Here is a 72,089-nt window from a genome sequence, read left to right on the forward strand (position 1 = left end):
TTGTAACTCCAGTCTCGGTTTCCATCTTCACATGGACTCCTCCTCTGTGTTCTGTATCTTCTGTCTCTTACAAGGACACATCATTGGATTTAGACTCTACCTAGATATATTCCAGGATGTTCTTCACTCAAGATGCTTTACTTATATCTGCAAAGACCCTTTGCCCCAGTACAGTCATATTCAGGGTTTCCAGGAAATCAGTCCTGAACGTTCATTGGAAGGATTGATGCTGAAGCTGAAACTCCAATACTTTGGCCACCTGATGCGAAGAGCTGACTCATTTGAAAAGACCCTGATGCTGGGAAAGATTGAAGGCGAGAGGAGAAGGGAACGACAGAAGATGAGATGGTTGGATGGCATCACTGACTCAAAGGACATGAGTTTGAGTAATCTCTGGGAGTTGGCGATGGACAGGGAGGCCTGGTGTGCTGCAGTCCATGGGGTCACAAAGAGTCGGACACAAATGAGCTACTGAACTGAACTGAACTGTATCTTTTTGGGGCCACCATTGAACCCACTGCAATCAGCAATAACTTTTAAGCATCTACTATGTGCTAAGCTTGCCAAGGATACAGAGATAATTAAGACAGAAATGCTACTCCCCAAGAGCTTCTAGGCTCCTTTGACAATCTCTGCTGAATTTGAGGCCTTAGAAATGATGCTTTCCTCCCTTTTCCTTTTAAAGATGAGTTTATGAAGATATAATTTACAAATGGTAACCTTTGCCCTGTGTAGGTAAACAGCTGGGGAAACGGGCTCAGAGCAGTAACACAATTTCCTCCAGTGTACACAGAGAAGAGATGGCAGAGACCAGGGCTTGAACTTATGTTCTCTACCATCAGAGTCTGCATCAGTCTCCATGGTCTCTACTTTTCCCCCTTTGTTCTTGTTGTTTAGTTGCTAAGTTGTGTCCAACTCTTTGTGACCCCATGGACTGTAACCTGCCAGGCTCCTCTGTCCATGGGATTTCCCAGGCAAGAAAAGTGGAGTGGGTTGCCATCCCCTTCTCCAGGGGATCTTCCTGACCCAGGGATCGAACCCACATCTCCTGCATTGGCAGGGGGATTCTTGACTGCTGAGCCAGGAGGGAAGCCTACCATAGCCACTGGGTAACTCTTTCGCTGGGTGGTTCTAACTCCTCGTATGAGGAGGCTGACAAGATGCTTTCTAGCTGCTCTGAGAGCTCTGACCTTGAAAACTCCCGTGGTGAAGTGGAGGGCAATACTCCTCGTTCAGAGAAGACTTCCTGAAATGGAAATTTGTGTGCCTCCTGTAAGCATCGCCTATCTGTGTCTTGTGCCCTGTTAAGTGGATTTACAGCTTAGGACATCTCATTTCCATTCAACTAATCCTCATAAAATGGACAAGTGATTGAAGTGATTCCTGTGGAGAAACTGCAAGCTGATGACCATGTTAATGATGCCCTGGGATCAGTGCGAGAATGGCTGACTCGATCCCTCTGCACCTCCTCGTGCTCACTGCTTCTCAGCTAATTACAGGAGAAAAATAAGGGCTGTCTATCAAGCACTACGGAGAAGGCAATGGCACCCCACTCCAGTACTCTTGCCTGGAAAATCCCATGGATGGAGGAGCCTAGTAGGCTGCAGTCCATGGGGTCGCTAGGAGTCGGACACGACTGAGCGACTTCACTTTCACTTTTCACTTGCACGCATTGGAGAAGGAAATGGCAGCCCACTCCAGTGTTCTTGCCTGGAGAATCCCAGGGACGGGGGAGCCTGGTGGGCTGCCGTCTATGGGGTCGCACAGAGTTGGACACGACTGAAGCGACTTAGCAGCAGCAGCAGCATCAAGCACAAAGTTTATCAAAGACTTAAAAAAATTGCAGGCTTCCTTGGCAGCTCAGTCGCAAAAATTCTGCCTGCCAATGAAGGAGACAAGGATTCGATCTCTGGTCTAGGAAGATCCTATATGCCGCAGAGCAGCTAAGTCCATGAGCCATAGCTTTTGAGCCCGCACTCTCTGGAGCCCGAGCTCCACAACAAGAGAAACCACCGCAGTGAGAAGCCTGTGCACCACAACTAGAGAGTAGTCTCCACACTCCACTCTCTGCACAACTGAAGTCTGTACAGTAATGAAGATCCAGCACAGCCAAAAATACATATATTTATAATTATATTTATAATTAAAAATTATTTTAAAAGCTATTAAGAATAATATTTGAAATATGGTCTCTCATTCACTACCATTAATGATGATGTCCTTGAGTGAATATTGTGTGTTGACATACTTAATGAAAGTGTGAAGCCATTGCTATTGGCAAAACATTTAGAAACTTTTGTCAGCTGGTTAAAGCTATGATACATGCATCCCAGCTCTTTACAAAATTTGATTAAATGTGATAATTTTAAATTTGTTACTTAATAGTGAACATGAATGGTCATCATCCATTGGTCAAAACCTTGGTCATCTTGTTATGGTGAAATGGCTGAAGGAATATCTGAAAACTACAGAGTGACACATAACAATAGATTCTTGGTTATTAAATATTACTGGAAGATACATGAAACCTGTTGCTGAAGAGTTGAAGAAAAGTTAAATAATTCAGTGTGAGAGGTTTGCTATACGCATTGTAATTTGGAAAGTACTAATGTTTCCAAAAGATGTTATTTCTAGATTCTTCAATTCAGTAATGAAAGACATTGGAGGACTCTTTTTCATGAGCTCTTAAAGGGAAGAGGTATCAGAGAAAAAAATACAGTCTTGATAGTATGAGTTTCTTAACAAAAGCAGTGTTTTTGGTATTTATGTTGACTGGAATGAAAAAAATAGGTGAGTTTCAGCAGCTAGTATTGAATGTGAAGTTTATTGCAGCATTGTCCGTAGCAAACTATTGAAACCCGGAGGTTAAAGTCAAAAAGCACAGAGTATAGTGGGATTTCACTGGTGTAAATCATTGTTGGGCTTCCCTGGTGGCTCAGCGGTAAAGAATCCACCTGCCAAGCAGGAGACGTGGATTCTATCCCTGAGTTGGGAAGATTCCCTGGAGACAGGAATGGCAACCCACTCCAATATTCTTGCCTGGAGAATTCCATGGACAGAGGAGCCTGGCAGGCTACAGTCCGTGGGGTTGCAAAGAGTCCGACACGACTTAGCGACTAAACAGCAGCAGCAGCAGCAAATCATTGTACAGAGGCAAGACGTTTAAAGTATGGCAGAATCTTTAAAATACTTTGCAATTAGATAGGAAGTGCACCTGAAAATATTTAGTTCAAGCAGAGAGTCTCTCATTCTCTTTTGGCAAAGTCATTTCAAACAGTGAGTGAACATAAAATCAAGGGTTCCAAATTATTTGATCTTCTAAAGGTTGACAAGTGGCTGTCGGGAGTAAGCTATAATAGATACATTTGAAGAAACTGAAGCGTGCACATAAGTTGTCCCTGCAGGGTAAGTGTATGATTTAATAATGAATGAGACAGTAAATGCTGTTCAAGAAAATCCTTATAAACCACAATGAGATACCATCATACATGCATCAAAATGGCTGAAATGAAAGAGACAGTACCAAGAGTGGGTGGGAATGTAGAACACCCAGAACTCCCACAGGGCAGGGAATGCAAATTCATGCAACCTGTTCCAGCAACTGTTTGGCAGTATCTAATATTTGACAGAACAGAATACAGAAGAAAGGTAAACCCAATGATCCAGCAATTCCATTTCAGGAACGCACCCAACAGAAATGCAAACAAGTGATTACCAAAAGATGGCTCTGAGTGTACACAGCAGCATTTCCCCTAATAGTCGAACACCGGGATTTACCCCAGGGCCCACCAAAAATGGTGTGAATAAACTCATTGTTGGGTATTCACACAAGACAGTACTACATGTGATAAAAATGAATGACCGAGACAACTTCAGTTACATGGATGAATCTCACAAATGAGATTTTGAGCAAAAGGAGCCAGAAACCTAGAAGGGTGCCTCCTAGTGGATTCCACTAATAAGAGGTTAAACAAAACACACACAAAACTAACCTGAAAGTTAAGAGAGTGGTTACCCTTGAGGGTGGGAGGAAATAACTGGAAAACACACAAAGAGAGCTGCAGATAATGTCCTGTTTCTTGATCTCTGTCTGTAACTGGCTGGGCTCACTTTGTAAAACTACCTTGATCTGGACACTTATGTACATTTTCCTGTATGCATATTATTTTTGAATAAAAAAAAGAAGATACTTTTTATATGAAGATAGTGCTTGAGCGCTGAAGATATGAATTATTTCCAGTGTTAACCTTGTTAAAAATAATGTGTATAATCCATGCCTCCATTCTTGAAAAAATTGAAACAGAATATTCTAGCCTGTTTAAAGTTTCTAAATGAATTATTAACGATTGTCTATTAAGCTAGTTTTTTGTTTGCTTGCTTGTTTTAGCCTCACTGCACTCATGGCTTGTAGGATTTTACTTCTTGATCAGGGATTGAACCCAAGCCCTTGGCAGTGAAAGAGCAGAGTCCTAACCGCTGGACCATCAGGGAATTCCCTTGAACTAGTTATTTTTGTGTGTGTGTGTGAAAGTGAAAGTCTCTCAGTCGTGTCCAGCTCCTTGCGACCCCATGGACTGTACAGTCCATGGAATTCTCCAGGCCAGAATACTGGAGTGGTAGTCTTTCCCTTCTCCAGGGGATCTTCCCAATCTAGGGATCGAACCCAGGTCTCCCGCATTAAAGGCGATTTTTAAAAAATTAATTAATTTATTTTAATTGGAGGCTAATTACTTTACAATATTGTAGTGGTTTTTGCCATACATTGACATGAATGAACCATGGGTGTACATGTGTTCCCCATCCTGAACCCTCCTCTTACCTCCCTCCCCATCCCATCCCTCAGAGTCATCCCCGTGCACCAGCCCTGAGCACCCTGTCTCATGCATCGAACCTGGACTGGCGATCTGTTTCACATATGATAATATACATGTTTCAAAGTTATTCTCTCAAATCATCCCACCCTCACCTTCTCCCACAGAGTCCAAAAGTCTGTTCTTTACATCTGTGTCTCTTTTGCTATTTCGCATATAGGGTCATCGTGACCATCTTTCTAAATTCCATATATATCCGTTAATATACTGTATTGGTGTTTTTCTTTCTGACTTACTTCACTCTGTATAATAGGCTCCAGTTTCATCCACCTCATTAGAACTGATTCAAATGCATTCTTTTTAATAGTTGAGTAATAATCTATTGTGTATATGTACCACAACTTTCTTATCCATTCGTCTGCCGATGGACATCTAGGTTGCTTTCATGTGCTAGCTATTCTAAACAGTGCTGCGATGAACACTGGGGTACACATGTCTCTTTAAATTCTGGTTTCCTTGGTGTATATGTCTAGCAGTGGGATTGCTGAGCCATATGGTAGTTCTATTTCCAGTTTTTTGAAGAATCTCCACACTGTTCTCCATAGTGGCTGTACTAGTTGGCATTCCCACCAACAGTGTAAGAGGGTTCCCTTTTCTCCGCACCCTCTCCAGCATTTGTTGTTTGTAGACTTTTTGACAGCAGCCATTCTGACCAGTGTGAGATGGTACCTCATTGTGGTTTTGATTTGCATTTCTCTGATAATGAGTGATGTTGAGCATCTTTTCATGTGTTTGTTAGCCACCTGTATGTCTTCTTTGGAGAAATGTCTGTTTAGTTCTTTGGCCCATTTTTTGATTGGGTCATTTATTTTTCTGAAATTGAGCATTGAGGGAGATTCTTTACCAGCTGAACCACAGGGAAGCCCAAGAATACTGGAGTGGGTAGCCTATCCCTTTTCCAGTGGATCTTCCCGACCCAGGAATTGAACTGGAGTCTCCTGCGCTGCAGGCAGATTCTTTACCCACTGAGCTATCAGAAAAACTTTTTTTTCTTTTAATTCCAATAAATTGTGGGAATAATGGATCATCATAAGGGAAGTTGGAAATTTAGTTGCCAAATTTCACCAAATACCTTTGCCAAAATTGGTAGATGAAATGAAAACTAAGTATTATGACTGAGTAAGGCTATAATCAGAGAAGGCAATGGCACCCCACTCCAGTACTCTTGCCTGGAAAATCCCATAGATGTAGGAGCCTGTTAGGCTGCAGTCCATGGGGTCGCCAAGAGTCAGACATGACTGAGCGACTTCACTTTAACTTTTCACTTTCATGCACTGGAGAAGGAAATGGCAACCCACTCCAGTGTTCTTGCCTGGAGACTCCCAGGGACGGGGGAGCCTGGTGGGCTGCCGTCTATGGGGTCGCACAGAGTTGGATACGACTGAAGCGACTTAACAGCAGCAAGGCTATAATGCTGCATTTCTTGCAGTTGGATCTACATATTTTTGTGAGGCTTCCGTTCCAGCAATGACAGTCACTAAAAGCAGGTGTCAGAACAAACTGAATTTAATACCAAACCATCAATCACTATGTCATAAAGATTCACCAAGACTGAAAAAAATTTGGAAAGTAAAATCACATTGATCTCCCTAAAAATTTTTGAATATTATCAGTGATTTTTCAGGAAATCAAAATAATTCTTAGTGTTGCTAAATAAAATAAGAACTACTAAAATTGTTTAATTCTCTTGATTCCAATCTTCTGAATGGCTCTATATATTTTATAATATCAATAATATATTAGAATAATAGTATGTACATATATATACAGTGTCAGACTTTATTTTTTTGGGCTCCAAAATCACTGCTGATGGTGATTACAGCCATGAAATTAAAAGATGCTTACTCCTTGGAAGGAAGGTTATGGCTAACTTAGATAGCATATTTAAAAGCAGAGACATTACTTTGCCAACAAAGGTCCATCTAGTCAAGGCTATGGTTTTTCCAGTGGTCATGTATGGATGTGAGAGTTGGACGGTGAAGAAAGCTGAGCACCGCAGAATTGATGCTTTTGAACTGTGGTGTTGGAGAAGACTCTTGAGAGTCCCTTGGACTGCAAGGAGATCCAATCAGTCCATCCTAAAGGAGATCAGTCCTGGGTGTTCATTGGAAGAACTGATGTTGAAGCTGAAACTCCAATACTTTGGCCACCTCATGCGAACAGTTGACTCATTGGAAAAGACCCTAATGCTGGGTGGGATTGGGGGCAGGAGGAGAAGGGGAAGACAGAGGATGAGACGGTTGGATGGCATCACCGACTAGATGGACATAGGTTTGGGTAAACTCCGGGAGCTGGTGATGGACAGGGAGGCCTGGCATGCTGCAATTCATGGGGTCGCAAAGAGTCGGACATGACTGAGCGACTGAACTGAACTGATGTACATATAAGGGCTTCCAAAGTGGTGCTAGTGGTAAAGAATCCACCTGCAATGTAGGAGACGCAGGCAGATGTGGGTTCAGTCTCTGGGTTGGGAAGATTCCCTGGAGGAGGGCATGGCAACCCACTTCAGTATTCTTGCCTGAAGAATCTACATGGACACAAAAGCCTGGCAGGCTACAGATGGTAGGGTTGCACAGAGTTGGACACAACTGAAGTGACATAGCATGCATGCATGCATGTACATATAAATTAAAAATACATATATATGTGTTGGAGGTGCATGTTTGAAATTTTGTTATTTATGTAATAGTAGATCAAAAAAGCTCAGAGACCTCTGGTCTACACCAGCATTTACCCTTTATAAACAAGTTATTTTAGTTGATGTGGGTCAGAAGTCAAGAAGATGAAGTTTTGAATCTACCTCTTAATAATTGTATGATATTGACTGATTAGTCCAATGTATTGATATCTGGATCTGGGTTTTCTCATTAGCAGAATGGGAATTTAACACCTTTGTGGAAAAGTTTGTTGGGATAATTAAAATGAGTCAATATTTGTACATTTCTTAGTCCCTTGGCTGGCTGGTGGAGGTTTAATCAATAGTCGCTCCTGCTGTCAAAAAGTTGTTTACTAGCATTTTCCAAACTAGTCTCATAATAAAGATCTCCTGGGTACTTGTTAAAAATGTTCTAACAATTTAAAAATTGTTGTTAGACATTTTAACAAAATGTCTAAACCTCAGATGTTCTGAGTTAGAATCTTCATGGTAGGGTCTTGGAAGTTGGCTCTTTATAAGATGATTCCTATGGTCAAGGAAGTTTGAGCAAGACTGATATCCAAGGTGCTGAAGCCTCTCTCCTTTAGTGATCATTCTCCATGTCTTAAATCCTAAGAGCCATGAACTCCCATAGAATCATCCCTGTCCTACACAGGGTCTAACAGAGAGCTCTGTAAGCCACTGGGTGTGGAGGTCAACATGAAATTCCACATCTGGGATGATAAGGAAAAGATGGGTCCTAGTTGGCAGAGCGTAGAAACAGGGAGACCGGAAGAGGCAACAGGCTGAGAACTCAGCAGAAGAAGGGCAGCATGAAGAAGCAGAAGATACTTCCCTTCTCGGCGTGGGGCTCAGAAGTAGGACTAGATTCTTGGTAGGGGTGGGGGTAGGGGCAGAGTGAGAGACTTTGTAGGCAAAGCATGGCACCCAGGCACACTGAGGGCTCTGAGTCATTAAGTCCCAGGTCCAAGGCGGAAGCTGACCACAGGTGAGACATAACGTCAGATGAGTCCAGAATTAGGAGGACTTGGTATGTGACCCTTTGATCTTGGTGATAATCCATACATTTCATTTCTGTTGACTTAGTAGAGATTGGTCTCTGAGTTGAGGGCTTGTCAGATGCATGTGGATCAAGCAGGCCAGATGCATAAACAGCTGCTTGCTTACAAAGGATCACCCATGCTAGGTGTACAGTGCACACTCAGCATTCGATTGGGCAATCACACCAAATCCTGTCCTTTTGTCTTCTGTCCCTCTTCATCCTTGTTTCCCTGCCCTGGTTGAGCAGCACAGAGCAGGCGTTCTTCTCTGGCTCAGACGCTTGACTGTGTCCCGACAGCCCCTAGCTGCCCTCATTCTGAAGGTGTTGATAATTAAGCTAATGAACACTTTTCCACTAGCGGCTGAAAGCCTCATTAATCTACACACACGTCGCCACAGGCAAATTATGGCGTCAAGGGTGGGAGGATCAACAAAAATAACTTTAGAAATTCATTAATCAGACTTAGTCAGGCTCACTGTTCAGAACTGAGAGTTCTTTTGCTCCAGGGGCCAGAGGATTAGATGGGTGTGTGTGTGTGTGTGTGTGTGTGTGTTTCAATGACATGAAAGGGACATCTTAAGCAATATTTTGGAACATCCAAGTTATTGTGCTGGCATTTATGACTCTTGTGGTTGATGCTAATGGAGGCTGCCCCAAGACTTCAGTGTGGAGGATTCTAGAACTGTTAACTGTGTTCAAGTGGATGATCAAGGTTTCCTGGCACAGTAGAGGGAAAACACGATCATGGGATCACACAGAGAGACATTCCCAGCCGTGGCAGAGCTGGTTCATGCCACCAGACGTTGTCTTCCCAACATTTTACAGGTGTCCTAGACTTGAGTTGGAGCCATAGGACTATTTCCTGCTAGTGGGTGGTGAGCATTTATTTCCTAAATGTGCTTATTAGCAAATCAAATGAGCCTTAAGAGAGGATTGTTGTTGTTGGTGGTGGTGTTTAGTTGCTAAGTCATGTTGAACTCTTTTGCAACTGCATAGGCTGTAACCCACCAGGCTCCTCTGTCCATGGGATCTCCCAGGCAGGAATACTGGAGTGAGTTGCCATTTCCTTCTCTAGGGGATCTTCCCAACCCAGGGGTTGAACCTGCATCTCCTGCATTGACTGGTGGTTTCTTTACCACTGAGCCACCAGGGAAGCCCTAGAAGAGGATACTAAGACCATACTCCCTGCTATGTATCCTTCAAGAGCTTAATCAATGGCCTGGGTAAATATGGAAAGGAAAAATGTACTGCTGTGAAAAATAAGACTGGAAGGTGGTTTGGGGTTAAAAGGTGAAGAGCCCTGAATGCCATGCCGAAGAGTGTGAATTTCAGGCAATGGGAAGCCATGGCTGATATATAAGAGAGGGAGTGGTGTGATTTCATCCAGTGATATGATTCAGAAGGTCCTCCAGGAGCTGATGGTGACTTCAGGGTCACAACTGTGAACACGTGTTCTTAGTGGGTGGCTGATAGAGGGAGAGGGTGAACCACAGATGGCAGGTCATTCTTTGGGTGAAGGTCTAGGATGCTATTTATTGTATCTTCATTGGGACGACAACACCCATGTGGGTGTGCCTTTTACAAACTATACCACTGTGAAGTTGTCAGGACGGGCACTGTTATTCCCATTTTAGATGAGGAATTGGAGGGGAAGTGCTTTGCTCAAGATCATGGGGTGGGTAAGCAGCCGGTGTGGGACTGCCAGCAGGATCTCACACTCCTGATCTCAGGCTCACTCGCATGCTCGGTGGTGCCTTTCATAAACACAGAGGGCTGGAATCACCTTGGTCATTTGGATCCCTTTATATATCCAGCAATAGACATTGACTTTTTAAAGTTTGTGGATCCGTTTTAGAACCACATAGCTATCTCCCAGTGAAGCAAGTCCCAAACTAAAGCCCCAACAACATTCACAGTAAAATTTAAAAAATTTAACATCTTAAAAATTACAGTGATACATACTTACTGTTGGAATTTTGGTAAATACAGAAGCACGCATATAAAATTCAGCTTAATTTTGCCAACCAGATTATCCACATACTTTTCCAGTATTTCCTTCTGATTTTTTTCTTCAGTATAGAATTCTGTTTCCTTTGATAGCTTTATGAATATGCTTACTATTTTGTTTCCTGAAATTTCACTTATTTACAAAGATCTTTTCTTCATAGAATTAAATATCCTTAAATATATGTTTAATGATTGCATAGTGTAAGTGAACCATAAACTCTTTAAAGTGACTCCCAATTTTGGATATTTAGATTATTATTATATTTTTGTTAATATAAATTACACCATTGCGAAAAACATCCCTTAGAAATAATTTTACAGAAATATTTAAATAGTTGTCATATTACTTACTTTGGATAAATTCCTAAAATGAGCATTTTCACAGTGTACATTTCTTTTTAAATTTATTTTTTGGAAGTAAAGCTGATTTACAAAGTTGTATTAATTTCTACCATAAAGTTATTGAGTTATACATATGTATATATAATCTTTTTCATATTCTTTCCAATATGGTTTATGTATATTGTCACCCTGCTTATTTAACTTATATGCAAAGTACATCATGTGAAATGCCGGGCTGGATGAAGCACAAGCTGGAATCAGGATTGCCAGGAGAAGTATCAATAACCTCAGATATGCAGGTGATCACCTTTATGGCAGAAAGTGAAGAAGAACTAAAGAGCCTCTTCATGAAAGTGAAAGAGGAGAGTGAAAAAGTCGGCTTAAAACTCAACTTTCAGAAAACTAAGATCATGGCATCCAGTCTCATCACTTGACAGACTATTTTTTGGGCTCCAAAATCACTGTGGATGGTGATTGCAGCCATGAAATTAAAAGACCCTTGCTCCTTGGAAGAAAAGCTATGACCAACCTCGACAGCATATTAAAAAGCAGAGACATTACTTTACCAACAAAGGTCCATCTAGTTGAATATATGGTTTTTCCAGTAGTCATGTATGGATGTGAGAGTTGGACTATAAAGAAAGCTGATCCCTGAAGAATTAATGCTTTTGAACTGTGGTGTTAGAGAAGACTCTTGAGAGTCCCTTGGACAGCAAGGAGATCCACCTAGTCAATCCTAAAGGAAATCAGTCCTGAATATTCATTGGAAGGACTGATGCTGAACTGAAACTCCAATACTTAGGCCACCTGATGTGAAGAACTGACTCACTGGAAAAGACCCTGATCCTGGGAAAGATTGAAGGCAGGAGGAGAAGGGGACGACAGAGGATGAGATGATTGGATGGCATCACTGACGCAATGGACATGAGTTTGAGTAGGCTCCAGGCGTTGGTGATGGACAGGGAAGCCTGCCGTGCTGTAGTCCATGGGGTTGCAAAAAGTTGGGCAAGACTGAGAGACTGAACTGAATTCAACTGATGTTTTATCACAGGATGTTGACTATAGTTCCTACCAGGAACTTATCCATTCTATATATAATAGTTTGCATCTGCTAGTCCCAAACTCCCACTCGATCTGTTCCCCACTCCCTTTTCGCTTGGCAACCACAAGTCTGTTCTCTATGCCTGTGAGTCTTCAGCATACATTATGAACCTCGTTTGTGTCTCCTGTATCCCAGCCCTCATCTTTCTCCTTGGGTCTGATGCCTGCATGTCTTGGCGTCCCTCCTGGTTACTTTCTACACATCTCTTCATCATGCTGATCATAAAACTTTCAGCCCAATCTGCCCTACCCTCTGTACCCTGGCGAGTTTATCACCCCTCGTCTGAGAACTTGGAAGAGAAGGAGATCTCAGACTCCTTTTGGGACATCTCCTCTATCCTTTAATCCAAAAAAAGCCTTATGAAATGCCCACTGCATGGCCAGCTCCCTCGATGCTCTCCAGAGACCCTGTCTCTTTCCCTCCCCACCGCACCCCCCATCAGGGAACCACAGGGGGAACCACAGAAGGGACCGTGTAGCTTTCTGCTGAGTGTGTGTCTCTAACCTGGATTTGTGGGGTGCGCAGCAGGCCTGGATCTTTAAGAGTCATTATTTCCCTTCTTGCCACAGCTCCTTGTTTGCTCAACAACCATTTAATCGCTCAGTCACTTACGAGTGGCGTCACTTAATAGCCCATTCTATCCATCTTCCCATCTTCAGAATGGGGACCACACTTCTGGGCTGACAGGGTGGTGGTGTGAGCTAGGCTAATGAATGTTTTGAGGTGCATTGAGATCTGCAGATAAATGAGCCTCACGAAGCAGGGAGCCCTAATGAGTCTGGTGTGGAGCAACCTGCTCTGAGAGACGACTTAGTTTCCAACTGAGTGGAGATCAGCTCCTAATCCAGGGGACATGGTGTCTTCCGGCTGCTTCCGGATGAACCAAAGCAGTGGATTCCAAAGGAAACCTTTCCTAGACACATGCAGCTCCCAGGTAAACTGGAAATGCAAAATTATGTCTGAAACAGAACCATGATAGCCCCCAAGTCAGTCTGTCCTGTGATGCACCCAATACACCCTACCCCCACCCCACATGCTCTTTGGTACTTTCTGGAGTAATGCTAGTCTAAAGCTGGGATATGTACCACTGATGCTACACAGATGACTTTAGATAGTTTATGGATGAACTTTTAATAATGTTTCGTGGTTATGCATGTATTTGTGGCGATCATTTTCTATGTGTAGCAAGGGATAATTTTTTTTTATTTCTTATTATAAGAATAACAACATTTTGTGGGCGCTTACCATTGCTGGGCACAGTTGTAAGAGCCTTATAGTAAAACATTATCACAACAGTGTTGTGATGTATCCACTCTTTTTTTGTTTGTTTGTTTTTGCCACACTGTGAGGCATGTGGAATCTTAGTTCCCTGACCAGAGCTCAAACTCATGCTCCCTGCATTGGAAGCATGGAATGTTAACCACTGGACCACCAAGGAAATCTCATCATGTATCAACTCTTATTATCCCTTTGAACACATGACATATTGAGACAGAGACTTCAGATAGCTTGTCCGAACTGGTGAGCAGCAGAAATGGGATTTCAATCAGGCAATTAGGCTTTGGGGCCCCTGGTAACCACTTGCTATCTTTCCTTGCAATATATTTGTGTTTCAGAGACTGATATGAAATATGTTTTGCACTAGAAGAGCACGTTGATGGGAATAAATACAATGAATAAAAAATTACAAGTATTGAGATGGTTTGAGGATAGGGTGAACCTCATGATGTTGGAATTGGATGACTGAATGGCTGAGTTCCCCCAAGGGTGGTCTGGTGACCACCTGCATCAGCCAGACCCTGATACTGGTGAAAAATCCAGATTTATTGAATCAGTCTCTGTGGGTGGAGTCCACGGTTCTTTATTGATAACAAATTCCTCAGGTCGTTTCTACATATGATGAGGCTCTGACACACCTCTTGCTCATACCCCAGTTCCTACCCAGGTCTAGAAAACAACAATAACAATGACAGTAACAACTGTTGATTGGCTGGGAGCTCCACCAGGCTGTGAATCTTTTGGCCTAAAGTTTGGGAAAAAGTAAAGCAACAGAGAGCTATTGTTCAGGGAACATGTGTTATGTACCTTATCCTCAGAGCCTAATGTATGGTGGGAATATACCCCTTTTATAGATGAGGAAACTGAAGCTGTAGAGGTGAAGTGACTTAATAAACGGTGGGACCAAGAGTCAGACCTGGGCGTGTCAGTGTTTAAACTGTGCCCTGTCCACTGCACCACTGAGGCCAGATCTTCAGAGTCAGTGCGTCCCGCGGACCCCCTGGAAGAGGCCCGAGTCAGGGAAATGAGCTTGCATTCGGATAATGGCTCTAACAGGTGTTGCCAGCATTTAGGGTTCAAATTTAAAGTAAGAACAGGGAACATTCAAGTCAAAGAGAGGTGCACCCAGTGTTGGATGAGAGGCTGAGGATATGGGATGGAGGAGAGCCACTGTCCTCCATTAGAGGTCGATTTTGAACACATTACTCTAACATGTTACATGAATCTCTAAACCTTATCACCCTCAGCTGTCCGGAGGGGGATCATCATGGATTCAGTCTCTGATGGCTAGTCTTGGCATTAAATGGGATGGTGCGTATTGAATGCCTGACACTCAGTAAATTGTTACTGGTATTGCACAAAGATGGGATGCCGGTGGTTCCATAAAGACTTGCCGCCTGGCTCCTAGAATCGACAAGTACATAGAATGTCTTCACTGGGCGAGGACTTTGTTTTTCCTCAGAGTAGTGTTTGCTTATTGGGATTGTTGATATTCTCCTTATTTTGAGAGGTAAAACTGCCCTCCCAACTGCTGGCCATGGGGGTTTAAAGAGAAAACTCCAGGGGTATCTGCTGGCCTTGCCCCCACAAAGACGCTGATGCTACAGCACCTGATGAAGAAAGAGAAGCTTGAAGTAAATAGACCAACTAGAAATGCTAAATCGAGAAAGTGTAAGCATGGTTACCACTTTATCCAAGCTTAAGCAGTTGTGGAATCTACGTAAAGATAAAAAGGTCTGTGGAAACAAATCCCCTTTAGACTTTTGCTTCTGAGTATCATTTAAATATTAGAATACCTTTTAATATAGAACATTCTATTTTCTAATAATTACTCTGTGCTAGGAGCTGTATTTATGATGTACGTATTTTGTCTTTCTTAATCCTCCAAGATGATAGTTTTTAGTAAAGCACTTGGTGTTTAGTGGAGAAAACATGAATTTCTCTCTTCAACGGAGGAGGAAAAGGCATCTCAGGGAAGCAGAGATGGCGTGGTTCCCACAGCTGGGTGGGGGAGCCAGGATTTGAATCGAGGTGTGTCTCACTAGGGGTCATCACCCTCACCATGACGCTTTCCCAACTCCTGAGAATATTACCCTTTATTGCACATGTACTATGTGTTGGGTATGAGACAATTCACACCCATATTCCCTTTAAAGCTCTCACATCTTAGGTGCTGAGTTCTCTAATACCCAGTATAAGTTAAGGCACCTCATAGAAAACCAAGAACTAGTTATTGAGGACCTGAAAATGGCACAATTTCCTACCAGTGAAGTACCTATTTGAATACCCACTGTATTAAGAAGGGAAGGGAAGGGAAGTCGCTCAGTCGTGTCCGACTCTTTGCGACCCCGTGGACTGCAGCCTACCAGGCTCCTCCGTCCATGGGATTCTCCAGGCAAGAATACTGGAGTGGTTTGCCATTTCCTTCTCCAGGGGATCTTCCCGACCCAGGGATCGAACCTAGGTCTTCCTGCATTGGAGGCAGACGCTTTAACCTCTGAGCCACCAGGGAAGTCCCTGTATTAAGAAGAGCCATGTTAATAATAGCAACCCTACTTGATAATAGAGACTGAACTAGTCTGGGCTATTGATGGTATTAGCTAGAGTGATAGACTCTATGTCATGCCACAAACCACCTTGGACATTGGTCATGGAACAGCTAAAAGATTTATTTCATGGTTTGATGCTGGCTGTGTCTGGGGAATCTCTTCTCCAAATGATGATTTAGGGATATAGGTCCTTCTATCTTGGGGTGCTGTGAACTTAGCTATATAGCCACTGATGTCCCTGCGCAAGGGAAAGAAACGTGGTGATGGCTCAAAGGGTTCTGTAATGACCACCCCATTGGCCAGAACTCCACCACCTAACTGCAAGGGAGGCTGAGACAAATGGTCTTGTGCTTAGGAAAAGAGGAAATGGGGTTGGTGAGCATCTGGCCAGCTTCTGCAGTGGTTTTTAAGCTACAGAAGTGGGCTCTGCCTCAGTTTAGAAGTCACTGGAGTATACTGAATGGGTGAGAGAGGGTTGGAGAACCAGGCTGCCAACCCAGGGAGGCTGGGCAGCAACAACCACAGCCAAAGTCAGCCCTGGGCACCATGGCTGGGATGCTCTCACCAGCACAGGGACAGGCCCTCTGAACTTGATGCGATGGTTGGACTCTTGACATCACCAGCACCTTGAAAAACGTCGAAACTCGTCCAGCATCTTTGTTCTAGCATCAGAGCTTCAGGCAGACAGACTCTGTCTCTTAGGTCCTTACCAGGATCCCAGATTCATGGGCTAGCTCAGGTGTTACCTTTTTCTGAGCTTCCAAAGTGGGAGTGACTGTGGGATGTCCTAATACTATGGGATTTGCCTCAAAAGACAGGACTGGTTTGAGGGGGAAGAAAAGAGAGTAAGAGAGAGAGAGAGGGACCTACTGTGTGGCATAGCCTGCTATAGTAGCACAAAGAGGGTATTTGTTGTCTAAATTTGCATGATGGGATTGAGGGCAAATTGTGGTCAAGCCAGTTCACAGAAAGGACCTGGGTACAGAGTGCCCAAGGGTTCAGATGTATTAATTTGTGTGTTTATTTGTCCATGTATTCACTGAGCATGTATTGAGTTCACTCTGTGTGAGGCTCTGCGCTGGGTTCTAGGGACCTGATGGTGAATATGACATGGTTCTTAAACTAGTGTTTGGGATGCAAACATGGAATCCCCCAGAAGAAGGGGCAGGGTTGAGACCAGGAGAGACCTGGGTCTGGGAACTGTTACAGAAGAGAAATTAATAGATGATGCTTTTGCCCTGCATCCCAGCGAGATGAAGTGACCTGTTCAACTACTGAGTCATTGACCAGGGACTTCAAGTCTTCAAGTTCATGTTCTTGAGGTTTCCCTTTACCCTGTGTGCTGCGCTATGCAAGGCAGAGGGGGAGATGGCAGTTTAGGGTCATGGAGAGATCACAGGCTTTGGGGTCCTGCATATTCTGCTAGTCATTTAGTTGACAAGGGTCTAGAGTCAGGTAATTTTTGAGAGTTAATCTTCCATCTATAAAATGTGGATAATATTACTTAAGTCCAGGGGTTACTGTGAAGACTAATAAGCAACAGATCTAAAGAAGAAATGTGTCCTTGATAATGCCAGACACAGAGGTGCTCAAAAAATGGCAACTACAAGAAAGAGGATGAGTTAGGGTCACTGGCTTCAAAGAACTTACTCTTTACCTGGCAGGGGTGGGGTGAGGATAGGATGGGAGAGTGGAATTTACCTGTGTGTGAGAGAGAGGAAATAGGTACAAATACCTTTATTGGACTGCTTGTAAATAAGGTCAGAATTCTGAGAAGAGAGGGCACAGTGCAGGCATGCGTGAAGGCTTTGCGGAAGGACCACATAGGTGGCCAGGATGTGGCTTTGGTTCTATCATCAGACTCCATGGGCTCATATCTGAACTCCATCCCCCTTATTATCTGTGTTCTTGGGCAAGGATGTTTTTAAATTTCATCAAGTCTCTGTCTATTCTGCTGTAAAATGGGTACAATAGTAGTTATACTGGGTAGTTCTGGGAATTATATGAGCTAATTCACAGGAAGAGCTTATCACAGTGCTCTTAGCACTTAGTGCCCTGAATACTACTCCTGTTGAACTGAGTCTTAAAAAACAAATACATAAAACCTCATTCTATTAATAGTTGTAAGGATTCCAGTGAATCCTTACCTGGTACACAGCAAGCATTTCTTAAGTGCCCTTATGCTCAAGGGTGATGATAACGCCTTAAGTAAATTTTTTTTTTTTTTAATCTCCCTTGGTTCCTAGCACAGTGGCTGGCCCATGGTTCATTTGCTTATGAAGAATTTGGCTGGGAGGTTGACAACAGGTTGAAGGGTTAAAGAAGGGGGCATTTTAAGGAGGGGAAATAGCAAGAGGGAAAACAAATCAGTGGAAAACAGCCCAAATGTTCAAGGAATTTAAGTAAATACCGATCACATTTTGTAAGGTTGATTAAGTTCCCTTTGTCTCCCCCTGGTGGCCATTAAAAGCATACACAACAGAGAACCTATTGTCATCTCCTTGGCCCCAAGACCTTGGAGCAGTCTGTGATTCAGCCTCACAGACTGATTCATGACTTGTCTCGACTGCAGTGACTTGCTTTTGGTGACATTTCCGGAGGAATAACAAACAATGATATCGGATGAGCCCAGGAACTATTTAATCTCTTCGCTCTATCTTTCCAAATCCTTTGGAATGATGCCCTTTGATCTCCTTCTTCAGGAACCACAGTGTCAAATAGCCTCTTCTTTCTTGCGTCATTCAGGAGCAGTTGCATCCTGGAATGATGACAACAGCATATTGGGTGGTTACTCTGTGGCAGGCACTGTTCTAAACTCTCTACACGTTGAACTCATCCAGTCCTCCAAATAACCTTCTAGATGTGTTCTATTTTGACTGCAATTTTTCAGATGAGAAAACTGAGGCACAGGGAGGAATGGGACTTACCCAAGATGATATAGCTGGTGTTTGGCAGAACTGGGATTCAAATGCAAGTGACCTGGCTCCAGAGACTGGGCTCTAACAGCTGTGTGACAACAGCCTCCCGTGTCGCAGCCTCCTGGTGACAAATCATCCTGGCTCACTGTCCCCTATTGCTGGACCTTTGAAGTGTGAGGACCTTGAGTCCCCAAATCGGGGGCCGCTGGTAGAGGACAGTGTTCTCACACTTCACCGATGAGAAAATCACGCAGAGAAATAGTTTTAAAAGCACATGATTGGTGGGAGGGAAGTTCAAGAGGGAGGGGACATATGTATACCTACTGCTGAATCATGTCAATATGTGGTAGAAACCAACACAATGTTGTGAAGCAACTATTCTTCAATTAAAAAATTTTAAAAAAATCACATGACTGAGGAGGACTTCCCTGGTGGTCCAATGGCTAAGAACTCCAAGCTCCCAATGCAGGGGCCTGAGTTCCATCCCTGGTCAAGGAACTAGATCCCCCATGCTGCAACTAAACCTGGATGCTAAAAAGAAAAAAATAAAAAGGATCCTGGCTGTTGCACTTTGACAATTACTTAGAATAAGGCAACGATGTTTGCTTTAATAAGGCCCAGAGTGGCCAAATAAATAATGTTAAAGAGAGAAAAAAAAAAAACCATGACTGGGATCCCACCCTCAGATTCTGATTCAGCCAGTAGGGCCCAGGAATCTGGCTCGTTCAGAATGGTGATCTCTCCTGGAGTCAAAAGAGCATGTAAAGCAGCAGCAGAGTTTGAAAAGATTGATTCCAATTTTGAAAGAAGTTCTGCTGTGGGTAAAATGCTATCAGCTTTGCATACTACATGAAAGTATTTGTAAAAGAAAGAGTCAATCAGTGTGGCAAACTTTATTGCCTTATTTTAAGTAATTGTCACAGCCACCCCAGTCTTCAGCGACTACCACCTTGATCAGGCAATAGCCATCAACACTGAGGCAAGATCCTACACCAGCAAAAAGATGATGACCTGCAGAAGGCTCAGATGATGGTTGGCACTTTTTAGCCATAGATTTTGGGACCAAATATTCTATTTACTTGTTCTTGGATCTTTGACGGATCACTTCCAGCTTCTGGGAGTCTCTGTTTCCTTGTCTGTAGAACAGTCTCTGTTTCCTTGTCTGTGTGATAATGCAGACCTCATTGTGGTTGTTGAAAGGGACCATCTGTTCAAGATGGCTCACATTAGGGACCAGTGCAGTGCCTGGCACATGGTAGGCATGGCTTAGATGCCCTACAGTCCATGGGGTTGCCAAGAGTTGGACACGACTGAGCACACATCCATTGCACTTTGTAGAAAGTGTTGCCTCAGTTCTGATATAGAAGAAAGGGTGAGAAGGTCTGGGGAGGCTCTGAGAACATTCTGCCTGACCTCTGGTGTTGTTGGATCCATGGGACTGAGATTCTCCTTTTGTTGAGGCGGGCAGGCAACGATGCAGCAGGACCAGCTCCTGTCTTGTCTCCAAAAAGGGAATCAATAATGCTCGCTTCTCCTTTGCTCTTCCCACATCTCCTTCTTCCTGCTTCGAGCACTTTGATATTTTGTCACTTTCCATTTGTAAAGCCTGTCTGTCTCATTACTCACCAGTGATGATCCCACATGCAGAAGCTGCCCCAGGGAGCCCACAGCTGCTCCACGTCATCCTTTGAGTCACTCTGGAAAGTGAAACCTGGGGGTGCAGCTGTGTTCCAAGGGCTGGTGGGGTTCCCGCGGCATGGCTGCTCCTTCCAGGCGCTGCTCTGTGGTCTGGGGCAGGTGGACGCTGCTGGACGCCTTCTCTGGGTTTCCACCATCTTCTGGCCTCTGCACTTGGTGCTCTGCCTGGGAGGCTTTCTCCACTCTTCTCTTTCTGGATAACTTCCATTTATCCATTAAGACTGAGCTCCAATGTCTCCTTTAAGAACCCTTTCCTATGTCTGTGAGTCTGTTCTGTTTTGTAACTAAGTTCATTAGTACCATTTTTTAGATTCCACATATAAGTGATAGCATATGATATTTGTTTTTCCTGTTGGACTTACTTCACTTCGTATGATAACGTCTAGGTCCATCCATGCTGCTGAAAATGGCATTATTTCATTTGTTTTTATGGCTGAGACTCACAGACAGAGAAAATGAACTTATGGTTACCAAAGGGGAAAGGAGAAGGGAGGGATAAATTAGAAGTTTGAGATTAGCAGATATAAACTACTATATATGAAATAGATGACCAATGAGGTCCTACTGTATAGTCTGCACAGCAGACTCTATTAAGTATCTTATAATACTTTATATGCAGTAATGTATATGCAAAAGAATCTGAAAAAGAATATGTATAACCAAAGCACTTTACTATACACTTGAAAACAACACAGTATTTTAAATCAACAATTCTTCAATAAATAAATAACCACTTGAAAGAAAGAAACTTTTCCTAGTTCTCCCTTTGCTTTCTTACTGGGATGTCCATGTTTCTTTCCTCTCGAGTTCCCACAGTCCCGCAAACAGCTCTGTAATAGTACAGACTCCAAGTGATGCTGTCATTTGTCTCCCCGGATGCTGAGAGCCACTTGTGGGCAGGGACCATATTTAAGCTCCCTTGTGGCTGGAGCATCTGGCCTGGCACAGTAGGTGCTTCGGGAACATATTTTACATGAATTTTTCACAAAATGGTTGGTTTCTATCGTGACTCCTATTACACACATGGATCTCATGCCCTTTGGATTGCTGGTTCTTGGGATCCGATTGATGAAAAATTCTGTTCTATAATAACCTTCAAAGAAGTTTGTACAGTATTTCCTTGAGTCTCATTTGTGGTGAGAGGTGATTTTCTTATTTGTCCATCCCATTCTGTTGTACTGTTAGGTCCATACCATTTATTTTTTTGGGCTCCAAAATCACTGCAGATGGTGACTGCAGCCACGAAATTAAAAGATGCTTGCTCCTTGGAAGAAAAGCTATGATCAACCTATATAGCATATTAAAAAGCAGAGACATTACTTTGCCAACAAAAGTCCGTCTAGTCAAAGCTATGGTTTTTCCAGTAGTCATGTATGGATGTGAGAGCTGGACTATAAAGAAAGCTGAGCACCAGAGAATTGATACTTTTGAACTGTGGTGTTGGAGAAGACTCTTGAGAGTCCGTTGGACTGTAAGGAGATCCAACCAGTCAATCATAAAGGAAATCAGTCCTGAATATTCATTGGAAGGACTGATGTTGAAGCTGAAACTCCAAACCTTTGGCCACCTGCTACAAAGACCTGACTCATTGGAAAAGACTCTGATGCTGGGAAAGATTGAAGGCAGGAGGAGAAGGGGACGACAGAGGATGAGATGGTTGGAGGTATCACTGACGCGATGGACATGAGTTTGAGGAAGCTTCGGGAGTTGGTGATGGACAGGGAGGCCTGGCATGCTGCAACTCATGGGGTCACAAAGAATCGGACACGACTGAGTGACTGAACTGACTGAACTGAACTGATTCTGTTGTACAAAGCCTTTCTTAGAAAGGCCACTGTGGCATGTCAAGTCATGATAGCAAACTATATTTATATTCGTTAGAATGAGGTTCAGTTGTAAGTGACAGAAAACTCAAACCAACAGTGGCTTGAATGTGTATTTATTTCTCTCTCATGTGAACATCCACAAGCCTTCCAGCCCAGGACAGCTGGAATGGCTCTCTCTCTACAGAGTCCTTGAAACCATGACCATTCTTCTACTCAACTCTCCCTGGGGTTTAGCCACTATCCTCATGGCCCAATTTGGATCTTCAGTAGTCACAGCTTCCACATCCCAAATACAGAATAGAGGAAGGTGGGAAGAAGTTACCACATGATACTTTGCTGACCTCCTATTGGCAAGAACTTAGTCACATGACCATGCTTAACTGCAAGGACATCTGGGAGATGTAGTTTTGTGGCTGAACAGCCATGTTTCCAGCTAGGGAGGCAAGGGAGAATGATATTGAGGAATAAGAATGGCCTTTGCCACAACATTGGCTTGGCACTTAGCTATTTAGGTATCATTTTAAAATCTATTATCTGGGCTGGTACTCGTACGGTAGATAGGATAAGTAGCTTGTCCCAGGACAGACTGCATGTAAGTGGCAGAGTCAGAGGAGCTGAGAGGAGTTTGATGCTGTGCCCATGCTGGGTTAGAGCTGGAGCTGCCTTCTATGCAAATACCCAGTGGTCTTCCTTGTGTCAGAGAAGAGGAGGGAGTCCAGTCTCCCCTCCTGTGTAGTCCAGTCTTCCCTGCTGAATAGTGAGTGCCTTAAGCCCTAGGAAAGTGAAAGTGAAGTCGCTCAGTCGTGTCCGACTCTTTGTGACCTCGTGGACTCTAGCCTACCAGGCTCCTCCGTCCATGGGATTCTCCAGGCAAGAACACTGGAGTGGGTTGCCATTTCCTTCTCCAGGGGATCTTCCCAACCCAGGTCTCCCGCATTGGAGGCAGATGCTTTAACCACTGAGCCACCAGGGAAGCCCTAGGGCCTAGGGGTATTTTGAGAATTGTGAATACCCTCCCCTCCCCTAGCATGGTACCTGGGGCTCAGAAGCAGTCAGTAAACTGTGGAATTGATGACTCATTGTGGAACTTCAACTCTTCTGGTCTAATAATGATAACAGCCTGTATTCTCACGGCACATTACAATTTTAGTCTTTCCATCACTATGGTTTCCAGTTAGCTTCATAGTTTTGGAGCAATCTACAGCTCACAAAGCCGTATTCTTCAGGAAAGACTTTCTTTGGCATATTTGGTTGTTGTTGTTTAGTCACTCAGTCATGTCCAGTATCCCAGGACTGTAGCCCCTCGGCTCCTCTGTCCATGGGATTTCCCAGGCAAGAATACTGGAATGGGTTGCCATTCCCTTCTCCACGGAATCTTCCTGACCCAGGGATTGAACCTGCATCTCCTGCTTTGGCAGATGGATGCTTTACCTCTGAGCCAGCAGGGAAGCCCTCTTCAGCGTATACAAAGGATTCAATACTTGATGAAGCATTTTTGAATGTCATGTCCCTTTAACCCTCAATGAATTTTCCAGAGCTTGGGATTATTATCCTCTTTTTAGAGATGAGAAAACTGAAGTGTAGAGAGGCTTTAAACTTTCTGTAAAGGGTGAAGCTGTACCCTGATCCTACCTGCCTGACTCCGAATGGCCGTGGTCTTGGAATTCTTCTATTTTTTTTAACATATTCATGGGTTTACTGTTGAAGATCTTTTAAAAATGGAAATATAGCTGACCTGGAGCACTGTGTTAGCTCTGGGTGAATGACAGTGGTTTGCTATGTTTATATATTACAAATGATCGGCCAGTCTGGTTACCACCTATCACCATAAAAAATTATTGGGATTTCTCCATCATAATCACTCCTTAGATATCAACGAATCACCACGGGTGTGTGTAAAGCACTGTTCGGGAGACATCAGTGTGACATCTGTTGTTGTTAGAATCTCAGGAAAAGCTAGCTGCTGAATCAGCCAGCGTTGGGGCATGCGTGAGTGTGTGAGTGTGTGAAGAGGGTGGTCTGCCTGTAGGCGGAGGGTCCGGGCACTTCCTACCCCAGCAGGTGTGGGTGTGGAAGGCACAGCAGGTAGTGTGGGGAGGATGGGAGAGGGGCCCTCTCTCTGGAGGAGGGCAGGCCCTGTTGTTGGATCTCTTGCCTCGGGGAACCTTCAGAAAGTGAAGACGCATTCTCCTACTTGCCCTGCTGGACCTGCGGGAGGACGGACTCTGATTAAGATGCCATCCTTCTCTATCACTTGTGAGGGTTGGACAGCTGTGCCATGGGGTAGGTACAACTTGGAACCCAGAGTCAACACACCCAGGTTCTGGTTCTGTTCCCCCTCTGAGGGTGACGTCTGGGCGGGACTCTTACCCTGTCTCATGTGTGATGGGGCGATGATGACACAGCCTTTCTGACGAGGTGGTTGAACGGAATGACCAGGGTGATGCACTCACATGTGCTTTGCAAACCATGACTCATTCTGTGTCCTTAAATGCGCCTCTGTCTCCTTCACTGAGTTTATTATAGAACACGGGTGCGGAGGAGAAGGCGGGTGCGTGGGAGCTCAAATCTTGGCTGTGCCATCGACTTCCTGGGCAAGTCACTTCCCCTCTCTGTGCTTTCATTTCTTAATCTTTAAAATGTGGAGAGTGACAGAATCCAATAAACACAGTTGTGAATGTCTTATGAAATCAGACACATAACAAGTTCTTACCAAGTGTTAGCTGTGATATTCGTGATGAATATTTCAGAATAACTAATTATGCTCTGAGGATTAAGTCATTTAGCAGAGGAAGGCATTATGTGCTTAAATGTATTTTTATCTATTATTAAATTAAAAAAAAATTTTGGCCGCACTGTGGGGCATGTGGGAATCTTAGTTTCCTCACCAGGGATCGAACCCATGCAGTGGAAGTGCAGAGTCTTAACTGCTGGACCGCTAGGGAAATCCCTTATCTATTATTTTGAAATATATTATTACTTTATTTTTATTACCATTAGTTTTACTAGGAGGATTTTCCAAGTTGAAACTGTAGGAATCAAGGCAGCTATTCCTCATTTTAAGCAGCAGATGGCGCTCACGCTGTGTTTAAATTTTGAAAAAGTTTGAACTACATACATATTCATATTTTCTATTTTTACCAGAAAGAGCAAGAAAAAAAGAAAAAGTTAAAAAAGACCATTGTCTGTGCCACAGGGAGATAATTAGGGTATGTAAAACAGCTGATACAGTAATTAATAAGAGCAGTGACTTGAGAGTCTTGGAAAGCTTTACTGCAGAACTGCAGGAGAGTAATTGACCTCACCAACATAAGAAAAAAAATCACGAGTTCGTACACAGCAGGGAAAGGCTGTGTTCTTACTTCTGTGGATTTAGAACCAAACCGAGGTATCCTGCAGCTGCACTTCTGAGCCACACCTGGGAAGGCTTTGAAGCAGTGAGTTCAGAGAGGGCTGTGTCTCCACCCCCTGTCCTCACCCGTCTTCACAGGGACTGAGACAATGAGGGAGCATAATAGATGCTTGGTAAACATGACCGCCACAGCACAAGCACGAGTCTTGAAATCCAGGCCTCTGTTCCATAAGGTAACCCTGGAGAGACTTGGAAATTCTGAGGTCTTCTCTCCATTGGGTGGTGTGGCCGACCCCCCATCCCCATTGCCTGGATGCCACTTGCCTTCTATGTGAAGTGAGGAGGTGGAAGCAGATACTGTGGCCTTGTACAGATTCCATGTAGTAATATCCTCTATGTCAGGAGGAAATGGGTAAGCAAGCTCGGGAGCAGTCGAGTTCATGCCCATTGGGTTGGAGAATCTGCATATTCTCCTGGGAAGGCAGTTGCTTGGTGTCAGGATGAGTGTTCTGACTTCTGGTTCTGTCTGGACTTGTTGCATAACTGCGGGGGACTGAGTCCACCCCATGGTTTCTCTTCTTTGACAGAGCAGCAGTTCCTTAATATTTGCTTGTATGGGTAATGGAATGACACAGTGCTCAGTGCTTTATGGAAATAGACATGAACTCTAGGTGCTGAGTCTCTGATGGGTGTTAGGGTGGCCAGTGAAGAGCTGTGGCGGACAATCAGTTGAATTTTATCTCTAGTATATCCCTCCTCTGGCCCATTTTCCTTATCTACAGCTCTTTATCAAGTTATGATGGGTAAGATATAACCATCGCAGGTTGAAATTATCCTAAGCCAAAAATGCATTTAATACTGAACATCACAGCCTACTTTACACATGTTCAGAACACGTCCATTGGCCTGAAAGTTAAAGTGTTAGTTGCTCAGTTGTGTCCGACTCCTTGCTACCCTATCGACTGTAGCCTACCAGGCTCCTCTGTCCATGGGATTCTCCAGGCAGGAGTACTAGAGTGGACAGCTCAAGAGGAACATTTCATCTCTTGAACTGTTTTGAAGTGAAATTTTATCTTTTGAAGTGAAATTTTCCTGAAAGCTTTTTCCAGGCTATACAGAAGGGCTGGCTGTTTCCTTGGTTACAAAGATTCGCTCCCCAAAGATGGGCCACATGGGCCACCCGTAGGTATCCAAAATGGCCAATTGCTAGTGTGTGTGTGTGTGTGTGTGTGTGTGTGTATTAGTATCTTAGCACTGTTGTAACAAAGCACCACAAGGTAGGTGATTTAAAACAGCAGAAATCCATTCTTCCACAGGTCTGGAGGCTGGAAGTTCAAAATGAAGGGATGAACATGGACCTGCTCCCTCGAAGCCTCTAGGGGAGCAGTCTTCCTTGACACTTCCACGCCCCGATGGCTAAATTTCTCTTTTTATAAATCCACCCATCACTGAATTAGACTCACCTCTATCCAGTATGGCCTCATCTCAACTCAATTACACCTGCAAAGACACTATTTCTAAGTAAGGTCACATCCACAGGTTCCAGGTACCTGTGAATTTTTGGAGAACACTCTTCAACGCAGCACAGTATGTGTGTACGTGTATGTGTGTGGACTGCCTCTCAGACGGGCCTGGCACATTTCCATTATGGTCAGCCTCTCTGTTGCTGCCTTAACTCAGACCCTCTGAATTCTTCTGTGCTTTGTGGTCAGTCACTTTGCGACCCCATGGACGCAGAGGAGCCTGCCATGCTCCTCTCTCCATGGGATTTCCCGGGAAAGAACACTGGAGTGGGTTGCCATGTCCTTCTCCAGCTCCTGTGCTTCAGGATTTTATAAAATACAGTTATATTCTTCAATTCATCAAATCCTGTCAATAACCCCCAAATACATTATTTTTACTCCATTGTTGGAAAGAAATGAAGTTTCAGAGAGGTTAAGAGAATTTCTGCAGATCACACAGCTGATATATGGCAGAAACAAGTTTATCTGTTTGTGTGCTCATACCATATGACTGCCCATAACTTTTCACTATAAAAAGCAGCATGATTCTTTCATTGTTTCCCTAAACCTCTTTCACTAATGAAGGAAAAAGCCTTTTTTTTTTTTCAGCTTATATTTGTTTGGCAATGCTACCTGTCCAGAGATCCACTGATCAATCAATAACATACACCCATGGTGGATTCATGTCAATGTATGGCAAAACAAATACAATATTGTAAAGTTAAAAAATAGAAAATAAACTAATAAAAAAAAAAGAAACTAAAAAAAAAAAGAAAAGGTCAGTCAAGGGAGAACTATAAGGTCCAATAGAAGCCAAGAGGACCACAACTGGAACACACACACACACACACACACACACACACACACACAAAACCCAACTCTGGACTCTGAGGACAGAGTGATGGATGAACTTCTATAATCCAGCAGCAGATGAGACAGATATGCAAACAAGTAGACAGATCAATAATTACTTATACTTTGTGATGGCTATTGGGGGAAAGGTGCCAGGTAGAGATCTACTTTAGACTGGCATGGGGGTCAGTGAGAAGGAGGGGAAGGTGGCTTGGGAATGGAGATCTGAAGCATGAGCAGGACTCAACCCAGTGAAGAGGAGGTGTGGAATGTTCCAGGCAGGGCAAACTTCCAAATTTGGAGGGAGCTTGGGGGGCTTGAGGGGGCGAGGGGAAGTGGTGGAGCTGGCGGGGCAAGGAGGGAACCAGGGAGCTGGGTTGAGGAGGTGACTTTAGAAGTATGGCTGAGAGTGAATGGAAGCTGATGTTTTGAAGAGGGAGATGGGGAGAAGCAGTAGGATGTGAGAGAGACTTCGGATGGGAACCAATGGGTGAAGGTGCCTTCTTGGCTCTTTGCACAGACGTGTGGGCTTGCACCTGCATTAGCAAATCTCCTTCCCATCCATGGCTTACTTGCTCACATTTACATAGTTGGGTGAGGCACTGCAGATGGCATCAAGAAGGAGGGCCCTGTGCCCCAAACACAACTTTGGGACCTGTTCAGGATCCTGCAGCAACTCTGCAATCTGCGGACTGGTGTCACTGTCTGTGTTAGCTGTCAGACCTCATGAGACTGCTGTCAGATGAAACCAGCTGGAGCCACAGCCTCCAAACCCGGCAGAGTGCATTCACATTTCTACACCTGAGCAGACTTTAGGGAATTATTTTCACTCAGGTTGGAAAGCTCCCCAATCCTGATGAGAAGGAAAGACACTGGAGATGACGCCATTAGCTCCTTATCCAGATTCTTCAGGGCTTGGGGCGTGTACCTCTAAGAGAGCATGTTGATGGCCCTTTGGCTTGCTGCTGGGCTCCAGGCAGCAGAGGAAATCTGGTGGGAGCAGCTCAGAACTGGGCAGAGGGGTGTGTATAGGATCCTAGACATCTTCAGAAATGAGAGAAAGTGACCATGAACAGCTCTGACGTGAGCTGGAGTAACAATATTTCATATGTATTTTCCACTGTTGTCTTAATCCAAGAAGCCATACAGTGGCCTGTGTCCATGTAGTATTTATGTGTGTCTGCGTGTGTGCGAGAGTGTGAAGGAGGAATGGAAGCAGAGGGGAAGAAGCTGCTATCTGGGGAGATTTCCAGGAATGTTCGTGCTGAGAATCAAATTCAGAGTCAAGAACCATTTGTGGGGCGAAGCCCCACATTTAGGGTGAAGCCCCTAAATCCACTAGAGGGAAGTTCGTGGAGTTTGGGGGAGAAGTTGGATATATACATAAGAGGATTCCTGGGGCACAGGGACTCTGTGGAACATGTCCATCTATATTATATTTTGGGTCCTTATGTAACTCAGTGAAGTGGGGAAAATGTTGTCCATTTTACAGATGAGGAAACTGAGGCTCATTGAATTGAATGGACTGCATTCTATGCTTGCCTCCATCATCACTCCCTTACTGTGTCATAAGTCCTGCCATGCTTCCTCATCTACCTCTGCACTCGGCTTCCAGTCCTCGAGGGATGGACTGTGTTCCCAGTGTCTGGTACATAGCAGGTGCTCACTGATGTTTTTCAATTGACTATTTGGTGGAGTTTAATGTATAGAGAAAAGTGTATATATTGTAACTATGTATTGCATAACTATATATACATACTATAATAGCTTGGTGAATCATCACAAAGGGAACACAACTTGTGACCAGGATTAAGAACCAGAACAACTGCTACCCCAGAAGCCGGTCACCAACCCCTCCCCTCATCTCTATCAATGGTCACCATCATCCTGATTCTAACGCTATCATTCGTTTTTTCTTTTTTTCTGAAATTGATGTGGACAAAATCATACATACATCTCATATTTTGAATGTTCCTCCATTCTTAATACGATGTATGTAGTATTCCATTCTCTGAACATAGCACCATTTACTTGTCCATTCTACTGTGGAAAGACTTTAGGTGGTTTCTAATCTTTGGTGATTACAAATAGGGCTGGTATAAATATTCCAATATAGGTCTCTAGGTGAAAATGCTTACAGAATATTTGGTGAAAAAATAATTACTTGCTGCATGAGAAATCATGCAAAGTATTTTATAACTGAAGCCCCTAAATCCACTAGAGGGAAGTGCATGGAGTCTGGGCGAGAAGTTGGATGTATAAGAGGATTCGTGGGAGGGAAGTCCTAAGGGACGAAGGAGGAGGCTCCACAGTGAGTGAGCCCATTGAAAGGTCTCGAAGGGAGGAGTGGGAACAGGGTGGGAAGATGAAGGCTTGAATGCCCAGCATCAAAGCTTGCTCTTCATCTGATGGGCAGAAGGGAGTCCTGCATGACTTTGAAGCTTGACAGCATGGTCAGTTTATTTTTTCTCTTGAATTTTTATTAAGGGAAATTACATTGTCCATGGTTGCCATGGTGAGTTGGGGAGAAAACACAGGAATCAGGGAGCCAGGGTGAGAGGTCACTGAAGTAGTTAGGCTGTATGTTAATGAAGTTGTCATGGATAGAGAAGACCTGCTGGGAGAAACATTGAGAAGAAATACGTAAAACACTAGTTACCAAGAAGAAGGCCAGGGAAAGGCATATGGAAGTAGCTGAGCTTGGAAGACAGTAATGCATTTACTGTTGCCAGGTGGGTCAGTGAATCCAGGGAAGTGGGTGAAGGGGCTGCATATAATGGTTTCTATTTCCTCAGTGACCTTGGAGGGGAGATAGTTCTCTGCTCAGAGTGAGGGGGAGGCTCCGTGGAGTCAGAGGGAGAGAATCAGGCAGAAAACAATGGATTCTGAATATCAGAAAGAATTATAAATCCTTAGGAAGATGATTGAGAACTTCTAGAAAAAAAATCCTGATTGTTTGCAGTCAAGAGTTAAAACACTAGCTCTCTTTCTAATCTGTCATTTGTAACATTTTAATGTGAAATTTCTTTATTCCTTTCTATCTAGCCTATTTGAAGCGTGGGTGTTAACTGGTTTTCCTGCTGTGTCTGTTTTATTGTTCTTTTCAAATAATCAGCTTTTGGCTTTCCTTGTCTTCTGTGGTATGTTTTTGTTTCCAGTTTATTAACTTTTCTTGCTTTATTATATATTTTCCTCTCTTTTCTTCAGATTTGTCCTGTTGTCTTTTGCCCAAATGTTTGCAAGCTTAGCTCCTTAATATCCCATTTTTCTTCTCTTCTAATATAACATTTAAGGTTACAGTGTCCCTTTAAGTGCCATTTTAGGTAAATTCCACAAGTTGGATGGATAGCATTTTTGTTATCATTTAGTTGTAAATATTTTCTAATTTCCATCTTGATTCCTTCTTTGATCTTTGAGTTTTTAAGAAGTATATTTTATAATTTCTGACTATAATTTTCTTTTTGCTATTTTTTTTTTCAATTAGTTGCATTGTGCTTGAAAACATCGTATGATTGCCCCGCTGGGAAAGATTGAGGGCAGAAGGAGAAGGGGACGACAGAGGATGAGATGGTTGGATGGCATCACCGACTCGATGGACATGGGTTTGGGTGGCCTCCGGGAGTTAGTGATGGACAGGGAAGCCTGATGTGCTGCAGTTCATGGGGTCGCAAAGAGTCAGACACGACTGAGCGACTGAACTGAACTGAACTGAACTGATGATGTTAGGAAATACTGCTGATCACTATCTAGGTCAGGGATCAGCAAACCGTGAGCCAAATCCTGATCATGACTGTTCTTGTAAATAAAGTTTTATTAGAAGGAAGCCGTGCTTATTCATTGACATATTGTTTATGTCTGCTTTTAAGCCAGAACAGCTTAATTAAATAGTCCTGACAAAGATTGTGTGGTCTGTGAAACCTGAAAAATTCTTACTAGCTGGCCTTCTAAGAAAAGTTTTGCCAACCTTTGAACTAGATCCATTATTTTAGTAAGATTGCAAAATGATGGTTCTATATTGCTTTTAAAATAATTCTAATTCTATAGTGAGAGTGTTAGTCACTCAGTTGTGTCTGACTCTTTGCGACCCCATGAACTGTAGCCTGTCAGGCTCCTCTGTCCATGGATTTCTCAAAGCAAGAATACTGGAGCGAATTGTCATTCCCTTCTCCAGGAAATCTTCCTGACACAGGGATTGTATCCAGGTCTCCTGCATTGCAGGCAGAGTCTTAACTGTCTGAGCCACCTGCGAGGCCTCTAGTTCTATAAATGTTTTTCATTTGATAGCTGGGGTCCTTCTATAAGGAATTTTCTCTACTCAACTATTGGGTTGCCTTGGGGTATTGTTTATACAGGAAAGGCAGGATAAATGCTTGATTTTTTTCCCCCTTTATTTACTAGTTTTTTAGAAACGAATTTATTTCCTTCATTATGACCATTTAAAAATTACCATTGTGATACATTGGAAGAGTTTCACTCTGTTGCCATTATTTGCTAATATATTTGCTATTGTAGTTTATGTGTTTGGATATTGCAAATATATTTTCTGTTCTTGCAGTTATAATAATTCTTACCATTGCTCAAATGGTTCCGTCTTTGGACAATAGGAGGTTCTTGGACCGCGCTCCTGAATCTTTTTATGTGACCCTTGTCATCTTTGGCAACTTCTTTGCTCTCTGATATAACAAGATGCTCCAGGCTTGCCTTATATATTTCCCGCCGCAGAACTGATAACCATTTTGACTTTTACTGGCGGGCTTACTCTACGTTATCCCTTGAGTAGGCGATGGCATCCCACTCCAGCATAGAGGAGCCTGGCAGGCTATAGTCTATGGGGTCGTGAAGAGTTGGACATGACTGAGCAACTCAGCATGCATTCTACATTTACTTTGGTTAATTATATATTTGTACTTAGATCTATCACTTTATTCTGTGTTTTATTATTTTTTTTCCTTTATTTGTTTTCTTTTTTTTTTTTTTTTTTGGCCATGCAGCATGGCTTGTGAGATCTTAATTCCCTGACCAGAGATTGAACCTGGGCCCTCTGCAGTGAAAGCACAGAATCTTTACCACTGGACACCAGGGAATTCCCTATTTTGTATTTTCTATTTGACATTTTTTTATGCTTCTTTCTTACATTCCTTTGCCTGTGTTTTAATTTACTTTAGTTTTCTTTACCCTCCTCTTCCCCTTACTTCGCATTTGGAAGTTATGTTTTCTATTTCTAATCTTTTAATGCATACTTTTAATTTTTTAAAAAGAAATATTTGGTTATTTATTTGCCTGCACCAGGTCATGGTTGTGACATGTGGAATGTAGTTCCCTGACCAGGGATTGAACCTGGACTCCCTTCATTGGGAGTGCAGAGTTTAAGCCACTGGACCACCAGGGAAGACCTTGCTTACCCTTACTTTTAACATGCATCTTCATTAAACAGCTCGAGAGTTAAATATATCTCTGAACTCCTGAGAAATGCAAAGCTCTTGGATTACTGTAACCCCAGTCTCCCTCCTTAATCTCAGATGTTATTGTCCATTATTTACATTTAACCTTGTTTTTATATCAAATTAATCACCGGGGCTTCACTGAATAATTGATTTATTATGGACTTGTAATTGCTGGTTTAGATTTGCCTGTTTTTTAAAAATACCAATTTCCTTGTTTACTATTCTTGCTAGAAAAAATCTCTTACATGCAGACTCTGTGTTGGTGTCCGCTTCCTGGGGACCCAAACTAACATGGGCCTTCCTTGGCTGCCAGCGCTTTCTTCCTTTTCCCTTTCTTGTGCATCTGGTGAAAAAACCCTTCCCTTCCCTTTCCCACTCCAGTACTGTTGCCTAGAGAAGTCCATGGAGAGAGGAGCCTGGTGGGCTACAGTCCATGGGTTCGCAAGAGTCAGACACAACTGAGCGACTTTCATCTCACTTTCCTTCATTTTCTTATTCTCTGTTCTTCTACCTCTGAAATACATAAAACGGAATAATTGATCTTGTGAGAACAGAGAGAGGGTACTCAGAAATTTCATCCTGGAAGCTGTATTGGTTAGTGTTCTCTAGAGAAACAGAACAAATGAGATATGATATATGTGTGTGTGTATACACACAAATCCTATATATACACACTATACATATGTATATGTGTGTGTGTGTATATATTATATATATATATATATATATATATATATATATGAGAGAGAGAGATTTATTTTAAAGAATTGCCTGATGCAATTATTGAAGCTGGCAAGTCCAAGATCCACGGAGCAGGCTGGCAGACTGGATCCCCAGGGAAGAGTTGATGTTGTAGCTCGAATTCAAAGGCTGTGAGGAGACAAGTTCCTTCTCCCTCCTGAGGATCTCAGTCTTTTTTCTTAAGACTGCCAACTCAATGGATAAGGCCCGTCTCCATTATGGAGAGTAATTAATGTAAATTCCCCTGATATAAATGGTAATCTCATCTAACAATGCTTTCACAGGAACATCTAGACTCTGTCTGACTGAATACCTGGGTGCCATGGCCAGGGAGCAGCGTGTGTGTGTTCACACACATGTGCATGCGGTGGGAGGGCACTCCTGGCTTTCAGCCCTGCAATCTCCCATGGGCTGTGTTTCATCCCTGCAGCGAGTGTGGCTGTGTGGGGCCTCTAGAGTTCAGACTGAAGGAGGGGCCTAGAGATTGGATGGAGGGGGTCCTGTAGAGATCGGACTGAGGCCCTGGCCTTTCAACCTTGGCAAAGATCCCCGAGACCAGGCTTGTGGTGGAGAGCACATGAGAAGAGCCACATGCAGAAGAGACTAGAGGGTCCTCCTGGGAATATAGAAACTGCATAAGATCCCTGGGATCCTCATGGGGCCTAAGTCGGGGGTGTGGGTGGAGGGTCCCAGTGGGACTGAATTTCCTGCCATCTTGGTAGGATGATGGCTTAAAGCAGATTAAAATTTAATGTAGAAAGCTGACATTTCTTATACCCCATCATCAGAATGTCTATAATTTGCTTTTAAATGCTTCTGTATCTCAGTGTGGTTTCATACATATGCCAATTAGTTTAAACCACATCCTGGGTGCAGTCAGTCCCATAAATCAGAAGTTCATCTCTGAGAAGTGGGCATCAAGTAATCTAATCAGAAAGCTCACAGTCCAGAAATGACCGTGACAATCACTTTTGTTATGTTTTCCCTTTGATCAATACCAGGGACTTTGCTAATTATCTTAATGAGTTTAGAAATAGATTTCACTGGTGATATATGTGGGATATTAATTAGCTTAATGAATGTAATGAATGTTAGAAAGGGGCTCTTACTGGCAAAATTAGTGCTACTGACAATGTGTGAAGTGAAGTGTTAGTCGCTCAGTCATGCCTGACTCTTTGCGACCCCATGGACTGCAGCCCACCAGGCTCCTCTGTCCATGGGATTTTCCAGGCAAGAATACTAGAGTGGGTTGCCATTTCTTTCTTCAGGGGATCTTCCTGACCCAGGGATCAAAACCAGGTCTCCTGCACTGCAGGCAGATTCTTTTCTGACTGAGCTATGTGGGTTGGTTTAAATATTGTAGAGAAAATTCCAATAATTGCATGGTCTATGAATCTAGTAAGCAAGATGTATATTGGAAAGCTGGATACCCAGGGAAGAGGTGATGTTGCAGCTCAAGTCTGGTGTCCATCTGCAGGCAGAATTCCCCCTTTCTTTGGGGGACCCCAGTCTGCTTCCTCTTAAGGCCTTAAACTGATTAGACAAGGCCCACCTACATTTTGGAGGGTAATGGGTTTTCTTTAAAACCTACTGATTTAAATGATGAAAGTGAAAGTGAAAGTGCTAATCGCTCAGCCGTGTCCGACTCTTTGCAACTGCAACCAGCCAGGCTCCACTGTCCATGGGATTCTCCAGGCAAGAATACTGGAGTGGTTGCCATTTCCTTCTCCAGGGAATCATCCCAAGCCAGGTATTGAACGCAGGTCTCTCACATTGCAGGCAGATTCTTTACCATTTGAGCCACCAGGGAAGATTGAAATGTTAATCTCATCTAAAAAATACCTTCATCAGTTCAGTTCAGTTCAGTTCAGTTGTTCTGTCGTGTCTGACTCTTTGTGACCCCATGAACCACAGCATGCCAGGCCTCCCTGTCCATCACCAACTCCCTGAGTCCACCCAAACCCAGTTACATGTAAACAAATTAGCCTGCTCTGTTCCAATAAAACCTTACTGATGGAAATGGACATTTGAATTTTATGTAATTTTCATGGGTTCTTCCTATTTCTCCTCCTGCTGCTCCTCTCAACCATTTAACAATAGCAAAAGCATTAGTAGCTCTCAGGTGATATAAAACGGGGGGGTGGGGGGAAGGGTAGTTTGCCATCTTTGCTCTATCCCATTGCTGTCTCCATGAAAATTCACCTGTACCATCTCTCATTCTCACATCCTACTTATATCTGGGTGTCACCTAAGGTATTTAATAAAACAATCTGGTAGCTCAAGACATAATTGTTTCTTCTGAAAATATGCTTTTTAATCGCAGCTTCTGGGGAGAATTTCTTCCTCAAAGAAGCCATAATGGTAAAGTTGTAATGGTAAAATAATATCCTTTTGGGGTATTGGGGAATTTTTTAATTTAAAAATGTTGTTTATTTATTATTTATTTATTTTAAAATTTATATTGGAACATAGTTGATTAACAATGTTATGTTAGTTTCAGGTATACAGCAAAGTGGGTTGTTATACATATACATGTATGTATTCTTTTTCAAGTTTTTTCTCATTTAGCTTATTACAGAATATTGATCAGAGATTCCTGTGCTATACAGGAGGTTCTTGTTGGTTATCCATTTTAAATATAGTAGTGAGGCTTCCCAGGTGGCTCAAGTAGTAAAGAATCCACCTGCCAATGCAGAAGATGCAGAAAACGTGAGTTCGATCTCTGGGTTGGGAAGATCCCATGGAGAAGGAAATGGCAACCTGCTCCAGGATCCTTGCCTGAAACATCACATGGACAGGGGAGTCTGGTGAGCTACAGTCCATCAGGTCGCAAAGAGTCGGACACGACTGAGCGACTGAACACATACTACAGTGTGCACTGTCTCTTTTTTTCTCCTTTTTCTGGAAGAGAGCTTTAGTAACGTACCGTAGAATGAGAGACACATAAGAGTATTAGAGCTAGAAGATTCCTTAGATGATCCCTTTTTGTTAAATCATGGATTTATTCATCCATCCAACATCTATTAAGTAACCTAGGAGATCTACATCCCTGCTCATAGTAGAGAATTTTTAGCAAATGACAAGTCAAACCTCGCACCTTGGTGGGTCTTCTCAGTTTCTCTGACGCTCTCCGACCCTCAGAAACTTTTTAGGTTCTTAACAGGAGTCAGTACCTAAGGAAATCTCTGAGTTTTCCCTCCTCCCAAGAGAGTGAGCTAGTTCTTCCTCTGATTTACCCCTGAATCTATCACCTTTCCATTTCTGCCTCTGTTTTATTGATTAATAAACTTGTTTCCCTTTCATTTGTCTACCCTGCTAGACACTTAGCATCGTGAGAAGCGGCCACATTCATTTGTACATGCCAGAAGCTGATACACGATGGGTTCTCATTTAACACGTGCTGAACTCATGTACTCAGGTAACAAATATTTTTGAGCCCCTACTTTGTGCCAGACACTGTTCTGAACGGTGAAAGCAAGAAACAAATTCTTAACCTCCTAGAGATTCTGTTGTCATGGGGTAGAAGGTGGGAGACAGAGAAGCTAAATAGTGAACATATAATAGGTTAGAAGGTGGTAAGTACTATGAAGAAAAGTAAAGCAGGCAAAAGGGGGCAGAGGGTGCTGAGGGGTAAGGGTGGGATTGTCATTATAAATAGGATGATGGGGAAAGACTGAGAGGTGGTGAAGAGAGAGACACGTTGTTATCTGGAAGAAGTATTTTCTGGGAGAAGGAAAGCAAGTGTAAAAGTTTTGAGGTGGGTTGTACATCTGGAATGCCCTGGAAACAGCACAGAGACCAGTGTGGCCAGACCTGAGTGAGCAAGGGAAAGAAATGAATTTTTTTGCATTGATTTGAAAGATGAAGGTGACTAGATGACTTCTGGAGACATGGAGGCAGAAAGGGAAACTGAGGCTCAGAGAGATGAGTGACTTTTACAGGATCATACAGTATATGTGCTGGTCAGTGTCAGATCAGAGTCCTTGGGGCCAGACCCCAATCTCTGCCACAGAGGACACCGCACAGACCCTCCCGAAGTGGGCTCAAGCCCCCAGAGAGCTCAGCATCCTGTTACAGAGACAAAAGACCTCTGTGTCTTAGAAAACCACGTTCTTCTGTTCTGACCTGAACAAAAGGGAGAATAAGATTCAGCCAGATACTGTGTCCTGGGAGACAGTGTCAGTCAGGGTCTAACCACCGGCAGCAATTTTGAAGTTACTCATGTTTCTTTCAGCTAGGATGTTTTCTTGCTCTGAAACCTCTTAGTGTATGACAAGGCATTGCCCCAGGTGTATTCCAGAACACAAGTCTTTGCTAACGTGGTTAGACAGCCACTTCGCTTCAAAGCCAGGGACTGCTCCCGGGGATGAAACCACTTGGAGAGCATTTTATATGTACAAAATATTGCTCCGACATGTTATCATTTACTTCTGCCACAAGATCAGTGAGATTGGAGGTGCTGTACATTAGAGAGGAAGATGAAGGCCAAGAAAGCTGCTGATTCAGTAGTGGTCATTCTTACTGTCCCACCACCATCATCATTTTTGTTTGTGGCAAGGTATGGATAAGCATAATCATGGCTCCTGTCTATAAGAAATTTACAATCTAGTTGGGTAGAAAAGGTTTTTTTTTAACTCTTTCAGCCACATATTCATTCAATAATGCCTCCATTCTGCAAGCCTTTATTGAGCGACTCTTGTATTCCTGATAATTATTGGACATCAAATGCGTACTCCCTGCTCTGGAGAGAAGGAGAAGGCTTTAGGAGGAGAGGAACTTTGCTTAGTCTTAAAGAATGGACAGGATTATGTGTGGGAGGCAGAAAAATGGGGGACATTTAGTTCAGACTGAGGTAGCAGCAAGTAAGGAGTGAAGGAGGTAAGAAAGGTAGTGTGTGTCCAGGGAAGGCTGGAGAGACTGGCTTGGCTGCAACACAGGAGATGAGGGCTGGAGTGGGTGGAGATGAGGTGCTTTGGGCAAGATAAGGGTCAGATCTGCACGCCACGAGAGGACGAAAGGTTCTTTTTCCTCTAGGTGACTAGAAGCAGGGGAGTGACACGATTAGACCCAGTTTTTAGGAAGATTAATGTTCCTCCTTTATGGAGCACCCTTGCCTCTTTCACTTCTTGATGTAAAACAGGAGTCTGATGACGTGATTGGAAGGGAGGCAGGGTCTGCAATAGGAATCTTCCAGGATTCAGTTTGGAGTCTGCCAGGAGGCAGCACAGTGTCACCACCGGAGGACCCAGCTGTGGGGGCAGCACACCCGAACAAGCCCAGTCACAGGGCTCCCTGTAAAGTGGGGACAGTGGTAATCTACGCCAGATGCTACTCGGCACCGTGATCGTAGGGCCTTGTCTCATCTCCTTTTTCTTTGTAACTGAAGAAACAAGTTTGCCTTCTAGAATGTTTATGCGGAACTTCTTCAGTGACAAGCTTCAGCCCTTCATTTCGATCTTCAACCTGCCCAGCAATCTGATTTTGTGCAAGTCTCCTCGTCTCTCATGGCCTCAGTTTCTCCCTTTGTAAAATGGGATTTCACCTTGAATATGGCTTCTGAAGTTCCTTCTGATTTGACCTGCTTAATGTCTTCTATTCAGTTCAGTTCAGTTGCTCAGTCATGTCCGACTCTTTGCGATCCCATTGCCTGCAGCACGCCAGGCTTCCCTGTCCATCACCAACTAGCAGAACTTGCTCAAACTCATGTCCGTCATGAAAGTGATGCCATCCAACCATCTCATTATCTGTTGTCTCCTTCTCCTCCTGCCTTCACTCTTTCCCAGCTTCAGGGTCTTTCCCAGTGAATCAGTTCTTCCATCAGCTGGCCAAAGTATTGGAGATTCAGCTTCGGCATCAGTGCTTCCAATGAATATTCAGGACTGATTTCCTTTAGGATTGACTGGTTTGATGTCTTATATTAATGTGTGAACTGTGAATTTCCAGGTGTTCAAGCTGGATTTAGAAAAGGCAGAGGAACCAGAGATCAAATTGCCAACATTCATTGGATCGTCGAAAAAGCAAGAGAGTTCCAGAAAAGCATCTACTTTTGCTTTATTGACTACACCAAAGCCTTTGACTGTGTGGATCACAATAAATTGTGGAAAATTCTTAAAGACATGGGAATACCAGACCACCTGACCTGAGAAATGTGTATGCAGGTCAAGAAGCAACAGTTAGAACAGTACATGGAACAACAGACTGGTTCCAAATCAGGAAAGGAGTACATCAAGGCTGTATATTGTCACTCTGCTTATATAACTCCTATGCAGAGTACATCATGTGAAATGCCAGGCTGGATGAAGCACAAGCTGGAATCAAGATTGCCGGGAGAAATATCAATAACCTCAGATATGCAAATGACACCACCCTTATAGCAGAAAGCAAAGAAGAATTAAGGAGCCTCTTGATGAAAGTGAAAGAGGAGAGTGAAAAAGTTGGCTTAAAACTCAACATTCAGAAAACTAAGATCATGGCATCTGGTCTCATCACTTCATGCCAAATGGATGGGGAAACAATGGAAACAGTGACAAACTATTTTCTTGCGCTCCAAAATCACTGCAGATGGTGACTACAGCCATGAAATTAAAAGATGGTTGTTCCTTTTTTGGAAGAAAAGCTATGACCAACTTAGACAGCATATTAAAAAGCAGAGACATTACTTTGCCAACAAAGGTCCATCTAGTCAAAGCTATGGTTTTTCCAGTGGTCATGTATGGATGTGAGAGTTGGATGGTGAAGAAAGCTGAGCACCGCAGAATTGATGCTTTTGAACTGTGGTGTTGGAGAAGACTCTTGAGAGTCCCTTGGACTGCAAGGAGATCCAACCAGTCCATCTTTTTTTTTTTTTTTTTAATATTTATTTATTTGGCTGCACCTGGTCTTAGTTGCCGCATGTGGGATCTAGTTCCCTGCCCAGGGATTGAACCCGGGTCCCCTGCATTGGGAGTGTGGAGTCTTAGCCACTGCACCACCAGGGAAGTCCCCCAACCAGTCCATCTTAAAGGAAATCAGTCCTGAGTATTCATTGGAAGGACTGATACTGAAGCTGAAACTCCTATTCTTTGGCCACCGGATGGGAAGAACTGACTCATTGGGAAAGACCCTGATGCTGGGAAAGATTGAAGGCAGGAGGAGAATGGGACGACAGATGATGAGATGGTTGGATGGCATCACTGACTCGATGGACATGAGTTTGAGCAAACTCTGGGAGTTGGTGATGGACAGGGAGGTCTGGTGTGCTGCAGTCCATGGGGTCTCAAAGAGTCAGACACGACTGAGCTGAACTGATTAATGTGGGTCTGTTAACACAGGTTTCAAATTCTGCTGCTTACACGTTTTCTTCTTACCAGAAGGTGGCAGTATTGAGTTCTTTAGCAGTACAAACAGCTACCTCTTCATTTGCTTCAAGTTCTGGGACACCCAAGTTGGAGCCTCAGATGCTTTGAATGTAAACTGTTGGTTGCAGGGGGTCTCTTTGTAGGTTTTGGCTTCAAAGAGCGCTTCGCCCTCTTCCCAGCCCTTCTGGCCCAGGCTGCCATCTGGTTCATCTCTTTTCAAGCGTCAAAGTGCCAATCTGCGTTGTCCCTGGCCCCCTGGCCCCCTGGCCCCCTGGCCCCCTGGCCCCCAGCCTGGGTTCTATGAGCGTCCAGGGCATGGGGATGCCAGAGTTCTGAGACTTAGCCCCAAGGGTGATGGATGGTGCAGGTTACACTGGAGATCAGACTGGCTGAGGGCCTTGGCAGTAAGAGTGTTTGGTCTGACCAGGACTCACCAGACCATTCCTTATCCCTCATCTCAATTTCAAGTCCCCACATCCCTTCCCCCTGCCGCCTGCTATTCCCTCGCTGTTGGACCCCCAGGTCTGCCTCTTCAGGCCCAACTAGAAGCTTCAGGCTTCAGGCTGTGGCCAAGAGTCACCTGGGTTTTGGTGGGGTGGATGGTTTATGTCTCGATTGTGTCTATCAGAAGTGAGGCCTGGGGGCAGCATTGATGTCTTGTCCACCAACAACTTGAGGGATGAGCCCTGGATGCGGTAGGCCAGCTGTCACCCACCAACACTGATCAGTGTCACATCCTCTCGGACATGGACTGTTGATGAGGGTGGACCTGGAGCTGTCTTGCAAAGACCAAGGCTTCTGAATGACCGTGATGAAACAAGGCAGTATCCTCATTCAGGGACAGGGTCCCGGGGGAGTCTGTTCTTCTTGGCTCAGGTCCTGGGACCATCAGCCTCCCTCTCCTTTAGGAGCTGCCCACACCCACCAGACACCCGGCCCCGAGGGTACCATCTTCCCCTGAAGCCCAGCTGAGGAACCTGTATCTGAGGAACCTGGTCACACCAGCCTGTTATATAATACATAAAATATTTACACATTAAATGATACATTTGTTATATATTATATAAAATGACTATATTATTATTTAATATATAATATATATTCACTTATTTTCATTTACTTATCTATCTATCTATCTATCTATCTATATACACAAATGTTTGGATGCTTGGCTTTTGGCTTCAGGTCATGGTGTTTTGTTGTATGTATGTCATTTCATGTCTTGCCATTGGTATATTTATTTGCACTTTAAGAAATATGGGATAATTATTAATATTCCCCTTGAACGGGGGACTCATGTGGTCCTAGATTCTGGTGATATTTTCCTTTGGTTTAGTATCCATCACCTTGGTTTGGTAATCTCTTGAAAAGACACCTAGTATTTCCACAGTTCTTGGATAATAATTCTCTTTTCATCTTGGAAACCTATGTCAACCACTCAAGAGCACATTTGGGTGCCAACCTTCTGGCCATGGTGAAGCAATAATAAGAGAATATTCTCAGGTCTTAGGGCATCAGGTAATTCTGCAAGTCTCCTTTTTTTTTTCACTCCATACAAACTTTATGGAAATGGGTACCTACTGTACGTACTCTATGAAAAGCCAGAGGAGCAATGATCTTACTCAGAAATAGCGAGGTGATTTGAATGATGGCAGATAGAATTATTTTGGTTTTGAAGTAATAATAATACCTTTTCTATTTTTGGTTTTTCAGAGCAACTTCATATGTATTATCTTATTGCGACGTCACCAAAGTCTAGGAGTATGCATATTGAATGTTATTTATCATCATTTCTTAGATAAGAAATCCAGAGCCTTGAGATGCTAGATAACAATTGTAAAAGCTTCTACTTATTAAAAAGACTGTCCTCCCCTTCCCCCTAAATCCCTCTTCTTGCGTGAAGGAACTGGGAGTGGAGACAGAAGAGATAGGGGAAGATAGGATTGAACATAGCACCTCCCCTCCCCCACTAAGTCCTTCAGACTGATGGTGAGCACTGAGGTGGGGAAGTGTGAATGCCAAGTTAAACATGATGCCATGTGTTCAACTGCACTGGGCTGCATTTTTTTAACAGTTCAAAGGGACTGAAAAGCTATAGACTATCCCTGAGGGATGGAAAAGGAGAGGATATGGTAGCACTGAAGGTAGGACTCAGAGGGAAAAAAGGCTTCTTGCTTATACTTCACCAGTTTTAGCCTGTTTGAACACTGGCCATACTTCTTATTTACCTACTTGTCACACACACAACCATGTGGATCACAATACTTCTTTTTCTCAGTGACAGATTCCTCAGTTTAGGTACTGTTACATATGTGTCTTGCATGTAGTGTTAAAGCTAAAGTGCATTTTATGATGATGGCTTCAAACTTCAGTGCTTGAAGGAGCCAGACACGGGGCAGAAGTGAGGGAGGCAAGACTCATTGGGCCTGATGGAACAGAGATCTGATGCCTTATTTCAGCTATGGCCTGTTGTCTTGCAGAAACAGCAGGGGAGGGAGTTTAGATGGATAGGCGATGGGCGTGAGTGGCAGACACTTAAACTGATGGGTACCACAATACCACGCTTCCATTCCCATGGTACGCTGTACTAATGGCCCTAATTCTTTACTTCTCTTTGTATCCAGCTCTTTTCCATATGATTTAGTGTTCTCTCATTGCAGTTGGGATTCTTTCTTATTACTGGGCTCATCTCACTGCTATGACTTGTTTGGGCCCAGTGGTGTATTAGCGACTGAGACAAATGGAGGCTTGAGAGAGTAGGTTTGTCCTCTTGCACCTCTGCTGTCCCCAGGAGGAGACCCTTCCATCCCAGGAGGGGAGTGGGAGAAGGGGGCGCAGAGCTGGACCACAGCAGCCAAATGCCATCCTTGACCAGCTGACCTTCCACTGACCTCCAGATCATGAAAATGAAAGATGACTGTTGTAAGTCCCTAGGCTTTGGGGTGGGTGGTTATGCAGCGATTTTGCAGCAGTAGTTAAAGGAATATAATTCCCATGACACTGATAACAGGGCACTGTTTCCTGATGAGCCTCTTAGTGGCCTCAGATTCCTCCACTATTAGTCCTTGGGAATCAGCCGATTGTTCCCCAGACTCCCAGGAGGTGCTGGAGCCTCTGGAGGTGGCCCTGGGTGTTGGCTGTGTTTATGATGCCAGTGGGTGCTCCTTCTTCCTTCCTTTGTTCTGCCTGCGCTGTCCTCAGAGGGCAGGTGGCCTGGCCTCCAGGAGCCCCTCAGCACTCACAGGGTATCTGATTTAGTCTACCAGGTCCCTTTTTTTCAGCATTTGTACTCAGGGCTTTTTACAACTTCAAAGAGCTTCTCACCCACATTCACTAATTAATTCATTACTCCTGTGAGTCAAACCTGCAGCAGTGAGAGGAGAATGTCATTAGCAAGCAGACAAGAGGCTCATTATTTAGAATAGGTTGCCCAGAGCCAGGGTCCCTCTGCTGGAGCTGTTAACCCCTTCCTGGCTGACAGGGGCTCTGCAGGCAAGTGTGTACCAGGGTCAGAACCTATCAGACACTCGTTGGTTGCAAAGCACCTACTGTGTGCTCAGCTAGCCACCCTGGGTGCCGTGGGGATAGAAGAAGTTGTGAAACATGTCTGCTGACCACCAGGACCTGCATCTAGTAGAACACAGGCTCTGGAGTCATGTAATCCTGAGTTTGAATCCTGGCAATTTATAAGCTGTGTGGCCTTGGGCTAAGGAGCCCCTGTGAATTGATTTCCTTGTCTGTAAAATGTGAGACTGTTACCTCTTTAGGGGCAAAGTGAGGATAAGCAACATAATGCACATAAAAGGTGCAGGGAAAGGCCTGGCATCCAGTGATGATGGTTTGCTCAGTCATGCCCAGCTCTGTGGACCCCGTGGACTGTCTCTGTCACAGGCTCCTCTGTCTGTGGGATTCTCCAGGCAAGAATACTGGAGTGGGTTGCCATTTTCTCCTCCAGGGGATCTTCCCTACCCAGACATTGAGCCTGAATCTCTTGTGTCTCCTGCAATGGCAGGTGGATCCTTTACCACTGCGCCACCTGGCACCCAGTGAGTACTCCACAAACTCCAGTTTTTACTGATGTCACCCAGACCAATGTCTTCGTGCACATCTCTCATCCCAAGCCTGGTGCAGGTTACAGGACAGTGTGGCCGAGGAAAGACACCTGACAGAGAGAGCTGCTTTGGGGTTGTCTTTATTTCAGCAGTGAGACGAAGGAGCAGAGGGGGAACTCGAAGAGCTCGAGGGGTAGGAGGAACACCAGGAAGATGCAAGCATGTAGGGGCTGAAGGAGAGTGGTGAGCGTGGTGAGGGGAGAAGGAAGCAGTGAGCCAGCAGACAAGAGACGGGGCAGGATATAGACTGAGCACATTCATCCATTTAGTCACCCAGCGGTTACTAAGTGCCTGGGGTGGCTATGAAAATGCCCCACTCAGATCTCCTCCTGAGGGGCGCCAGACTGACACTGCCCAGCCTCTCCCCCGCCCCCAGCTCCCACCCTCCCCCCACCCTCAGGTCACCCAAACATAGGTGCTGAGGGTATGTTTCTCCTGGGCTGTTACCTGCCAGTGATTGCAGATGGCAGGCTATCCCCTTGGGGTGCGGGACTCCTCTGCTTGTCACCCCTTCAGATGGCTCAGCAGGTAAATAATCCGCCTGCAATGCAGGAGGGGCTTGCCTGATAGCTCAGTTGGTAAAGAATCCACCTGCAATGCAGGAGACCCTGGTTCAATTCCTGGGTCAGGAAGATCTGCTGGAGAAGGGATAGGCTACCCACTCTAGTATTCTTGGGCTTCCCTTGTGGCTCAGCTGGTAAAGAATCTGCCTGCAATGCGGGAGACCTGGGTTTGATCCCTGGGTTGGGAAGATCCCCTGGAGAAAGGAAAGGCTACCCACTCCAGTATTCTGGCCTGGAGAATTCCATGGACTCTATAGTTCGTGGGGTCACAAAGAGTCAGACACAACAGAGCGACTTTCATACACAGTGAACTTATCTCAAATGCAGGAGACATAGGAGACTCAGGTTTGATTCCTGGGTAGGGACGATCTCCCAGAGGAGGGTACGGCAACCCGCTCCATTACTCTTGCCTGGGAAATCCCATGGACAGAGGAGCCTGACGGACTACAGTCCATGGGGTTGCAAAGAGTCGGACAGAACTAAGCACACCTAGAGATATCCCTAGTACACCTCTTGCACTTCTAGCTGCTTCTCTGTTTTGACTTCCCTGAGGATCCAAACTAATACACTAAGGTAGCACCTAACACATGTCATGCACTGTTTTATGCACGGCCTTGGGGGTGCTATGGTCTTTAATGTCATGTAGCTGGTGGCAGGAGTGGTGGAGACAACAGAGGACAAATAAGAAAGCAAAGGAATAAATATGCTCATTTTAGACAATGAAACCTGCTACAAAGAAAACAAAATGGGAGACTGCTTTAGTTTGCAGGGTAAGGAACTGGCCTTTGAAATGGTGATACCAGAATGTTATAAATGTGCTCATTTTAGATAATGAAACCTGCTACAAAGAAAACAAAATGGGAGACTGCTTTAGATTACAGGGTAAGGGAATGGCCTTTGAAATGGTGATACCAAAATGTTGAGGCATCAGTTAGGCAAGTGATGGAGTCAGGGTGTGTGAGGGTTAACTGTATGTCAACTTGGCTGGGCCACAGTGTCCAGATATTTGGTCAAAATTCTGGATGTTTCTATAAGGATGATTTTAGCTGAGATTAACATTTAAATTGGTGGGCCTTTTTTACTTCTTGTATTTTTTGGTCTCCCTATGTAGCATTTGGGATCTTAGTTCCCTGGTCAGGGATGGAGGCCATGTCTCCTGCAGTGGACTGCCAGCAAAGTCCCAAATTGGTCGGCTTAGACCATCAACAGATGAATGGGTAAAGATATGGTCCATATATACAATGGAATACTACTCAGCCATAAAAAAGAATGAAATAATGCCATTTGCATTAATATGGATGGACCTAGAGATTATCATACTAAGTGAAGTAAGTCAGACCGAGAAAGACAAAATGGTACAAAGGAACTTATTTACAAAATAGAAATTGACTCACAGACATAGAAAATGAACTTATGGTTACCAAAGGGGATAGTGGGGGAGGGGTTTATAAGATACATATTATTATGTATAAATTAGATAACCAACAAGGACCTACTATATAGCACAGGGAACTATATTCAGTATCTTGTAATAACCTATAACAGAAAAGAATCTGAAAAGGAATACATATATTAATTATATATAATGTATTAATATATATATAACATATTATATATTATATATGTATATATTCCAGAGGCCCTAGAGACAGCACAGCCCTACTGATACTTTGATTTAGTACTTTTAGCCTTCAGAACTGTGACAGAATAAATTTCTGTTGTTTTAGTTCCCTGAGTTTGTGAGAATATGTAGCCCTAGGAGGTTAAAACAGGCATGATCAACCCAAAGTGACATCTGTTTCTCCTAAAAGCCAGGGTTTTCATTTGTCTGGGGAACATGCACTGCCTGGAATACCTGCTTTATTATGGGCTCTGTTCCCTTTCCCATTGATTTTAAATTTTCTACATTTCCATCTTGGGAGGAGGGAAGTGACATGGTCTGGGGAGACAGACATATCAGGATTTGAAACCTGGCTTCTTGGTGCCCTTGCTGTGTGATTGCTGAGTCTCAGTTGATTTCAGGTTTCTTGGGGACTGGAGGTTTTGATTTATGTAGAATACTGAACACTGGTCTTGGGACCTGGTATGTGCTCCACTAATACCCCTTTATTTGACTTAGTCTAAAGATCAGACTGAGGAGAAGCAGGTGGCAACCCACTCCAGTGTTCTGGCCTGGGAAATCCCATGCATAGGAAGCTACAGTCCATGGGGTCACAAAGAGCTGGGCATGACTTAGCAACTAAACAACGACTAAAGTTCAGAAATTGGGTCAGATTCATCTTTGCATTCCTTTAAGAGTTCCTTAAGTGGGGCAGGGATAAACTAGTAGTTTGGGATTAAACGGAGAAGGCAATGGCACCCCACTCCAGTACTCTTGCCTGGAAAATCCCATGGACGGAGGAGCCTGGTAGGCTGCAGTCCATGGGGTTGCTAAGAGTCAGACACGACTGAGCGACTTCACTTTCACTTTTCACTTTCATGCATTGGAGAAGGAAATGGCAACCTACTCCAGTGTTCTTGCCTGGAGAATCCCAGGGATGGGGGAGCCTGGTGGGCTGCCGTCTATGGGGTCGCACAGAGTCGGACACGACTGAGGTGACTTAGCAGTAGCAGTAGCAGTTGGGATTAAAATATACACACTATTATACATAAAATAGATAACCAACAAAGACCTACTATATAGCACAGGAGACTGTGCTCAATATCTTACCTATAAGGAAAAAGAAGCTAAAAAAGAATATATGTACATACACACACACATACATAAAACTGAACCATTTTGCTGTATACCTTAAGCTAACACATTATAAACGAACTATATTTCAATAATTTTTTTTTAAAGAGCTGGAAAAGAAAAGAAAAAAAGAGTTTCTGGAAATAATACATTTGCAATAAACATTTGCTGTTGGTTGGTTGTCGACTGACTGTAGACATATCTATTTATGGAGTAACAGCTGTATGCCATGCATTCATATCCATGCTTAAAGTATTAATTTAATCCTCATGAAAATTCTAAGACATAGATAGTATTATTATTACTTTCCAGGTTAGAAAAGAAAGGTGAAGCTGTGATTGGCACCTAGATCTAATCCTGAATCTACTCTACTACTCCTAAAGCTAGAGACCCTTTAGGAAGGAAAGATGGATCCCTCCTGGCTCTTACCATCAGCTTTCTGACAGCTGGCCTACATCCTTCCTACTGAGATCTGTTTCTATGTCCTGCTAACCTCCCTCCCCACTCCCTATACTTGCCCAGAGCCAATCTCTGGCCTGATTCCACTCCAGCTTTCCCACCCAGCCTTTCTTTCCCTTGTTTTTCCCGCGGTGTGTGTGGGGTTAAAGTCTATTGCTAAACCTGTGTCTCTTCATGGATCTTTTCGCATAACATTTAATCGCTAGTAATGACTGCAACCCAGCGGCACTCATCTCGTGAACTGCACTCATCTTGTGAACTTCACCTCGGCATTTCAGTTAGTTGTGCTGATTGCTGGGTTTGGGTATTTTGTGTATTGGTGAGGAAGCTTAGCCTATGAGCCGTCAGCTAAGGGACTTATTACCACGGAGCTTCTTGCAGGGAATAAATAACCTCATTACAGCTTCTTTTGCTCTGCTTAAGAGAAAGGAAGGAAAGTTGACTCTCTCAGGCAGTTGTCTGCGTGGGGAGGGGCTGGTGCCAATGACCACCTGTAAACCCTCACCACCCTCCACCTCTGCATCCCTCCTTTCTTCTCCATCTCTTCTCTTCACCCCTCTCTCCTCTCTCCTACCATCTCCTTTCCTCCCTTTCCTAATCTTGCCTCTTCTTTTCCTTCCTTCCTTTCTGTCTTTCATTCTTTGTTTCTTTCTGTTCTTGGCTAAAGACTTTGATGGAAATAATAGTAACTTAGTGTTCCCAGGCCTCACAGGCTCATGAGTATAAATAAGGTCACATTAACAGTTGAACTTGGAATTTACAAACACACACACACACATCTGCAAAGTCCAAGTCTTTTCTTTCTCTAGGTAGCTCTGAGTTTTTGAAATGCCTACTTCCAAATACACTCTAGCCAACAAGCATGAGGAAGGAGCAGGGAGGAAGATGGGTTTTAATACTAAATATCTGAAGTTTCAGACCCCCACTCCAGGATTTATTAGCTCTGTGATCTTGAGTAAATACTTAAACCTCTCTGGCTCTCGGTTTTCTCATCTATAAAATAAGCCCTGTATCATAGAGTTGTCAGAGGACAAGAGAGTAAAGATGTACAGAGCTTAGCACAATGTAAGAGAAAAGTAGCTGGTAGGTATTTTGATTACTCTTACTTTAAATACCATAGGGCTTTTTATCATCAGCAATGTCTAGCAATCTGTCCTTTCTTCCTTCTTTCACTTCTTTGTTCTATAAACCTTTACTGATAACGTTATTGCTAATAAGTGATTACTCTAAGCAGAAACACTTCCCTTCTACACTTAGCCTTGAAATTCTGGGAATGTGACTCTGCAAGGCTGGGTGGGGCAGAGAGGAACTGCTTCTGGCTGTGAGGTCCTCGGGGTTTCCTATGGCTTACGGTTCTGTGAGCAGTTCCTGGATGCAGCAGCGCCCTCAGGTGGCAGCATCTGAATCCAGTGTGCAGTTGGATTCAGCCTCATCATTGTTGTTCAGTCTCTAAGTCATGTCTGACTCTTTGCCACCCCATGAGCTGCAGCAGGCCAGGCTTCCTTGTCCTTCACTATTTCTCAGAGTTTGCTCAAATTCATGTCCATTGAGTCAGTGATGCCATCCAACCATCTCATCCTCTGTCACCCCCTTCTCCTCCTACCGTTAATCTTTCCCAGCATCGGAGTCTTTTCCAATGAGTTGGCTCTTTGCCTCATCACGTGCCACCTCAAAGACAGGGGTCGAGCAGTGCCCCTCCTCTGACCTGAGTCCCAGGCCGACGGGCTCTTCCTCTGAGTTCAGAGATGCCAGCGTCAGCGTAGCATCCCTGCGCAGCATTCCCTTCTCAGAGTTTCACGTCCATGGGGCCCCTTTTCTAAGTTTACAACTTTTAATAATTAATCATTTCAACCTCTTCCCTTGGTTAACTGAACCCTAGGTGATTACTTTAGAATTATCTTTTTATTCTTTTACTTATCAAGTTAATAACTTTTTGGCTAGTTAATAATGTTTAATATTCATTCTCTCTGTTTCAATAGCTGCTGTGGTTTCTGATTGGACCCTGATTTATGCAAGTGCCAAGCAGGGACCAGGCACTATTTTGGGCTTCGCGGAAAGAGAAGTAAATAGAATAGGGAAATACCCCACCTCCACCCCCTCGTGGAGCTTACAGTCTGTTCAGATAAAACAAAAGAAAACTCAAACACACATATAAAGAAAATAAACCAAGACAGAGGTGTGGGAGTTCTGCAACGGGGGTGGTTTGCAATTTAAGCTGTAGTGTTTATATGACACCACTCATTATGTATACAAAAATACTTTGGTGCTCAAATATTGGGAATTGCTTTGTTGCATTCACAGCACAGCTTTTTGTAAATCTTCGAGATTGTGTAAAACCAGGAAGAGTATAGAATTAACAGGGTCTAAATAGATGTTATACCTGGAAAAAGAAGCAAAATGTTTTAATTGGTGGCTAATGAGTGTGTGCGTGTGATCCTCTGAATTTACAGCATGACCTTTGCATCCAGCAGTCTTCCTCAGAACATATTCTCAGGCTCATTTTAAACCACAGATAGTCTTTTGCAGAAGGGGATTTCAGTTTCTAAATAAAAGCTTCTAGAATTTTCCTCCTCATTTCACAATTCTCAAAGGAATCCAATCATATTTGCTTGTCTGTATTCCTCATTTACTTTTTTGGGCATCAAGTAGACCTCTTAAATCAGAGGATTCCACTATTGGGGGTATCCATTTTGACGGTTTTCATAGGGTAGCAGCTTTCCCAGGTTTTACAGAACTGAGTCCCAGGGGGAAGACCTAATCAGTCTCTGGGACAGAAGGCCATGGTCATGGGTTGTAATTAACTCTCCAGGTCAGGAGAGAGAGAATCGGATTTGCATCTCAATGACCAGCTTAACTCCTGGCTGACAGGTGTTGTAATAGCTCTTTTGCAGTGCTTTTACTCCAGTTCAGAAACAATCTGGACTCCAATAGGTTCTCCTTTATATCTTGCAGAGCCATCTTTTGTGTTGGTTGGAGCACTTAGGTGGTAAAGCCAGAAAATGAAAGAGCAGATGTGGGTTATGCAGAGAGATATACCAGCCTTCACCATCTGGGACTGGTTTCCCTCCTGAGTGTTTGCACAACCAGCAGGATCCTCATGTCCTGAGCTCAGCAGCAATCACAGGATTTTCTTCTCGACTTTCTGAAAGTGTCCTGATGCAAGGAATGCTATGATTATTACTGAAGAGGAGAAAAGCATTCATTTTTTCTTTTCTACCTACAGTCCCTTTGACATTGTTCAAAGTTAGAGAAAATTCATTTTATTACTGTTGTGTAATTTGTGCCCACTGCTGCGATTCAGAGATGTAAGATAGGCTGAGGTTGGGAGGGGCAGGCAGTGATCCACAGACAATAAAAATGATATTGAGCTTTGTTTTGTACTGGGAACTGCACTAAGGGCTTTATATGCATTTATCTCATTTAATCTACAGAACCACTTTATGTGATAAATATATTATTATTGCCCTTATTTTACTCAAGAGGAAATAGAGACTTAGAGCTACTAAATAGTTCAAAGTTATTCAGTTAGTAAGGGTTTGAAGTGGAATGCCAACCTAGGTCTGTTTGACAACGATTTGCAAGAGGTATTTGCATGAGGTGGGTGGAATGGATGAGCAAGGGTTTCTGAGACAAAACCACTTCATGTCCATATATTAATGCGTAACTGAAGGAGGGCTGAGAGAAAGGTCATCTTTGCTTTGTATTCCTAAGACAAATCAGTTCAAATCTAACCTGAACTTATTTACTGAATAGTTCTACTAGGCCAGCTACAATCCGAGTGCTTTGGTTTTCTCCTTTTCTCTCTTCCTAGTGTCAGCTTCAGTGCTGTTCCATACATGCCTGCTGAACCGTCTATCAGCTCAGCCTCTAAAATACATGAAGACTTCGGGTGTAGCACACGGCGTGTCTGGGGGCCTTGGCCCTCACTCTGGCTGTTCTCAGCTGCCCCCCCGTCCTGACCTCCCTCTGCTTCCTAATGTGCTCGTTTTCTCCACCTTAGGCAGACCCGCATCCTGAGTTAGCACAGACCCTCACATGTGGATGCTTGTGGGCCTTTTCTGTCCTCTTTACAAGTTCCTTCTTCCCACCCTGCCTTTTCTGGCAAACGGAGAAAAGCTGCCCCTGTTCTAACACCATGTCCTCTCTCTACGCTCAGCCTGTCGCCCCATCCCTTTGAGCTGAGCTTTTTCCTGAGCGCTCTGGGCACATGCCTCTCTTCCTTCTGTTACTTTACCAAGTTATGTCATGTCTCCTGTTCATTCACTCAACACATATTTAATAAGCCCGACCACATGCCAGGCACTGTTCTAGTTGCTGGGGATACAGCAAAGAATAAGATGGAAAAAAATCCTGTCTTAACATGACAAATTCTTGTGTGGAATAACAGATGTTAAACACATAAATATGTTATACAATACATTAGGTGATGACAACTATAGTGGAAAATTAACTAAGGAAAGCAGATAGAAGGGGGTTGCAAATTTTGGGGGTAGCTGTTAATTTTTATAAACTGTTAACTATAAGCCATAAAGCTGAGTTTCACCAAAAAAGCCTCACAAATCAGTCTTGCAGCTTGAAACTGATCACCTCATCTTACCTGAGAGTCTCATGTCACACAGTCAGAGATAAGCATTCTTTCCTTTTCCTCTTACTTTTCGAGATCTCAAATACTGCTGTGGACTGAATGTTTGTATCTCCCTCGAATTCATCAGTTCAGTCATAGAGGGTTGCAATTTTAAGTAAGGTGGTCAAGGAAGAACTCACGGAGAAGGTGACACTAGAGCAAAAACCTGAAGTAAATGAGGGAAGGACTCACATAAATATTTGGGGCAAGGGCATTCCTTGCAGAAGAAAGAGCAAGTGCAAAGGCCCTGAGGCAGGGCTCAGTGATGAGTGTGAAGAATCAGCAAGAGAGTCCATCACATGGTACATGTATATGGATGACTGAGTCCCTTTGCTGTACACTTGAAACTATCACAATATTGTTAATCAGTTATACTGATATACTGATATCCAATACAAAATGTTTAAAATAAAAAAAAATATCAAAAAGAAACCAAAAAAGGATACTTCCTAACACCATACACAGAAATAAGCTCAAAAGAGAAAAAAACAAACAAACACAAATCTATCCTCCCTGTCAGATCCTGGAGGGATAGTAACACGTGTCATATTTCCTGTGTTCCTCTCCATAACACTTAACTCAAGACTGGGCTCTTTGCAAACATGAATAGAACCATAGATTATTAGAGCATAGGAGTGACATCTAATGCTCTCATTTTGCAAATGAGGAGACTGAGGTCCTAAGAGTCAGAGTAATTTGTCCAGTTAATATTTTTGCTATTTCTGCATCTGTGAACCATGGTTACTATTACTCCTCAGTCTACTCCTATTCCCATTACCTAAATCCTGGGGCTGTGTATCATTCCTTTCTGATACACTGTCACATTCCAAGAGACACACTTCAACAGGAAAAATATTTACAAAGCACTTACAAACTTTAGCAGCAGCCCTTGAAGAATGTGAGTGTAACTCCAATTGAAAACACCACCTTCCCTTTCCAAACCTCTCATCTTCTCATCTCCTACAGGTGACCCACAACATTCTCCTTCTCAAAGCCTTTGCTCTCTCCACCTGGTCAGGTACCTTTTGCCTTTTTTCTCTTTCTTCCTTTGGCTTCCTTGGTTTCTCTCTTCCCAGTATTTCTATTCTGCATTTAAAAATTCCCAGGAGCAGGCAAAGACAGAACAGGGAGGGAGGGGAAGGAAAAATGGGCAACATAAAAGTTCTCTTTAGTTTCAGGAGGAGAAGAAAGGACTGGGAACTTTCCTTTGTTCTTAATATTTGTCCTTGTCAAACTGATTTTATTTCTGTTTGTACTGGTACCATTGACAGTCATTATCACTTGTATTCTATTTTTTATTTCATAAAGAACTTTGATAGCCAGAATTAATTGAAACCCACATCGCACAAAGGCAAGCCTTCCATTTTTAATTTTAGACATTGGCTGAATGAATGAGTGAGAAAAGGAATGAAATGGGTATCTTTGCCCAGTTTATTAACACCTCCCAGTCAAAAGCAAAAAAGAAATAACTCAGTTTTCTTCCTCATTTATTCCTAATACTGTGACTGATATGTTTTTGTTTGCTAGCATAAAAGAAGTTTATATCGAAAGACACAGTAAGAGGGCAAATGATTTCCACCATGAAACTGTGATGGTGAATTTCATGTGTAAACCTGATTGGGCCATGGAATGCCCAGACAATTGGTTAAGCTTTATTCTGGGTGTATCTGTGAAGGTGTTTGTGGATGATATTAATATTTGAATCAGTAGACTGATTAAAGCAGATTGCCCTCCCCAATGTGGGTGGACCTTATCCACCAAATGCGGGCCTGAATAAAACAAAAGGCGGGATAAATGAGAGTGATCTCTGCCTGACTGTTCTTGAGCTGGGAAATTGTTCTTTTCTGGCACTAGAACTGGAACTTCTACTATCGGCTCTCCTGCTTTTCAGGTCTTCAGATTTAGGTGTGGACCACTACTGTACCATGAGCTTCCCTGATGGCTCAGCTGGTAAAAAATTCACCCGCACCTATATAAAGAATTTCACTGCACCATAATGTTAATGCGTGGACTCTAGACAGAGACACAGCTGGATTTGAGTCCTAGCCTTGCCACTTACTAGTGATCTCAGGCAAGTTACTTAACCTCCCCCATCATCAACTTCCTTTTCTGCTAAATGAATATAATAAATATCTCACTCCTAGCTGAGATTGTTGGTTGCTACCCAATGTCCATCTGTCTTTTGATGCTTTCTAACCCAAATCCAAATTTGTTTATGTGATTCATCCCTTGCATGATCGTGTGTTTCTTCTCTATGCCAATCGCTGGGAGTTGGTTTAAAAATGAGCAGAGGATGCATTTCTGGTCAAGGAGGCATGGAGATATTTCTGTTAGAGACTTAGGTGTGGATGTGAGGCCCGGAGCTGTGGTGACCATCTGTGATCACAAAGGATAATGGCTGCCTGAAGATGGTAGAGAGGATGATGGTGCCTATGGGTGCTTTCTTAATGGCATTACTGAATTTGTTGGTCATGGAGTCATCTGCCTCTGGATTTCCTCTTATTAAACCTTTCCTCATTGTTTAAGCCAGTGAAGCTGGGATTTCTGTTTCTTGGGGTTGAAGGAATTGTAAGATATATTCATTGCTTGTGTTGTGGTGAATATTAAGTGAATTAGCCTATATAAAACCCTTCACACACTGCTTGGCATTTAGTGAAAAAACAATAAATGCTAGCTCTAATACAAAATATGGCTAAATTCATTGTATCTCTCATCAGGAATAATCTAAAATGTAATTCATGTTTTACTTGATTCTCCAGAAGTTCTTACAAGATAGAAAAATAAAGGAGAGGGAGGCCAGCTGCTATGTAGAGAAAAGTTGACAGCTTTTTCTATATTTATGATAATTTCCTGAGGCTAAATTCCCAGAAGTGATATAACTGGGCACAAGCATTTTAAATTCTCTTCACACGTATTGTTAAATTACTGTCCCAAAGGTTGAAAGATTTCATACAACAATCAGCAATATCGGGAAATGCTTTTTTTTTTTATTTAACCTCATCTTGGTCAGTATTTGGAATTACTATATAACATGATTTTTTTCTGGGAGGAAAAATGTGGAATCATCATTTTAATTTCATTTCTTTGACTAGTAGTAACTTTTAAAGTTCTTATCTAGGCATCAGAAATCCGGGGCTGGCTGGAGTTCAGGAGTGCTCACCAGGAGGGGCTATGGGAGTCTGGAAGGAGAGTTTCCCCAGGTCCCCAGTAATTGACAGTGGTTTTCTGGTTTGAACTAATTAAATGGTGTGAAATAATTTGCCTTTGTTGTATCTTGCATCATTTAGAATTTCCTGGCTATGTTTCACTTGAACTTTTTGAGTCTTTCCTGAGTAGAAACAGAAAAATAATAGCCAGCACTAAGAATATCATCTTATTACCAACGCTATCCCTAAGGGGTATAGAAGCCCCAGAAGATAAAGTTTTACAGGTCCCCTGTTTACCTAAACAACCTGAGTCACCTCAAGTCAACATGACAGCACCATTTTGATGGCCAAATCTTACATGAGTCCGGCGAAGGAAATACCAAACTTGCCAGCAGGAGCAATACTCTTGCCTTTAGAACCAGCCATTAGGTTTCTGGAGCATTTAACAGGCACAAGTCCTGGAGCTCCATGGATCATTTGGTCAACTCCATGCATAGTAGGAGTGGAAATAGAGAGTTGAAGAACATCCTATATAGAAGAAACAGACCTGAGGATCTATTTGTGGTCCAGGCTTGGTACACTCTGACTGATGGCATTGCCTGCCCCGGAGCCATTTTAGGTACCAGAAGTGTCTTTAGAAAATCAGAATGAGAGCACTTTAATTCACATGGTCTTCCTTGCCCACGTCTAAGGAGTATTTATTGATATCACTATGCGAGTAGCCTGGCTTTCCTGGAGGCTCAGACAGTAAAGAATCTGCCTGCAGCACAGGAAACCTGGATTTGATCCCTGAGTAGGGAAGATCCCCTAGAAAAGGGAATGGCAACCCACTCCAGTATTCCTCCCTGGAGAATTCCATGGACAGAGAAGCCTGGCGGTCTATAGTCCATAGGGTCCCAGAGTCCGACACTACTGAGCGACTAACGTACACGCATACTAGAGGCTAATTTCAGCTGTGCTTTTCTCATATACAAGATCCTATGAACATGTTTTACACTGAGCTAGATATTGCTATTCTCCCATTTTACAGATTCAGGAGTAGTGCTTAGATGCTAACAGACTGGCTCGCTCAGGCAGTCTGATGAATCTGTGCTCTGACCAGCTCTGCTCAGTGCCTTAGCTTCAGAGTGAAGGCCCCTCCCTCATCTTTCTGTTTGCGTTTGCATCTTTTACTTCCAAGGGTCCTCATGTCTGCTTTTTCCCATCAGGTGTATGACTTGAGCCTGTACCCAACACTACCTGACTCTTTAATGATTCCTATACCAGCCCCTTTCTTTGATGGTGTTTCATATTATAAATGTCTTAAAAAGATAGTGGTTGTGGAGAAAAGGGAACTCATTTGCACTATTGGTGAAAATGTAAATTGATAGAGCCACTATGGAGAACAGTATGGAAGTTCCTTAAAATATTAAAAATAGAAGTACCATGTGACCCAGCAATCCCACTACTGGGTATACACCCAGAGAAAACCACAATTCACAAAGGCACATGCACCCTAATATTCATTGCAGCACTATTTACAATAGCCAGAAGATGGAAACAACCTAAATGTCTATCAACAGAGGAATGGATAAAGAAAATGTGGTACATATACACAATAGAATATTGCTCAGTCATGAAAGGGAACAACATTGGGTTATTTGTAGAGATGTGGATGGACCTAGAGAGTATTACAGAATGAAGTAAGTCAGAAAGAGGAAAATAAATATCCTATATTATCCCATATATGTGGAATCTGAAAAAATTGGTACAGATGATCTTATTTACACAGCAGAAATAGAGACATAGACGTAGAGAAAAAAGAAATGGATACCAAAGGGGAAAGAGGGCAGGTGGGATGAGTTGGGAGGTTGAGATTGGCATATATACACTATTGATACTACGTATAAAATAGGTAACTAATAAGAACCTACTATATAGTACAGGGAACTCTACTCAAAGCTTTGTGAAGGCCTAAATGGGTAGGAAATCTATAAAAGAGGGGCTATATGTATATGTATATATATGTAAATGTATGTATATATATGTATATGTATGTATATGTATATGTATGTATATATATATGTATATGTATATATATATGTATATGTATATATATGTATATGTATGTATATGTTTTCTGGGCTTCCCTGGTGGCTCAGATGGCAAAGCATCTGCCTGCAGTGTGGGAGACCCAGGTTCAATTGGGAAGATCCTCTGGAGAAGGAAATGGCAACCCACTCCAGTACTCTTTCCTGGAAAATTCCATTGAAGGAGGAGCCTGGTAGGCTACAGTCCATGGTGTTGCAAAGAGTCGAACATGACTGAGTGACTTCACTTCACTTATGTATATGTGTAGTATAGCTGATTCTGTATTTTTCTGTATAATAGAAACTAACACAACACTGGAAAGCAATTATACTCCAATAAAAATTTTTAAAAAAGATTCAAAAAAGGTATTTTAAACAACACTTATTTATTGTAGAGTATGTTTCATTTCTATGGGCTGACTAAGAGAAAAGTAAAAACCAGTAGGGTCCCATTCAGCTACAAAGGCTATCTCTCTGTATATGCAGGCCTGCTTAATGTTTTGGTTTTTGAATAGCTGCCCCAAGACCTTTGAAAAATCTCCTCCCCATCTGCTATTTTACAGGGGAAATATCAAATGAACATATAATTTTGAAAGAAGCATCTTAAAATTAAGGTGCAATATAACTTGTAATTGTGTCTCTTCTATAACTCCCAATTTTACTATATGATATTTGTTAACTTTTTCACCTGCTGGGATATAAAACAATGACAGGCAAATAGCAAAATGGAAACTCTTGAAGTTTGCCATTATTTCTAAATTACTGTATTTTAAAAGCAATGTAAAAATAAATTTAAAAAAGAAAAAAAACGATGTAAATGTGTGCTACTTGATTCCCCTTTTCCATAGCCTCACAGAACATATTTGGGAAATATGGGCAAGAAGTGAAATTTGACTGTATATATAATATGCCATGCTATTTTTGTGTGCAGTTGGCAAATGCATTAAAATAATTGCGCTGTTAGTCCACCATTGGGTGGAAGAGTTTGCATTATACAGGGATCAGTAAGAAATTTGTCAGTCTCTTATGAAAGAGACCTCATCTTCTTTGCTTTGCATTGCTAAAGATGGTGTGTATGAGAACCGAAAGCTTGGCATTCAGCCACGGAGCCTGAGGTTGGAATATTTTACATCTGTCAATGGGATTCCTTTTGGCATCTTATAAGAACACAATGAATTTGATTTCAGAGAGGCGGGAGATCTTATACACCATTTCTCTTGTAAAAGAAACATCTATTGTGTGACCCAGTGAGCTGGTTTGAACTCCTCCAGCTCACGGTTCCATCTTCAATTGTCAAACAGCTATACTTTCTCCAGCTTTTGACATTTCCATTTTATGTGATTCTATTGAAAGGGAATTGTGGGGCCCGAGATTTAATTTAAAGTCTGTTTATTGAAATAAGCAGATGCTGTGAGAGCCACTTATCTGAATCTCTGAGGGCGAGATGGGTGAATTTGAATAAACAGAGATTTAGCAGGAATGCAATAAGTCAGGAGAATTCTCTGTGGTGGGGAGAGGAAGACTCTGGAAAGAGGGCATTGGTATATTATTATAGTCCAGTCTGAGGTCCTCTTAGACACAGAAGTGGAAAAGCTTCTCTCTTTCTCCTGCGCAAAGCACGTATCAGGACCAATGCACACAAAGTGCACAGGAAGCAGACTTCATCTCAATCCAACAATGAGCTTCTTACTGATTCCATTTTCCCCACAATAGAATGGGCTACCTCAAGGAGTAAGTGGTTAAAGTCACCACCCCCAACAACCCAGTATGGTAGGTAACATGATGACATTTAATTGGCAAGAAATCTGAGTCTCAGAGTGGCTGTGTGTCTGGTCTGCATTCTGCAGCTAGCACATGTTGGGTTTGAAGCCTGTATCTGCTGACTCCAAACCCTTTGATTTCTTAACCCTGCCAACCTATTCACTTGTAACTCTGTGAAGTCCCCATTGTGGGATCCTCTGGGGAAAGACAGGGTAGTAGAAGAAATTTGGACCCTGGGTAGGCCTGAAACATTGTTCAGGTCACTTCTACTTTTCTGCTTCCAAGGTTAGTGAATCTATGATCTTGTGACTCTAGAAGTCTCCTTGCTAAGACAAGATGAAAAAGGAGATGGATGTTTTAAAGCTCATACCGGAGACTCTTGCCTTTCCCAGTTCTTCCTCTAAGTTAGTTCTTCCTTTCTCAGGGTTCCTGTACACCATGGCAGGATTGCCTTTGGCATATAACCTACAGGATTCTAATTTGGACCCAGTCTGCCTCACCTGCCAGACTCTCAAGGCTCTTAGGAGCCATCTCTGTGTATCTCTTCCTTTTCCTGTGGCAACCTCTCTAATCACAGGATGCAGCCCAGTGTCTGATGCTTTGACGTTCTTGTAAGAAATGAATGGATATGTTGATTTGATCTGTTGAAGTGTCTTTTTAGCACCAAGCTGAGGATATTGTAAAAAATCCTGAGAAAATATAGTTATGCCTCTCAGATCAATGACTTCGAATAGGTACATGGGACCTTGGTTGTGGGAGGTGTGCAAAATGATAGTTCACTGTATAAGTGATTCTAAGGCAGCAAGTGAATTAAACAACGCTAAGCATGGACGGAGGAGCTTGGCGAGCTATAGCCCATAGGGTTGCAAACAGTTGGACATGACTGAACCAACTCAGCACACACGCACACATGCAAGCATTAATATGTCAACATCAGAGAGAGCAAGCTAAGGCTCTAACAGTGCTAATAAAAGTTAAAACATGAATCTAGCTATGTTTAGAGTAGGAGAGATAACAAAGAGCTTGGGTCAAGTGATGTGGTAAGAATATGGCAGAGAAAAACAGATGTATTAGTGCACATTTTGCTTTCATCATTTTTTTGTGGCCAACCCTGAGCTTTTCTATCTAACCCTCTTTTGCAGGAATTTTCTATATCTTTGACTGATTAATATGCATGGGAGTTATAAGTGTGATAGTTTCTTTACAAGTCAGGTTTAACTCCAGGTTAACATATAACATAGTTGTTGAGTAATAAACTTTTCAAACTCAAAAAAGAAATGGAAATGTAGAAGTAGGAAGCATCAGCCCACATATCCAAAAAACTAGGCAGGGGAAGTTAAAGCGGGCAGCATGGTTGAATAAATGTGTTTTTCTTGTTTTAAGATAAAGGATATGTGGCTTAAGAATATTACTAGGCAGAGGGGAAGGGAAGTTATTCTTCTTTTAGGATAGACTGACTTTTCCCCCTTGATTATAAATTCATTCTATTAAATGATGCACATTAACCAGTCACCTAGATATCTTATTTCTAATAATTGTCATTATATCACTTTTCATCTTCAAGTCATTCAGAACTTTCCAGAACCTTCTGTGTGGTGTTCACAGCTGATGACATGTTGGTCCTTCTTGAGTTGGTTCTTTCTTCCTTTGGTGGCCTTACCTCCATCTGCCTTCCAGGATGCCATGATCCAGCTATACTGTATCACCTGCAGTTTCTGGAAGGCTCCACACACTTTTACATTAATTATCTGGGACTTTCAATGCTGTTTTCTATGCCTGAAACATCCTTTCCCACCCTCTTTCTGCTTAGATTAAGTATTCCTCTTATCTCAGGTGATGCCTCCTCCAGAAAACCTTTTCTAGTCCCAGTCATCTTGGTGTCTTCAGAACAATCCATCCTTTCCTCTTTGCTAGCAGAGTGATTTTCTTGTGAGCAGCTGTCTAGATTCTGAGCTTTTTCAGCAGAGACACTGTATTTTGCTGCTGTTTTTTAGTCTGCCACCTAATCAGATGGCAGTAATTTTCTATCAGGCTGAATGATGTAAAAGCAAAGAACACTTAGCCATTTGTAGCATGAATTATTTCAAAATTCTGCTGCCCATTTCTATTTTGTGGCTTTAAGAGACAAAGTTTTTATTGTTTGTTATTTGTTATGGCTGTTTGGTTCTAACTTCCTTTTCCTCACATCACCCTGTGGTCCATTTCAGGTCTGTATAGAGTTTTTGGAAGCAGTTATGGTAACAATGGAGTACAGTACTTTTCCTCTTTCTTCCATCATAATTGCCACACCTTAGGACCACATCCTGTCTCAGTGTATGCATTATTTGAGCAGGTTAGTCTGTCTCTCAGGATTAGCTATATCTAGTTTCAAGTGATAATATTTAGGGCAGCTATAAATTTCTCTGCAGATATCACTTTTTCCCTTTAAAATTAATTTCTTGGGATAAATTTTCCAAAATGACATTGCTGGGTCAGAGTGTAAACATTTTTATGACTCTTGCCACCACTTGTCAAATTGCTTTCTGCAAAGACTGTCACTTTATAAGGCCTCCACCAAACTGGTTTTTCCTTTGCTTTCCTCATAATGTTTGGCCATTTGAAGAAAAGAGTGAATGAATGAATGAATTTGTTTTCATGATTTTGGTACATATAAAGTAGAGGTTTGGAATTGTTTCAATGTAATTTCTTTACTAGTAAGGAACATTTTCTTGTGTTTCTTATATGTATTTTTCTTGAGTTGATTATGTACAAGTATGGAGAGAAATCACTTGAAAGCAGAAGGAAAAGAGTAAATACTGAAACTGAAAAAAAGCTTACCAGCTGCTGGCTAGGCCGAAGAGAGAGGCCACCTGCAGTGGCTGTGTCTCCTTCATGGCTCCAGCCCCTCTCACTGTGGTTCCAGACTCACGGGCAGCCCCCTTGTAGTTCCAGCTCCTGCCTCTGCAAAGATGCAGTTATCATCCTCATTTAATGTGTGAGCACCAAGGTATAGAGAGAAGTAACTTCCCCAAGATCACTAGCTATTAAGTGATGGTGCTGGAACGCCAAGCAGGCAGTCTGACAAGGAAACTGAGGCTTGGAGAGTCGAGGACCCCACCCAAAGTCATACTGCTCGTAGGTGTTGGAGTCAGAATTCAGATGTAGGCTGTCTGAAAGCAGAGGACTGCAGATAAGGAAGTGAAGCAGTGATTTGGATGCAGAAAGCTTTTTTTTTTTGGTCCTGATTTTGCTGCCCTTGAAGCATGGAAGCCAGGCTAACGTTGCCCAGGGAAAGAGGAAGAGAAGGAGGAGGGGGAGGAAATGGAAGAGGGGAGGCTCCAGCTTTGACTTTGCTGTGACTTTGGTCTGAATGGCCAAATCCACTCAGCGGGCATCAGAAGCTGGGCTTTTATACACGGGCCCTGGTCTTCCCCCTGCTGTCCCTGATTAGCTCCGGGCCTCCGTGCTTCTCCACAGCCTCTGCCCACCAGGGGCTGGTTCTCTTGCTCTTTGCCCAAGCTTTTGATCAAAGTGTGCCGAGCACTAAAGGCACGGCCAGGAAGCGCTTCCTTAGGGCTGTCCAGGACTTCCTGGGATGGTTTCAAAGGTCGGAAAGCAATTTGCAGCTTTTGTGTGGAAGGCCGTGGGGTTTGGGAGGGAGTGCTCCACTCGGTGGGGGAGCTAATTAGGCCCAGTAACTGTTTGGCCACCTCACAAGCCACTTGAAAGCCCTCTGAGACCATGGGGTGGCAGGGATGGAGACCACTTTGTGCTCAGCGGGCAGCTTGCTGCTGCTGTGCCAGTGGAGTGTTTGGGAAATGAGGTGTGGGGAGACCGGCACTTAACAGTCCTCAGAGAATTTACCAAATGGACTCGTCATGAGCGATTGCCCTGTATTTACATCCTATAGCAGGTTGTAGAAAGGCCACAATCCTATCATGCTATACATTTTTTTTCTAGGATGCCTTTCTATGCCAAGCTGCCAATTATGGGTCACAGATGCAGCTGTATCCTTGTTAATAAAAGATCTCCATTCTTATCAATGAATTAACTGTTTCCATAGTGACTAATGCACTTTGAGAGAGTGAAATTGGGATATTCTAAAAGCAGATCCCCTAAGGAAATGCCAGAAAAGTAAGAAAGATGTTTTGATTATTCATAAATCACCACTACTGCCTGGTTTTGGGGAAGGAGGAGAGTGGAAAGATGTGTTATTAGACCACTTTTGGGGAAGAGAGGATGTATATACAGCTATAATAAGTGGCTTCATTTTTAAGATCGAATAGGACCAATTCTCATTTTGAATTCCATACCCGCTAACCCTCTTGGTTTCAGTTTCCTCATCTGAAGGTAAGGATAATTGTGACATCTCATAAGATGGTGAATAATAAATAAATAACTCAGGCAAAACACATAGCAGGTGTTCAGTGGGCATTAGTTCTTATTAATACCATATAAATGTTTCTTAGTACTAGTTTTGGAAGTTGATAAATAACCACTGTCATTTAGCCACCAGCTGTCTGATCCTTCGGTCTTTCCAGGCAGAAGCACTGGGTTCATCCCTGTTCCATCAGCAGCAGCTCATGTACTCATTTCTGTTGCTATCTTAATTAGTGCTCATTTGGTCTTTAACAGCAATGACTGGATACATGCATATAGATCTGCAAAAAGATAGGTGAAATTTTACAACTTAATTATGCCAGAGGCTGGTAACTATTCTCTAGGTCAGTGATTTCTTCCTTTCCTCCTGTCTGTTGTGTTGTGATCTGCTTTCTCCGTCTATCTGTCCTCTTCAGTGTTCTTTGTAGCGACCTTGAGGGGCCTTTCTGCAATGTTCCAGGGTCCAGGTATTCTACTGGAAGGGTTTTGTCATCCTGGCTGCAAACCATCATAAGCAGGCATAATTCCTTCTCTCCCTCCCCGCCCCCACCCCCCAGGTAGCTTCTTTGTCCTATGTTCCTCAGGGTGTTTGAACCTCCAAAACAGCCTGACAGTTTTTCTTTTTTCCCTTTTCCCCCTAAATGCACTTCTGCATCTCCCTATTTCACTCTGCCATGGAACTTGCCTCTTTATGGGGCTGGAATCTGCAGTAGAGGCATTCTACATGCCTTCTTTTGCTTCTCCGCAATTTTTTTTTAAAAAAAGACTATCTGGGTCCTTTAGGAAAGCCCCTTTAATTTAGGTGAAAAAACACTGACTTCCTGGTAAAGTATTCCTAGGAAGACTCAGTCCAGGAAGTCTTTTTATAATTTTAGCATTTAGGCCTACTATCCATTTTTTAAAGTTAATTTTTGCTTATGCATGAGATAGGCCTTAGGGTTTTTATTCTTTTATTTCTTATGTATATCCAATTATTCCAAACACTAGTTTGTTAACAAGACTATCCTTTACCATTGAATTGCCATGGAGATATTGTTAAAATTAGCTAACCTTGAATGTAGAGTTAATTTCTGGACTCTATTCTGCTCCTTACTCTCCAAGTCTGTCCTTATAACAATATCATACTGTCTTGATTATTGCAGCTTTATAATATATGTTGAAATTGTGTAGTGTGGTAGGCTGAAAAATGGTCCTCCAAATGATATTTATGTTCTAATCTCTGGAAACTGTGCAGACCATTTTTATGGGCTTTACGGAATTTGTTACAGTATCATTTCTGTTTTATGTTTTGGTTTTTTTGGCTGCAAGGCGTATGGGATCTTATCTCCCCAACCAGGGATCAAACCTGGATCCCCTGAATTGGAAGGCAAACTCTTAACCATGGAACCGCCAGGGAAGTCCCACAAATATCCTTACAAGCAGGAGGCAGGCACACACACACACACACACACACACACACACACACACACTCACACAGCTCAAATTTGCTGAGCTCTTCATAATACTATAGCTGGAAGTATCCAGACAGTTTTAATTAGAGGAGTGACGTGGTGAGAATGTGTTTTAGAAATAATATTTTGGCGGTAGTAGATTAGAGAAGAACCAAGACCAGATGTCAGGCACCCATCCTGGAGAACAGATGGATGCTGAAGGTAGGGAGGAAAGTTTTGACAATTCAGGAAAGGCTGAAGACGGCTGAATGCCTGAAGAGCCAGAGTGAAGCCCAGGAGGGGATTAAGGAGCACATCCACAGTGTAATCAATAGACATTAGGAATGTCCCTTTTCTGACTACATTCCAATTGCTTTGTACTCGATAATTGTCTTACATTTTCTACCAGCAGTTTGCGTTAAAATTTTGTCTTCTCCCAGATTAGAACTTGTGTCAAGGATAGAAGTCGACTTTAATATTTAAAAATATATATATATATCAATGTTTAAAGGATAGAAGACATATGGGATCTTATCTCCCCAACCAGGGATCAAACCTGGATCCCCTGAATTGGAAGGCAAACTCTTAACCACGGAACCGCCAGGGAAGTCCCACAAATATCCTTATAAGCAGGAGGCAGGCACACACACACACACACACACACACACACACACACACACACTCACACAGCTCAGATTTGCTGAGCTCTTCATAATACTATAGCTGGAAGTACCCAGACAGTTTTAATTAGAGGAGTGACGTGGTGAGAATGTGTCAAGGATAGAAGTCGACTTTAATATTTAAAAATATATGTATATCAATGTTTAAACTACCACTAGACCTGTGGTAGCAGTTTAATATATTTCAGTCAGCTTGATTTAAACAGAATGGTAATTCTGAGGCTTGAAATTCCAAACTTGCTTCTAACTCATGTTAAAAGATAAACTGAGGCATAGTAAAAATTTTAAGAGTTTGAGTGCAAACTTTCAGTTATAAGTAATAGGGTTGTAACATACAGCATGACTGTACCTAAAATTGCTATGTGCTATGTTTGAAAGTTGTTAAGAGAGTAGCTCCTAAGAGTTTTCATCACAAGGAAAAAATAATTTATTTTGTACCTGTATGAGATGATAGATGTTAACTAAATTTATTGTGGTAACCATGTCATAATAAATACAAGTCAAATTATTATGTTATATATCTTAAATTTCTGGAGAAGGAAATGGCAACCCACTCCAGTATTCTTGCCTGGAGAATCCCATGGTCAGAGGAGCCTGGCAGGCTACAGTCCATGGGGTCGTAAGAGTCGGACACAACTCAGCAACTACACCACCACATACCTTAAATTTATACAGTGCGGTATGTCAGTTATCTCCGGGGGGAAAAACAGGTTACTTGAACAACAACTGATTTGAATAAGGCTGTAGCAAACCGGAAGTGGTTAGGAGCCCACTATGACCTGATTCAGGGGAAAGACTTACAGAAAGTGCAGAAACAAAGAAGGGCACTGATTTGTTTGGTTGTGTCTTAAAGCCTAGTTGGCTATTTGCCATTGGTTGTCCTTAGCTTTTGATTTGTAACCTTGAGTCATTTATAGGCTTAGGTTTTGCCTTTGCTTACATAGAACCGCCTTGGCATTAGGGCCATCTCAGTCTAATGGCCTTTATGTTCAATTAATTAAACACTTGCCTTGGAAGGGTAGATAAATCAAGTGGCTTTAGGGAACTTCAATTTTGTATCTTTTTCAAAAAGTTTTTGTTTGTTTTTGGCTATGCTGGGTCTTCGCTCCTGCTTTCCCTAGCTGTAGGGAAATGGCGATATTCTTGGTTGCGGTGCTCAGGCTCCTCTGCAAGCCAATTGGAGTGGCTTCTCTTGTTGTAGAGCATGGGCTCTAGGGCAAGCAAGCTACAGTAGTTGTTGCTCCCAGGCTCTAGAGCACAGGCTCAGTAGTTGTGGCCCATGGGTTTAGTTGCTCCAGGGCAAGTAGCATCTTCCTGGATCAGGGATTGAACTCGTGCCTCCTGCATTGGCAGGTGGATTCTTTACCACTGAGCCACCAGGGAAGCCCCCACACTTTGTATCTTATCAATAGGAATTATAATCCTAGTATGGATGGTGTGTGTGCTCAGTTGTGTCTGACTCTTTGCGACCCCCTGGACTGTAGCCTGCCAGGCTCCTCTGTCCATAGAATTTTCCAGGCAAGGATACCAGAGTGGGTTGCCATTTCCTCCTCCAGAGGATCTTCCCCACCCAGGGACTAAACTCATATCTCTTATGTCTCCTGCATTGTCAGGCAGATTCTTTACCATTGGTACCACCTGGGAAGCCCTAATCCTAGTATAATTAATGTTAATAGGAATAATGTCTCATTTTCCCCAGGGATTGTAATGAAGAATAGGTAAGCCTGAAGTGAATGTAATTGGCAAGGCTGAAATGTACCCTGAATGATAAACCATGCATTTCTCCCAGAATCGGCTTTCAGAGGGTGTTCAGGGCAGAATATTCTCCATCTTTTATATCACTAGGATGGTATGAACAGATGTCTGACCTCACTGTATTTTCAAAACTGCCTAATGGTTTTCAGAAAGTGGTGTGCCCTGTGGTGGAATAACCATTTCAAAGACAAGCAATAGAACACAAGCTGGTTTTCAATATCTCAAAAGAAGAACACAGACCTTAGATTCACACAAAATTAACACCTTCATTCTCTTTCACAGCCAGACGTGAGGGAGGTTGTTATTCTGGTTTGCATTGTAGATGTGCAAGCCTTGAGAAGACCCTCCTTAGGAACAGGGAAACTCTGCTCTGTAATGACATTCAGATTTTTAGGAGTTTTACATTGCCTGAAACTTGTCTCCATAAAATAACGTAGAAGATGTTCTCCAACATTAATGAACTGTGAAATTTCCTAGGTGCTGAGAGCTAGCTTTTGACAGGCAGAGAGTAGCTCTCGGATGTGGTGGAAAACCTCTGAATAGACCCAGTGTCTGGACTTAATTCGAGGCTGTTCCTGGCCAAGTGTGCCTGTGAGTTCATTTCCTCCTCTCTCAAAAGAGAACCAGTTTATTAGCCATTAATGTTGACTTAACTAATATATTGCACACCTAATTTTAATAATTGCTTTAAAAAAATTGCCCCCTTTCTCCTTCCAGTTTTATTGCAATATAATTGACTTACAGCACTGGATAAGTTTAAGGTGTATAGCACGATGATTTGACTTACACACGTAGTGAAATGATTGCCACAGTAAGTTAGGGAACATCCATCATCTCATATAGATATAAAAGAAAAGAAAAAAATTTTTCCTTGTGATGAGAACTCAGGATATACCCTCTTAGAAACATATATAACATATAGCAGTGTTAGTTATATTGACCATGCTATATATTACATCCCTGAAATTTGGAAGTGAAGTCAAATTGTTAGTTGCTCGGTCGTGTCTGACTCTTATGACCACATAGACTGTAGCCCACCAGGTTACTTTGTCCGTGGGATTTTCCAGGCAAGAATACTGGAGTGGGTAGCCATTTCCTTCTCCAGGGGATCTTCCTGACCCAGGGATCAAATATGGGTCTCTGCACTGCAGGCAGATTCTTTACTGTCTGAACAAACAGGGGAAGCCCAAAGACATTGCATCTCTAGTACTGATTTATCTTATAACTGAAAGTGTGACGTTTTTACTTCCTTCATCTGATTTTTTTAATAATTATCTTTTGATATTTTTCAGGACTCAATAAAATAGAATAAAATCAATAATAAATAAATAAAATAAGTTCGCTTCCTTTGGTCAAATTCAAAGAATTACTGAATCATAAGGAGATGAACCATTTCCCCAGCACTAAAATAGGCCACTTGTGCCTGCCAGCCTCATCCTTGCAGAAATATTTTAAAGCATGGACAACCTCTGCTCACCCAAGCTGTAGTCTGGAATCTGAAAAGAGAAAATAGGCCAAGTCATTCCAGTCCTCAGCCGTCAGACTGTAACTGCCGCTGCCAAGTATCTTTTAGTCTTGGTGCAAGCTCCAGCTGGAGCTGAGATGTTTCCATCTGTATGACTGCAGGTGGTTATATAATTAACCACGCACGTGTGTAGGCTATAAAGAAAAGTCTAGTAACAAATCCATCCTTCGTGTACATCTGTTGGAGGTAACAATGGACTGGAAAAGGGTGTGTCTTTAAAATAAATGCACCACAATCCTTTTGTTTTCTGAATCTTCTGGAGTTGCTTATTTAGGCAAAATCATGGCTCAAGGCTGAGTGAATGAAGTGGCAGGAGTAAGCAAGCTTGAAGTATTAGTATATCCTAATGCTATACCTATATCCTCTGCTAACCACTCAGCTTGAGCTTTTTCTGTCCTTCGGAAGCCTGTATCATGGGGACTTCCCTGGTGGTCCAGTGGCTAAGACTCTGAGCTCCCAAAGCAGGGAGCTTGGGTTCAACCCCTGGTTGGGGCACTGTAACCCACATGCTACAACTAAAGATCCTGCATGTTGCAACGAAGACCCAGTACAGCCAAATAAATAAATAAAAATTTAAAATAAAGAAGCCTGTAACAGCCACTAATGTCCTCTGGGGAGGTCACTTTTCACTAGGACTCCTTGCACTTCCTGTCTTCTGCATTGGGATTTGGTCTTGTCATTGTTGTTGTTCAGTCACTCAGTTGTGTCCAACTCTTTGTGACCCCATGGACTGCAGCATACCAGACTTCCCTGTCCTTCACCATCTCCTGGAGCTTGCTCAAACTCATGTCCACTGAGTCAGTGATGTCATCCAACCATCTCATCCTCTGTTGTCCCCTTCTCCTCCTGCTTCAGTCTTTTCCCAGCATCAGGGTCTTTTCCAATGAGTCAGCTCTTCGCACCAGGTGGCCAAAGTATTGGAGCTTCAGCTTTAGCATCAGTCCTTCCAATGAATATTCAGGACTGATCTCCTTTAGGATGGACTGGTTGGATCTCCTTGCAGTCCAAGGGACTCTCAAGAGTCTTCTCCAACACCACAGTTCAAAAGCATCAATTCTTCGGTGCTCAGCTTTCTTTACGGTCCAACTCTCACATCCAAACATGACTACTGGAAAAACCACAACTTTGACTAGATGGACCTTTGTAATGTAAAGTAATGTCTCTGCTTTTTAACATGCTGTTTAGGTTTGTCATAACTTTTCTTCCAAGGAGCAAGCATCTTTTAATTTCATGGCTGCAGTCACCATCTGCAGTGATTTTGGAGGCCCCCAAATCAAGACTGTCACTGTTTCCATTGTTTCCCCATCTATTGCCCATGAAGTGATGGGACCAGATGCCATGATCTTAGTTTTCTG

At 42.9% G+C, this 72,089-nt stretch overlaps 1 non-coding gene across 1 annotated transcript; it reads right to left on the bottom strand.

Annotated features, from left to right (window-relative positions):
* Positions 1 to 15,737: 15,737 nt before the first annotated feature.
* TRNAW-CCA (transfer RNA tryptophan (anticodon CCA)) lies at positions 15,738 to 15,810 on the bottom strand. Its single transcript has one exon. It is a non-coding gene; the product is annotated as a tRNA-Trp (tRNA).
* Positions 15,811 to 72,089: the final 56,279 nt, after the last annotated feature.

Source organism: Giraffa tippelskirchi, chromosome 6, assembly GCF_054371585.1.
Source record: "Giraffa tippelskirchi isolate mGirTip1 chromosome 6, T2T-mGirTip1v1.2.pri, whole genome shotgun sequence".
NCBI classification, from domain to species: Eukaryota; Metazoa; Chordata; class Mammalia; order Artiodactyla; family Giraffidae; genus Giraffa; species Giraffa tippelskirchi.